General features: G+C 38.9%; 1 protein-coding gene, 1 long non-coding RNA gene and 1 other non-coding gene across 4 annotated transcripts; all 3 read right to left on the bottom strand.

Annotated features, from left to right (window-relative positions):
- Positions 1–14,012: 14,012 nt before the first annotated feature.
- LOC141624044 (small nucleolar RNA R71) lies at positions 14,013–14,119 on the bottom strand. The gene has a single exon (XR_012533855.1). It is a non-coding gene; the product is annotated as a small nucleolar RNA R71 (small nucleolar RNA).
- A 21,901-nt stretch (positions 14,120–36,020) lies between these two features.
- On the bottom strand, positions 36,021–40,085 carry LOC141623778 (F-box/FBD/LRR-repeat protein At1g13570-like). 2 transcript variants are annotated; one of them, XM_074439929.1, is made up of 4 exons: positions 40,000–40,085; positions 38,726–39,569; positions 38,396–38,644; positions 36,021–36,576 (listed from the first exon to the last, which is right to left on the bottom strand). In XM_074439929.1, the coding sequence occupies exons 2-4, from the start codon at positions 39,539–39,541 to the stop codon at positions 36,250–36,252; spliced, it is 1,392 nt and encodes a 463-aa protein (XP_074296030.1). In that variant the 5' UTR covers positions 39,542–39,569; positions 40,000–40,085; the 3' UTR covers positions 36,021–36,249. The 2 variants fall into 2 exon arrangements, with proteins under 2 accessions (XP_074296030.1, XP_074296031.1); XM_074439930.1 differs by having other exon boundaries at positions 38,486–38,644.
- A 24,072-nt stretch (positions 40,086–64,157) lies between these two features.
- LOC141621688 (uncharacterized) lies at positions 64,158–66,241 on the bottom strand. The gene is made up of 2 exons (XR_012532576.1): positions 65,863–66,241; positions 64,158–64,676 (listed from the first exon to the last, which is right to left on the bottom strand). It is a non-coding gene; the product is annotated as an uncharacterized LOC141621688 (long non-coding RNA).
- Positions 66,242–72,089: the final 5,848 nt, after the last annotated feature.

The raw sequence follows: 72,089 nt of genomic DNA, 5'->3' as shown, positions 1-72,089 counted from the left end.
AGAGGGAGAGAAGAAGGAAGAGATTAGGTTTAGGGTTTGAGAGAAAATTATGAGAAAAGAAGCTGGGGTTTAAGTTAGCTCTCATATATATAGAGGATATCATAGGTTTATATCAAGTCTGGTCCCAAAACCACCCATCCTTCACCAAACCACACAAGAAACCCAAGGAGGAGCGGGTCTTCATAGCAATTCGAGCCCAACTAGCTGAATAAGTAAAAGACGGATATTTTCCCGAAAATATAAAATATGAAAAGTGGGAAAATATAAAGAATAATTATATTACGGAAATTAGGGGTGTTACAATCCAACCCCCTAAAAAGAAGTTTCGTCCTCGAAACTGGATAGGGGAATTACCTCATTCAAAAAGGTATGGATTCTTCTCTCGCATAGACGCTTCGGTCTTCCATGTCTCCTACTCAAACCTCTGACTCTTCCACAGAACTCGAACCAAAGGCACAACCTTATTCCTTAACCTCTTCTCTTATCGTTCCAAAATACGAATAGGTTGTTCCTCATAAGTCAGGTTAGGCTCAACCTCAATCTCATCAGCCTGTAGAATATGAGAAGGATCAATGCGATAACGACGCAACTTCGACACATGGAAAACATCATGAACCTTTGACAAGTTCGGAGTTAAATCCAACCTATAGGCTACCTCGCCAACTCTCTCGAGCACCTCATAAGGTCCAATGTACTTAGGACTAAGCTTGCCCTTAATCCCAAATCTCTTAACACCTTTCATTGGCGAAACCTTAAGGAAAACCTTATCGTCAACCTCAAACTCAATCGGCCTACGCCGTAAGTGTGCATACGTCTTCTGTCGATTCTAGGCTGCCTTAAGCTTCTCTCGGATCAACGTCACTTGCTCAATCGATTCCTGAACCAACTTTGGACCAAGAACAACTGTCTCACTAGAGTCGTCCCAACACAAAGGACTACAACACTTCCTTCCATAAAGTGCCTCAAACGGAGCCATCTGTATACTAGCTTGGTAACTGTTATTGTAGGAGAACTCCACAAGCGGCAGACTCTTCTCCAAACTAACTTGGAACTCCAACACACAAGCTCGCAACATATCCTCAAGCGTCTGAATCGTGCGCTCAGTCTGACCATCAGTTGCAGCATGAAAAGCCGTACGCATCTTAACCTCACTACCTAAAGCCAACTGCAGCTTCTTCTAAAACTGAAAACAAAACCTCGGATCACGGTCGGAGATGATATCCTTAGGAACCCCATGAAGACGAATGATCTCTCGCTGATAAGCATTCGCTAGTTCCTCGAGACTCCAAGTCTCCTTCTTCGGGATGAAATTTGCTACCTTAGTCAAATGGTCATGACGAAAGGTTGCGAGCCTTTGGCGACCTTGGCAAACCCATGACGAAATCCATCGAAATCGAATCCAATTTCCATGTGGGAATCCCCAAAGGTTGCAGTAGACCACAAGGTCTTTGATGTTCGAACTTGACCTTCTGACAAACCATGCAACGTCTCACAAACTCGGCGATCTCTTTCTTCATACCTGGCCACCAAAACCGTAGCTTTAGATCCTTGTACATCTTATCACCATCAGGATGAACCGAATAGGGAGTACTATGAGCCTCCTTGAGTATCTTACATTTTAAGACCTCATAGCTAGGCACACACCAACGACCTTAAAATCGCAGACCATCATCAGGTCCAACGTTGAAGCCTTTGGCGCGACCTTCGCTTATAGCGACTCAAACTCCTTCTAAGAATTCATCCTCTCTTTGCTTAACTCGGATCTCATGAAGAATCTCGGGTTCAGTAACCATCGCACTCAAATCTAAAGTACCAGGAAGAACTACCTCAAGGCTCATCTTCTGGAACTCTCGACTCAAGTCATCAGGTAACACCAACACAGATCTCATAGCATGACACACCTTGCGTCTCAAAGCATCGGCAACTACGTTTGCGTTACCCTCATGATACTGCAGCTCAACCTTGTAATCGTTAAGAAGCTCCAACAAATGTCTCTATCTCATGTTAAGATCTCTCTGAGTGAAGATATACTTCAAGCTCTTATAATCCGTATAAATGTTGCAAGAGACTAACAAGTAGTGTCGCCAAAGCTTAAGTGCAAACACCACTGCTGTTAACTCAAGATCGTGAGTCGGATAGTTCATCTCGTGGACTTTCAACTGACGGGAAGCATAAGCCACCACCTTACCCTTCTACATCAAGACACAACTCAACCCAAACTTTGACGCATCGCAAAAGACATCGAACTCAACGCTCTCTTTCGGTAGAGTCAACACAGGAGCGGTAGTCAACCTCTTCTTCAACTCTTGGAAAACAGCTTCACAAACCTCAGTCCAAATGAACTTGGATTCCTTCTTCATTAACTGAGTCATCGGCCTCGCGATCTTAGAGAAATCATGCACAAAAGGACGATAGTACCCAGCTAGACCAAGGAAACTCCGAATCTCGTTCACATTCTTTGGACTCTTCCACTCGACCACAGCTCGAATCTTCGATAGATCAACCATAAATCCATCGCCGGATATCACATGACCTAAGAAGGTAACTTTCTTTAACCAAAACTCGCACTTTGAGAACTTAGCATACCACTTCTGCTTACGCAGAGTCCCCAAGATAACACGAAGATGACTCTCGTGTTCAGCCTCATCTCTCGAGTAAATTAGTATGTCGTCTATGAACACCACGACACACTTATCCAAATACTCGCTAAAAGTGCAGTTCATCTGATCCATAAAGACAGCAGGTGCATTCGTCAACCCAAACGGCATCACTACGAACTCATAGTGACCATACCTCGAAAGAAAGGCAGTTTTAGGAATATCCTCTTTCCTAACTGGAATCTGATGGTAACCTGACCTCAGATCGATCTTTAAGAACACACTTGCACCACTGAGCTGATCAAACAAATCCTCGATGCTCGGCAAAGAATACTTATTCTTGATAGTAACCTTGTTCAGCTCACGGTAGTCGATGCACAACGGCATACATCCTTCTTCTTGACGAACAAAACTGGAGCACTCCACGGCGAAGCACTCGGTCGGATAAAACCCTTATCGATCATCTCTTCAAGTTGCGTCTTAAGTTCCTATAACTCAGCTAGTGCCATACGATATGGAGCCTTCGAAATAGGACTAGTTCCAGGCAGCAACTCAATCGAGAACTCTGCATCTCGCTCAGGAGGAATACCAGGAAGATCCTCAGGAAAGACATCGGGAAACTCCTTAACCACTAGGATATCCTCTAACTTTAACTTTGGTGAAACATCTAGAAAACTGCACAGATAGATCTGATGACCCTGTCTACCCATGTTAACCATCTTCATAGCAGAAACCCACTTGACGGTAGGTGTGACTCTAACACCCTGATAAGAAACCCTCGAACCTGTAGGACTCTTGAGCACGATCTTCTAATCACCACACTGAAACCGAGCATCATAGCGAGATAACTAGTCCATGCCCAAAATCACATCAAACTCTCCTAGTTTGAATTGGACAAGGTTGGCAGGAAGGATCGCTCCCGCAATACTCGCAGGTACATACTTGAACAGAACGGAACAAGAAACAATCTCACCCGTAGGAAGGGATATAGAGGTATCAACGGATGATGAGGAAGCGAGCCCAGCACAGACGAAAAAGGATTCGGATAAGAAAGACATCGACGCACCTGTATAAAAAAGAACAAAAGCAGATAAAGAGTGAACGAGAAAGGTACCCATAACCACATCTGGACTAGCATCTGCCTCGGCATGACACATAATGAACACTCGACCAGTCTTCACATCTTCAACCTGAGGAGCATCAACCTTAGGCTTCTGGGACAACCACCAGCCTTGTGTCCCGGAGCTCTGCATGTGTAACATTTGATCGGAGTACCAGGAGCATAACTCGTACCCGTATGGTAAGGCTTCCTGCATTTGTAGCAAGTCATACCCTACTTTGCTTGACTCTGATCACGCTGTGTATACGGATGAACCTCATACTTCTGCTTCTTCTGGGGAGCACTAGGAGCAATATAAGGCCTCTTCACGAACTTACTCGTTGCACTCTCCTCAGCTTCAGTAGCAAGAACTGAATCATAAATGCTAAGAGCACGATCATAAGCCTGTTGAAAAGAAGTCGAAGGAATACCAGACATAACAGTCGGGACCTTGGGAGCCAGATTCTTCTCATAGCGAAGAGTCCTCGACACCTCTTCCATAGCCACAGAAGTAACGAATCGTGACAGCTTCACGAACTTATTAGTGTACTCATCAACGATCATGGAACCATGCTGCAAATGAAGGAACTCTTGCTCCTTCTGCCAATGCATCTCCTCAGGATAAAACCTTTTTTTCAGAGCCTCAAAGAAAACGGCCCAACCATATCCTGGCTGAACTTCCAGACCAGCTCTAGCAAGAGCCCACCAGTTGTCGGCCTCATCCTTCAGATAATTGGTGGCCATATCCACCTTCGAATCCTCAGGACATCCAGTAGCGAGGAACAACTTCTCCATCTCTCGAATCCAAGCCTCCAAAGCAGTAGGATCATTCGCACCATTATAAGTAGGAGGACGGTGACGAGCAAAGCGATCAAAAGTAGTCGGTTGCGGATGGTTGTTGTTGTTGTTGTTGTTGAGGTGATTAATGGAACCTTCGGCCATAGATGCCAAAGCGGCCCCAAGTCTCCTGATGCGATCAGCACCGGTCTCACCATTCGCGTTACACACCATCTACAATAACAAAATCTCGTTATAAGTGGTAGAACTTAAGTACCACTCCAAATAACTACTCATACACTCTACAAACATAAGAAAACTAACAAATCCTATTGGTTTCTACCCCATTTAATCTCACTCATTAACTAAGTCATTTATTTTAGACATCAACTAAGCGAGAGTTAGGAGCATGTTTGCTTTGATACCAACTGTAACAACCCGGATTATAAAACGAAGGAAAAACATATGATATAAAGATATTATAAGAGTATGTGATAACAAATAGGCCTAGGTGGCGGAGACACCTAACCAAATCAGGACCATTACTAAAACTGAAAACCAAACTAATACATTACTCAAAAGGTTGTCAAGCTGAACTAAAAACAAAATCCTAATTCATTATTAATCTCGCATCATTACAAAACCCGTCAAAACTTAACCCGTAAACTCACTTACTCGATCGAGTAGGGACTTACTCGATCGAGTGCCCCCTACTCGATCGAGTACCCAACTTACTCAATCGAGTACCCTACAGGCAGACTACTGTTTTGCGTTAAAAATTACTTACTCGACAGAGTAAGCCCCACTCGATAGAGTACCCATAAACTCATAAAACCGTAGTATTATAGTCTTCCCTCCTTAAAAAGAACTTCGTCCCTGAAGTTCAACACATAAACAAAAACAAAACATACTAACTCGATCAAGACATAACAACGCAAATAAGAACTCAAAACAAAACTCCAACCCATCTAAGATGGACTCCCAACACCAACTCCACCAACTATGTCTACCCCCCACAACATGACTCGCGATATCATATCCACCACATTATGGCCTCTCTCGGCACTAACTCCATACACTAGTAACTACCCTCCACAAACGCCGCTAGCTCCGTTTCACTAACATATTATCCAATAGAAAATCCAATATCAAGACACTCATAAACATCAAACGGAATGTTACATTCTACCACCCTTAAAAGGAACTTCGTCCTCGAAGTTTACTCACACTTATAAACATCATCATCCAACTGCCAAAACTATGGAACTCATAATCATCATCATCCAAATGTCAACACTATCGAAATATTCTCATACTCCTAAGCATAACACAACTACAAGCATGACCATAGCCCTTTTAACAATATCAACCACAATATATACAAGTTCATTCATTATGCTACATCAATACTCTACTTCCAATTGTACTACAACATGCACAACCAACAAACTCTCTTGTATCGCATCCTACTCCTCTTAAGATAAATGTTACGTCCTTGTTACTCACGATACTAAATCCTAGCTATATCTTCTCATTATCCTCATCACCACCGCATGTCAAAGATAACCGCCTATACTCTAAACACTGACCATTCCTATATCCAAGGCTCTCTTACTTAAACAATTCTCATACCTCAATTCACTCGGCACACCACCTAACCTATACCACAAAATCTTTAGCTTAACCAAAACGTCAACTGTTCCCTATTACCGCCAAAACGACATAGTCCTCTATACATGCATCTATCTCCATACTCATAACTCACGATCCACAATTATTACACATACTCACACTAGATCCTCAAGTTATTTTCTTTCACTACCGCAAAACTCACCCATAACTTACCATGATACTAATTTCCAACACTCTATACTCACTGTCCCAATCAGATCAGTACAACACATGTCCCACCATTCACTTGCCATTACTAAGTCTACCAACGCCTCCTCTGAAAGAACATCACAAGTATTCCAACAACCTCTCGCAACTGTGTCCCATCAACAAGATGTCACTATACCATGACAACAACGAAAACATGCACAACTCTTTTCCATATCATACTCTACCCTTACTCCCAAACTAAAACTAGTAAGAAACATCAATAAACAAAACAACCGTCTATATGTACAAGCCAAAACTCACAGAAAGCAACATCAAACAAAACAACAATCTATGTATGTCTTGTATGTACTTTCGAAACTCGAATCGTAATCATCCCGCCTACTCCACCGCCACCAACAGCCGCACCGCAGCGCAAAAATACCCGCATCACAACACGAAGTACCGTGCCTGGATCACCACCCGAGGCACAACAACCACGTCGATAGACATCATAACCACATACAATTCCCATAAACACTGACTCAGTATAACTTTCCGGACAAGAAACTGCTTTACTGGCTCATAACACAACATATTATACGGAATAAACAGACAAGAATCTCATGAATATCGTCCATACCTTTTTATGGAATAAACATATATCAGGAATACACATACAAGTATAACTAGCCATGCCAGATCACCCAAACTATCACTTTTGAACATCATACCATTAGTTTACCGTACCCAACATATATCACAAAACATTCATATAACAACTTTATAACTATCACACCATACCATCTCTCGTGAGGTCAGAACCTCACACAAACATTTATACACATCATAGATCCGTAATCACATCCAACTAGTCAATCCTGATCACGTAAGTCACCACCTGATAAAGGTTACCTCTCGCCCATAACACATTCCTCCATTCGCATAACCATCATCCCCTGCCAAATATAACCATACAGCTAATACTCAACCACTAGCAACCGCCTCCTAAGACCACATCTTATACTTCCCCACAAACGTACATATCAATCCGTCCTCTACCAAATCAACCTTTTTAGAATTGCTATCTTTCTAACTGACTATCACCCTTAACCACTAGTGACAACACCACAATACCCCCACTGCTCGTATAACAACCCTTTTACACTCATCTCTAAACATCACGGTTTCTTTCCTACCTTTGGTTAACATCCAAAATAACGAACATCAAATCCATCAACAAAATTACCTCAACACTATTCCCAATTCCATCCTTAATTGCATCGTCACCCAAATCACCACCAAGGTCTCATATCGTGTAAATTCTTTACCTGGCTTCTTACTTTCCTTAATTCCCCGAAACTCATGACTACTCATGTTGTCCTAAAACTCCTATATAAACCTTAACTAACATCCTCATGATAGTATCATAAATCTCGATGATTCCTTACTTCTATATCACATAACTCTGGTCAACATTTTTCTCAGCTTACTTTTATCCTTCTTTTCTCTTTACACTCAACAATACCAATTAATAGTTCAACTCCTTATTCCTTCTACCTAACTCTTTATTAAACCAGTTACCCTTTCGTTGCTCCAAAACTCAAATTCCATTATTTCATATTAGTACCATCTCAATCTTTCTTACCATCGATCTTTTCTTATCCTACTATTACTCACACTTAACATAAATCAGTCCAGACCATCTCTTGCTATTACTCACACTGATCTCCAATCTCTCCCCCTTTTTTTTTTAAATCCCAAAACTCATTTCATAACGTTACTTGCCTAAGGAAATCACACATTAGTTTCACCTCTTGATAATGCAAATTCCCAAACTCACTCATTATCTGCAAATCCACGTCGCGACATGTCTCCATTAGGTTCATTATATACCACCCTTCTCCATCCCTCTAAAACGGCCTTTCACTACATATATTCTTAACCCACACGATTCCTAACCATCTCCCTCCATAATTCTCTACACATCTCAAGTTGTCACTATCCACATTCTTCCTTTCAATCTTTTCATTCTAACGTTGCTTAGACTCACATCATCCGTTGCCCACATTCACTTACTTTTACATTACTCAACACACAATCATATCACTCATCTCATCTCACAAAACATGCTCCATGCCTTAATAAGCCTTACCAATCTTCCTTTTCTTTTCCACTACCTATCACAACCGCATATAACTCATGTCCTCCCCACTGAACTCATACTCACCACAGGTGCCACTCCTTACACCATAAGATTGGGTAACTTACGTATCAAGACCGGGACACACATGTAAAGCAATGGATAAGGAAGCAAAATAACACCTTTGAATTAAACATGATAGGCAACCAAGTCAAAAGATAAGCATATGACCCAAAATAGGGGTCACTAGATCGAGTACAGGTCACTCGATCGAGTGAGTGACTTACTCGATCGAGTAGGTGAAGGTCAGAAGCATGTAAAACAAATTACTAGGGCTACTCGATCGAGTAAGGGTTACTCGATCGAGTAACAAGAGGTGCACTCGATCGAGTGAGGGCCACTCGATCGAGTACCTTACACATTTCTCAGCAGTGTCCAATTTTCGTAAAACGATCATAACTCACTCGTTTCTTGGTCGTTTTGGGCGTGTGACCTATCGGTAGAATTGTAACAGAACAAGCTATCACCTCCAATTAGAATCACATTAAAATCATTTATGCATCTCAAGTTATAACAGTTTAAAGACAACTTCGCTGTAATCAGACGACATAACTATTCGATTTTCTCTTTCAAACAACTTAAACAACAACAAGGAGACAAAACAGCTCAATACTCGTAAGATCAGTATCCCTAACCACATGTTACTATTTTCAAAAGCCAAGGAACAAACAACCCAATGCACATATATCATTCAAATTACCCATCATATATTATCCGCATGTTTTTATTCTACAACTTTACGTAAACAAAATCACAAATACATGACATCAAATCCCCTTTTTACATGTTACTAGTATAGACACATTATAAATCATTCATCCTGCAACATCATCATTCATCACATATTATCATATATGAACTACTTCCTTTTTCCACCACATTATTCATCATTCTCACATATTTTTCCAACGACTCCAACCAACATTATAAACCAACTATCATTCAACATGCTTTCAACCAATAACATTCAAAATCACACCGATTCATGCCACACATCACTATATAGGTACACAATTCATAAAATAAACACATAGCGATCCTGACTCATAACCCATGGTGACCGGTTCAAAATTGTAGGGCGAGTTCGCGACTTAAGGACGTCTCCCAAGTCTTTGCATTAGCTCCTACCACTTCTACCCGGGTTCATTTTATTTTGACTCCTTATGTTAATTAGGTTCATTGGTTACAGGTTTCAAAATCGTCGCTCTAATACCACTTTGTGACACCCCCATACTCCAAGTGCCTTACCAGGACAACTAAAGGTATGAGAACGCCACCATCTCGGTTACCCGAGGCAATGATAATCAAATAGACAATAAGATGTATGCTTGTCGGTGTTGCCTTGTAGTTTTTACATTTCCGTTCATATGCTATAAAATGAGTATGCGTACAATATATAAGATGTAGTGCTCTGACTGCAAGAAGTTGTTAGGTCTATGGTAGTCGTGGTCACTTATATTTGTTGTATTCATTTTGGTCACAATATATTTCTCTCATTTTCATTCGACATTAATGTTCTTACTCTTGAAGTGGTACATGTTGGTACCCCGTTATCGTGATATAACTCATCTTAAAGGTGAACTTCGGGGACAAATTTCCTTTTAAGGGAGGAAGAGTAATGTCACACGTGAAAATGTTAAAAACGTCGTCTTTTAAGTAATTTATTTGTTGTTTAAGTGATTTAATCGTTTGTTGAGTAATTTAGTTGTTGCCTTGGTATGAAGATATGAATTATGTTGAGTAATTTAATTGCGTTGTACTTGTTTGGTATAGCGGGAGTCGTAGGTTGTATCTATGTATCTATTCGATTGTTAACACTTGGATGGTGACTCGTGATGGAGTTGTGTTTTGATAGTTATCTTCGCGAGAGGAGCGGATGATGATGATTAGTCGACATGGGAGGTTGGGTGGCATGTTAGGGGTGAAGTCTAGGGATATAGTTATTGTGGTTCTTGCCGGGTTGAGTTGTTAGTCACCTTGGCTTAGGGTATACTTTCGGGTTGTGGGAGGCGATGAGTTGAACTTCGAGGACGAAGTTCCTTTTAAGGGGGGAAGACTGTAATACTCGCCCTGTTAGGGATTCGTTGACTAACCTTAGACACATGTTTGACCTCTTGGAATCTTTACACTATCATCCTTGCGTCTTAGTAACATTGGGAAATTGGGAACTCGATCTAGCGTAGGCCACTCGATCGAGAAGTCTTGTGACTCGATCGAGTAGAGGCCACTCGATCAAGTAGATTCTATACTCTATCGAGTATGGCGGGTTCAGCGTTAAGATATAAATCGTGAAGTCGTAAACCCAAATTAATTTTTCATTTCATTTCTCCAAAAACCTAATCGACAACACTTCTTCTCCCACACCATCTTTCAACCTTTTGGGATCCCTAAAACTTGGAGACACCATGAGGACGGAGGCTCAAGTCAGGTCGCGGTCTTGTCACCGGAATGCCAGGCTTAGGTAAGTCGTCATCATCATCAGTAGTTTCGGTTATATGGTCATGGTTGTTAGTAATAGGGGTTTCCTACTAGTTGTGATAGGTGTTGGTGGATGTTGCCTTGCCTTCATATGGATGTATACGATGTTGGTTGCTGATTGCTAAAGGTCGGTTTTCCTAATCACTAATGTTGATTAGTAGTTATGTGTATTACGTGGTATTTCTGATTATGTAGTGGCATGATTGTGTATGTGAGGGGTGCGTCCCTGGCTAGTGGAGTCATTTTCGGGAATGGCTTCACGCCCTTGATTCGCCCCTTGTGGTTCCCGTCACATGGGGGATGTGCACATTAATGGTCATTGGGTTATTCGCTCTTTTGTTTTGAGCAGGGCTTAGGTGGTAAGGCTACGGTCCCCACTGGTGGTGTGGATTACTGGTTGCGACTGGTAATATGGCAGGACTATACCTTCGTGTTACTCAGGTGATTGGTGAATTACTGGAGTTGGAGGTTCATGCTTGTGTTGTACTATCTCTTGTTCGTTAGTCTTCAGTTACTGACCTTGTGTGGTTTTGTCTGTGTTTCCTTCTTGTTGTGTGTCTGCAGTGATCCATTATGGTAAGCAGATGAGGTGACCATAATTAGAGCATATTTAGTCCCCGAATTAGCCTTATTCCCATGCTTTTTAGTGCATATTTGGGTCATTTATTGTCTTTAGTTCTTTGTTTTGCATATTCTTTGAGGTTTTGTGTCCTTGGTAGGAAATGAGTGCAAACCTTGCATTTTCATGGCAAAACGAGACTAAATTGATTGAATTCAATGACCAAGCATCAAGGAGAGACAAGATTAGAAGGCCTTTGTACATACTATAGTAGATGGGCAATGATGAGAAAAGATCATTGCATCCCCGAGGAAATCCCCAAGGATTTTATAAAGAAAAGGGAAGAAAAGGAGAACAAAGCACGCTGCATGACAATCCGGGCGTCTCCACAAGAAGACGCCCGTCCACCAAACCACAATCCGTGCGTCTTCCTTACAAGACGCCTGGGCAGCAGCAACCAGAAGACGCCCGTCTTCTCCCAAAGACGCCCGGGCAGAGACACAGGAATCCGGCCGTCCCGAGCCTAAGACGCACGGATTCCAAGGAAGCACAACTTCGTTTTTCAAGCTTCAAAGAAAGATGCCCATCCTTCCAAAAATATCAGCGTTTCCCTAAGTAGGGACTTAATCGTCATTTAAGCCCTTAGTTAACCCTAATTCCTACACCTAATCCCCACTATAAATACCCCATTAGTCTAATTAGAAGAGCATGTTCTTCTTATCAATTCTTAGAGTAGTTAATATCAATCAAATCTCTCTTTAGTTTTGTAATCAACAATTAATCAAGTTTTAATACAAGTTTTATTTCCTTAATCTCTCTTCTGTTCATCCTTTATTTTGGGTAATTGAAGATTATTTGGGTTATTATTGGGAGATTGACAACCTCTCAATCAAGCATCAAGTACTTCTTTTATTCTTTGCTTTGTTATTGGAATCATTAGTAGGTATAATTCTCTTAATCCCTTTTTAATTATTGCTAATTACTTTCATTTGTTCATCATGTTTCACTTTGTTGGTATGATTAACAACCTTGCTAGCATGTTCAACATGATAATGAGTGAGTAGTCACCTAGCTAGGGTTAATGGGTAATTAGGGGAAACCAACATGGGGAATGATTCATGCTTAAATTAATATGCTTTCATGGTTTATTTGCTTGCTTGTTATGATCTCAACTCATGCACATGTTATGTTTGATGAAATGCGAGCCTATGAATCCTTGCATTTTTTACCCATCACCTATCTTTTCAATGAGACTTGTAAGACATAAACCAACTCGAGTCTCATTAGACCATGCATGTTGTTGAGTAGGAAAGACTAAGTCGACTTGTAGGTGTTGTACAATCTAATCGATTCGGCTCCGGGACCCAAACTTTCCTAGGATTGTAAGATATAACCCAACTCAATCCATCACAACAATAATTGCTTGCTTATAATTTGAGAACATGTTTGTATGATCAATTCCCATGAATCCCCTATGACCCCATGATACCCTAGTGCTTTTTATCAATTGTTTACAACCCTTTTCAATTCATCTTGCTTGTTTACTTTTATTGCTATTTAGTTTAGTGACCTTCTACATCAACCAAAATTGTGACACCCCTAAAACACCACTAGTTACAATAGAAATCTCATCTCAATTCCCGTCCCTTGGGATCCGTCCTTTACTTGCCTCTTTACTAATTGTAGAGTTGTTTGTGATGCAATAAATTGTGTTTTGGTCTAGGTGCTCCTAACGACAAGTTACCGAAAAGATATAGTCCGACCAAAAATGGCGCCGTTGTCGGGGACGGTGTTAACTTGATTTAGATTTTCTTATATTGTTATTAGTTGTGTCTTTCTTTGCCTTGGGGAAGTAAAACTCCTCAAGGTTTGTTCTAATTGTTTTCGAGTTGTTTGATATTTTGCATGTCTAGAAGGTCACAAGGTGACTTGTTACCTTTTGATCGTGAAATTGAAAGAACTTTGACAACCAATAGAAGACTTTCTAGGAGAAATTTGAGAGGTATTAGTGAGGTTGTAGATATTCAACCAACTATTGAGTTCATCAACCCTTTTGCAAGAGAAGGTGAGGAGAACCCAACACAAAATACAACACAAAATCAACCCACAATGCCTAAGTTTTCATCACATTCCGTACCCACCGAGGAGAACCTACCCAACGGTACTCCCACACCAGAACATCTAACCGGAAATTTCATTGGCAAATTCGCATTTATCCAATTAGTCGAAAGAAGCCAATTTGGGGGGATGCCTAGTGAAGACCCTCACTCTCATATGGAGGCTTTTTGTGACTATTGTGATGCGATTTCTCAAACCGGTGTAACTCAAGACCAAATTCGATGGGTCTTATTTCCTTTTTCTCTAATTGGCACCGTGAAACAATGGTTGAAGAGCCTTGATAAGCCCACTCTCGGAATTGATTCTTGGAAAAAGTTGGCTCTAGCTTTCTACAAAAAGTTCTACCCACCGGAAAAGACTAACATGCTAAGAGCTCAAATTACGGGTTTTAAACAAAGGGATGAAGAATCTTTGTATGAAGCTTGGGAGCGGTTCAAAGGAATTTGTCGCTCGTGTCCTCACCATGGACTTAGCGAGTGGTTCTTGGTACAACAATTTTGGAACGGTCTATATGAAGATTCAAGGAACATTCTCAACATGGGATCAAATGAAATGTTCACCGAAGTTGATGACAATCAAACTTGGAACAAAATTGAGGAAATGGCGGTCCATAACTCACAATATAGTAGACCTCGCAAGGCTACTAGAGGAGGAAAGCATGAAGTGGACTCCGTTACTCAATTGGGTGCTCAACTTAGTGCTCACATTGATACCATCAATTTGAAGTTTGAAAAGGCTATGGCTAGACTTGAAGAAGCCTCAAAATCACCAAAGCATCATGTTAATGCCATGACGGCATCTTCATCAATCCCAAGTGGGATATGTGAGAATTGTGGAACTTTGGGACATGACCCAAGTGAATTTAGGGGAACAAATGAACAAGTGAATGTTTTCCAAGCATACAAGAGTGGTACTCCTTATTCCAACAATTACAATGAAAACACCAAATTCCATCCAAATATCTCATACAAAAGCCAAAATGTTCAAAACCCTCAAACAACATACACCTCACCTCCCATGAGGAACCAAAATCAAAGACCCTTTTACAATCAAAACCAAGGTTACCAAAATCAATCTCCATACAATCAACAAAATGACTAAGGTTTTGATGTTCAAAAAGCGGTCCTTCAAATGCAAAAGAATCAACACGAATTTTTCACTCAAATGCAAAAGGAAAGTCAAGCAAAGGAAACCACCATCAACAACATCCTAGCTCACACCAAAATGTTGGTAACCCAATTGACTCAACTAGCATCCTCAAACTCACAAAGACAAAAGGGGCAATTACCACCTCAAAGTAATCCCCCAAGACATGAAACGGTTAGTGCCATTCACTTGAGAAGTGGTACAAGGTATGAAGCACCGAAGAAGCAACTTGAGGATAAAGTTGTGGAAGCTAGTGACAAGGAAGAAATTGTGCAAAACTCCAAGGATGGAGAACCATCAAAAGAAGAAATCTCAAAGAAAAATGAAGATAAGGTCAAGGAGAAGGAGCCCATTGTGATTAGACTTCCTTTTCCAAGTCGTCAAGCCAAGCCCAAATTTGATGACCAACTTGGAAAATTTATGGAAATTATGAAGAATTTGGAAGTCTCAATTACTTTCACGGAATTAATCAATCACGTGCCGGACTATGCGAAATACATGAAAGACATCCTCACAAAGAAGAAGTCGATCCGGAAGCTTGAGACTATCGCCTTCACTAAGGTGAGTAGTGCAATACTTCAAGGGAGTTCACCTCCAAAACTCAAGGATCCGGGAAGCTTCTCAATACCGTGTACCATTGGCGACACCACGATCAACAAAGCCTTATGTGATCTAGGGGCTAGTGTGAGTGTTATGCCGTACTCGGTGAGTAAAAGGTTGGGGATGGGAAAGCTTAAATGCACCAATATCACACTCCAAATGGCCGATAGATCGACGAAGACACCACTAGGGATATGGGAAGATGTTCCCGTACGAATTGGGAAATTTTTCATCCCGGTGGACTTTGTCATTGTTGATATGGAAGAAGATTCCAACATTCCAATCATTCTAGGAAGACCTTTCTTACACACCGCGGGTGCGGTGACTGATGTGAAACATGGAGAGCTTACTCTAGAAGTGGGAGATGAGAGTATAACTTTCAATCTTGACAAGACTATGAGAGCTCCCCGTTTGCATGAACCATGTTTTATGATTGATCATTATAGCCGGAAGGATGGTAGGAAGAAGTCGGAACTCCGATGGAAGAAGAGAATTGAAGATGCTCCATTCAAAGAGCAAGTGAATTATAACAAAGAGAGCTTGAAAAGCTCACCAAAGTCAAGCAATGAAGAAGATGGCTCCATTGGCCAAGACAAGATAATGGGAGAGTTGTCTCTATCAACTCAAGAGATATTTAGTGATCAAGTAGATGAATTTTGTGGTCTTTGGGACGATGAGTTTGAAGGGATTTTCAATCCCTACATTGGTAATGCTATCGATCAAGACCGACAACAAGGGCAAAGATCTATTGAAAATCTTTATCACGACAATGAACAAGCTTTTGATTACTTCTTCAAAGTGTTGAGCAACATCAACAACACCTTGGACATGCCCCCATAACATCTCACTAAGGATGAGAGTTTGGTGGAGTCCTCCCTAAACCACCATTTGTAAATATTTCTAACTCCCTAACTCGCATTTTAATTCTCATATTGCATTTTTTGTCATTTTTGGATTTTTATGCCTTGATCAAGATAATTATCATGTTTGAGAGAAGTGAGGGAGGGACTAATGATTCAATTGATGTGTAGTGCTTTAGCTTAGTGTGGGGATAGCAATTGCCTAGGCTATTCATGCCTTAGTAGTGCCCCCTCAATGAAGAACACGAGATTTTGAAGAATGAAAAAATGACCAGGGATATGCTAATACACGGATGGAACGGAATCCGGGTAAAAGGGGAAGAATCCGAGCGTTTTCAAGAGAACCCGCCCGTCTTCAGGCAACCCGGGCGTCTTGGTCAGAATCCGCCCGTCCTTCATGAGCTGATTTTTTGAAATTTTGGGACTGTTAGCAAATCCGGGCGTCCTGCAAAGAATCCGCCCGTCCTCAGAAAGACGCACGTCCTGCAAGAGAAGACGCCCGTCTTTTTGGCTGAGAAAAACAAGAAAAATCCCTGGAAAGGAATCCGCCCGTCTTCACTGAAAGACTCCCGTCTCGCAGTTACAAATCCGTGCGTCTTTGCTAGAATCCGCCAGTCTTTAGGCGAGAATTTCCCAACCCAGAACAGACAGAATCCGGGCGTCCCGAAGGAAATCCGCCCATCTTCCCCCTGCATTTCAAAATTTTCAGGTCTTTTATAAACCCCCTCCCACATTCATTTCTTCATTCCTTCATTCAAAACACTACCCATAAACCCCAATACTCAAAACCCTCATCCTCTCCATCACAAAAACAAGATTTCCTCAACCACATTCATCAAAATCAAATCAAAACATCCTTCTAACAAAAATTAATCACTCCTCTTTCAACAAAAATCAAACCAAGCACCAAAATCTTCAACCTTTGAGTCGATTTTTGAATTTATAAAGGTAAAGCCTTTCATCTTTAAATCGATTTGGGTACATTTGGAAATTGAATATTTTCACTCTTTTCTTGGTTCAAGCATCAATGGCAAGGACAAAAGGAGCAACAAAGGCACCAAATACAAAGGCACTCTCAACAAGATAAAAGAGTCTTCAAGCAAAGAAAGCCTCATTGGCTATGGTGGTAGCTAGCTCAAACTTGGAAGTACAACAAGAACAACCTCCCTTGGAAGCAACAACTTCAACTACTCCGGAAATTGCTCAACTTTCGAACTATCCGGAGGTAATTTTCATTTCCAAATCCCATAGGGACACTTTTGCCAAGTTTGCTAGAAAATCCTTTCTATCCACCAAGTTTATTTGTGAAGATGCCTTAGATAAATTGGGTGTCCTTGAGCAAACTAGAGCCTTCTTTAAAGCCATGGGGTTGGAAAAATTGTTTACAACAAAATAATTGACTTACCCCTCCCTTACCTTAGAATTCTTGAGTTCTTTGAAAGTTAATAAGGTAGAGACCATGGAAAACATCGAGTTCCACCTAGATAATGTTAGTAGGCGCATCTCCTTTGAGGAAATGGGTAAAGCATTGGGTCTTGATGATTCACATAGTTATTTCAAGAATGTTGGCAAGTATGACCCCGTTCCTCTTTGGGAGGCGATTTCCGGAAGGAAATTTGAGAACTATCATGCTAGTCGCGCTCTATTAGTCCACCATCCGGGCATTAGAGTGTGGCACAAGGTCATAGGAAACAACATCATTGCAAGAAAAGACACCAACCACTTTACCAAGCTCGATTTTGTTCTTCTTGAGTCGGCCTTGAACATTGGAAGGGAATTCACCAAGCCTTTCAACTCTCTAAGGCTTTTGGTGGATAGATGGCTAAATGTTGATTGTGGGAAGCAAGGCACTACCGTTATTGTGAATGGAGGTCTAGTCACTCTTTTGGCTAAATACTTTGATCCGAACTTCAACAAGGATAGTAAGTATGTGGCGAAAAGGGGTGTCATCTCATTGATATTGATACTATGATAAACAAATACAAGTGGGTCTCTCATAACCCTCTTGACACCAAGTATGGGTGGCTCACTAGTGAGGCTAGATCTTTTACTTTGCCTTCGAAGATTTGTCGTTTAAGTGTCCACCGGACCAACTATCTCCTTCCCCTTTCAAAAAAGGCCGAGTACATCATCAAACAACAAAAGGGCGAAATTGAAATGCCCTCCTCTTCCATTGTCACACCACCCTATCCTTTCGAGTACCAAGAGTTCAAACCGGAAGGTGTTGAAGCAAGCAAAGATTATATGACTCTTCTTATGCAAGAGATGCACAATCAAGCCTTCAAGGATCGGGAAGATGATTACTTAGCCCAATATCCACCCCTCCTTCATTTAGCTAGGCAAGGACTACTTGATCCTTCATGTCCTTTGCCTAGTTGGGCGGATAGGGAAGTCTTCTTTCTGAGTGCATCTAGGGATGAGAGTCCGGGTGACGATGAGGTTGTTGGTGATGCAGTTGATAAGGATGATGATGATGAAGAGGCTAGTGAAGAAGAAGAAGAGGATGATGAACAAAGTGAACAACAAAGTGAAGAAGGAAGTGGTGATGAGTCCACTTCTATTAAGGAAGATGATGATAGTGATGATATGATGGAGGATTAGCAAGCTTTGGAGGCTCCTACGCTCTTGAGGTTTGTCTATCTCTCTCTTTGTTTTATTTATTTAATCTTGATCATGATTGGAGTAGTCCTAGCAACATAGAGGACTAACACCTCGGCCCCATTGAGGTGTTCTTATTTCATTGTTCCCACTTTTGAAAATCCAAAATGACAAATTTAGTTTCATGCATTGCATTATGTGTGCATGAACTACACCCAACCTTAGGACATTAGAAATAATGTCTAACTCGGTTTGGGGAAGTACATACATACACAATGGGAGGTAATCTAAATTATCCTCTCCGTCATAAACAAAAACTCATGCATCATGTAGTGTAGATTAGTGTAGCTTGCATTTAGTGTAGAATTCATGCATCATGCTTGCATGATTTCCCATCATTTTGGCCATTGAGGACAATGCCCATATTAGTGTGGGGATGGTGAATTATAACTTAACTTCTATTCAAAAATCCCAAAAAAAAAAAAAAAAATTTGAAAATTTCTAAAAACCATAAAAATGTGAAAAATTGAAAAACCAAAAACAAGTTCATTTCCTTTGTAGTGTAGTCATGTATATATTGTTGTATATATTGTGTTTGTTTAACCCTTGTTCACATTGATCGATTACGCCACATCCGAGACATGAGGATATTGAAGACCGCATGGTATGATCTTTCCAATCTCCTTTTTCCTCTTTATGTTAATGACTATGTGGCTTTATTTTGATTGATGCGGCAAACAATGTGAACTTAGGACTTGTATTTAGTGTATATGTCATATTAGTTTGTAGAATCATTTGCATTAGGATGTTTATATGTTAGTTGCATCATGGCATGTAGTTTGCATGTTAGAAAAATTTTGCGAAACCGTCTACTTGGGAAGCTTGACAAGTGTATATAGGCCCTAGTAGATGCTTTTTCTTCTTAAGACTTTGCTTGTTAGAATACTTGTAAAACACCCTAGGATGTGTCATGCTAGTATCCTTTGACCCATGGTTTAAGGCCTAGTCAAGAGTACCTTGTGGTGTGATAACTCCTTGGCTACCGTTTATTCCAAGGTGACCCTTGAAACCATGCATCCATCCATCCATCATCCATGTTCTACCATATTTTTGTCATCAAAGGGAATGGGCACAAAAAGAAATCAATTTGAGTTCAATGAAATGAAAAGTGAAAGAAAGTTTGCAAAAAATGCATCAAATGAAAAGAGGAGCAAAAATAGAACTCCTAAGCTTCAAATATAAGCCACCCTCACTACATATGGGGTGACTTTGAAAATGTTCAAAAGAAATGCAAAGAAAGTTGTCAAGTGTTGAAATGCCAAAAATCAAAAGAAATGGCAAGAAAGTGTTCTCAAATGTTATATGCCACATGAAATTGGGGGGAAAAACAAAAGCAAAAGCAAACTCCCAAAGTGAAACTCAAATATCTATTGATCCCTTTATCCATCGTATCCATTTTTGTGCATGGTAGAGAGGGGACGACCCTTCTTCTTGTCTAGGCAAGAGGGGGAATTCCGACATCCTCCAGTATTTCTAACACCATAAGGGGTCTATTCTTGACAAAAGCATTTAACGATTGAGGACAAAGGTACCCTAGCTTGACACAATTTGGAGGTGATTTATTGGTATCCTTCTAGGCTTAGTAGTTTGAAGAAATTGCATCTATGAAGGAGTGTGTACCCTTGAATTGCTTCCCTTGTAGATAATTTCCGCCACTTAGATGAGGAAAGTGGCTATTCTTTTGTAGATGCATCCATTTTTTTATTTTGTGTGCTTAATGTTTGGATGTGTCGCCATTTTGGCAAGCCCCACCTTGCCTTGCAAGAAGGCATCCTACCTCATGGTTGTCTTGTTGTGAGTTGAAGGGGCGGAGTGAGACCCGCTAATTATCTCATATCGGCTATGTTATTAGGTTAGTTTAAATAATGGTCCTAGTCTTTGTCACCTCTTTACTCGGGACGAGCAAAGGTTCGGTTTGGGGATATTTGATGTGACCATAATTAGAGCATATTTAGTCCCCGAATTAGCCTTATTCCCATTCTTTTTAGTGCATATTTGGGTCATTTATCATCTTTAGTTCTTTGTTTTGCATATTCTTTGAGGTTTTGTGTCCTTGGTAGGAAAGGAGTGCAAACCTTGCATTTTCATGGCAAAACGAGACTAAATTGATTGAATTCAATGACCAAGCATCAAGGAGAGACAAGATTAGAAGGCCTTTGTACATACAATAGTAGATGGGCAATGATGAGAAAAGATCCTTGCATCCCCGAGGAAATCCAAATGATTTTATGAAGAAAAGGGAAGAAAAGGAGAAGAAAGCACGCTGCATGACAATCCGTGCGTCTCCTCAAGAAGACGCACGTCCACCAACCACAATCCGTGCGTCTTCCTTACAAGACGCCTGGGCAGCAGCAACCAGAAGACGCCCGTCTTCTCCCAAAGACGCCCGGGCAGAGACACAGGAATCCGGCCGTCCCGAGCCTAAGACGCACGGATTCCAAGGCAGCACAACTTCGTTTCTCAAGCTTCAAAGAAAGATGCCCATCCTTCCAAAAATACCGGCATTTCCCTAAGTAGGGACTTAATCGTCATTTAAGCCCTTATTTAACCCTAATTCCTACACCTAATCCCCACTATAAATACCCCATTAGTCTAATTAGAAGAGCATGTTCTTCTTATCAATTCTTAGAGTAGTTAATATCAATCAAATCTCTCTTTAGTTTTGTAATCAACAATTAATCAAGTTTTAATACAAGTTTTATTTCCTTAATCTCTCTTTTGTTCATCCTTTATTTTGGGTAATTGAAGATTATTTGGGTTATTATTGGGAGATTGACAACCTCTCAATCAAGCATCAAGTACTTCTTTTATTCTTTGCTTTGTTACTGGAATCATTAGTAGGTATAATTCTCTTAATCCCTTTTTAATTATTGCTAATTACTTTCATTTGTTCATTATGTTTCACTTTGTTGGTATGATTGACAACCTTGCTAGCATGTTCAACATGATAATGAGTGAGTAGTCACCTAGCTAGGGTTAATGGGTAATTAGGGGAAACCAACATGGGGAATGATTCATGCTTAAATTAATATGCTTTCATGGTTTATTTGCTTGCTTGTTATGATCTCAACTCATGCACATGTTATGTTTGATGAAATGCGAGCCTATGAATCCTTGCATTTTTTACCCATCACCTATCTTTTCAATGAGAATTGTAAGACATAAACCAACTCGAGTCTCATTAGACCATGCATGTTGTTGAGTAGGAAAGACTAAGTCGACTTGTAGGTGTTGTACAATCTAATCGATTCGGCTCCGGGACCCAAACTTTCCTAGGATTGTAAGATATAACCCAACTCAATCCATCACAACAATAATTGCTTGCTTATAATTTGAGAACATGTTTGTATGATCAATTCCCATGAATCCCCTATGACCCCATGATACCCTAGTACTTTTTATCAATTGTTTACAACCATTTTTAATTCATCTTGCTTGTTTACTTTTATTGCTATTTAGTTTAGTGACGTTCTACATCAACCCAAATTGTGACACCCCTAAGACACCACTAGTTGCAATAGAAATCTCTGTTGGAATATGTGTCCTCCGACAATAATGCGATCACAACTGTTGATCATGATGATCACATGTTTAAGTCTCATTTTAAAGAATACAATTGGGAAGTAATATTTTACTGTCAACTGGTCCACACATATCGGTAATGATTGGCTGACTAGAGTTTGACATTACTGTCGTGCGACGGTGGTGATCAGTTGATCCCCTAGGTCATACCTAAAGGATATTACTCTTAATTGATCATTTAATTGATCGTATAACGTTACGAGTTAATTAAATTACTTGAAAATTGACGGACGATTTTGGAAGTAAAATTTACGTATCTCATTATAATCTGATTAAATAAGATACGGTCTAAGTGATCGAATTGTTTTATTACTTGGATGAAATTATTGTTTAAGGAAACAATTGAAATTGAATGAATTATTATAAATACAAGATGTTGTGATTTATAATTGGTAAAATATTTTGGTACAAGTAATTATGAATTACTAAGTCAATTTTGTATATGACGTATTTTTATTAATACGTTGATTTTTAATATGTTAAAAATACATAACAATTTTATGTGACCTATGACATGTGAGAAATTGACAAATTGACAAAAATAAAATGGAATCCATTTTATCTATTTGGACCGAAATATTGGGTGTGATTAACAATATATATTATGTTAATTAAGTTAGTGGAAAACATGATTATTTTCTATAACTAGGCATGCAAACCTAGTGCCTCTTGTGAAGAGCACCAAGCTCATGCATTGGCCTTCTTCCCACCCTCCTACCCGGTTTCCCTTGTAAAGAGCCAAGGGTCTTTTGCTCAAAAAGATTATTATTCATTCATTCATCAACACAAAAAAAAAATTTAGAGAGATAAAAATATTTTCTTCCACCTTCTTCCTCCTCTTGACCGAAATTCAAGAGGACAAAATATTTTGGGTCATTTCATTTAAATTAATGTTATTCTAGTATTGATAATATTAATTTTATTAAGAGTATATCTTGGGTATTATTCCTTGGGAGGGATACTATACTTGTATCCTTTTGTTCATCCATTTAAGGAGAGCTCAAGAATAAGAGAGTAGGAGAACTCTCTTGTGCCCTTTAATCCGAAAATCACAATGTAAGATGATGATTTCTTCTTTAATTAATTATTGTTTGCATGCATAAGATCACCATTTAATTTTATGACTAAATTAACATAAAACATATATGAATATGTTGAGTATATAAATCTAGTTTTCCAACAAGTGGTATCAGTGCCTTGGTTGTTTGCATGCAAATCGGTTATAGTTTTTCCGAGTTATACGATTAACATATAAAACTTGTAAATTTGTGTTGTTATGAAATATCACGAAATAAATTTATGCATGTTAAGTTTCTGGTCCTAAAATGTTTTTAGGATATTTTGGTTATTTTATGGATTTTTATTGTTCATCTTATAATATAATGGCATTAAAAATGTGATTTTATGATTAAAATGTCATTTTCCGACTAAAATTAGCTAAACTTCGAATTTTCCAGTGATTTTTGTATATGTTATCACATGTATTATTTTTAGATGACCTGTAAATTTTCATAATTTTTGGAGTTGTTATGCTCGAAAAATGGATTTTTCATGTTTAAAATCGGATTTAGATGAAAAATAGGTTAATATGAGATAAATTTCGAATCTGGTCATAGAAATTTAGTATGTTGTCACATGTAATTTTACAAGATGTGTGTAAAATAATGGGCTATATTGAAGTCTTTATGCATGATTTATGGATTTTTGATGAAAAATAGCATAAATAGTGACTTAATTAGTAAATAATTGCTAAAACATACTCCATGACTAAGGAAAAACGTCACATGTTGCATTTTATTATCTTTTTCAGATCTAAAATTGAAAAGTTTATGAATATAATTTTTCTCATGTTTTTATGATTTTTATTGATAAATCCGATAAACCGCAACATAGTTTTTCCGATAATTTTACGAAATTTTAACCTAAGTTTTTTTTTTTTGAACATTATGAGTGTCGTGGTATTTTTTCAGAATGTTCATAAGTTTAAATTTCAAAATTTTAATTTATTTGGAATTTTTGTGATTTATTTGAAGTTTATAGCATATTATTATAATTTTAAGTCCATTAATGAACAATTTTAAGAAATATGAGTTAATTATAGTCAAGTAATTAGTGAAGACTAATTTTGAGTCCTAAGAGGTTAGGGTAATTAACTTGTGCATAAATATGAATTTATGTAATTTTTGTGATTATAAAACGTTGAATCACGCAAATCCGTAAAAACCGTAAAATATACGATATTGGCTCCTTAAAGGCGATTTAGCTTAAAATTGGGCATGTTCACACATATTATAATGCTGCATTTTATTTATGATTGTCATAATTTTATTTTATGTAATTTTTGAATTATGTAATTTTACTTAGTATGGCCTTAGTTTTTAATTGGTATTACCCGAAATGTATGGGAATATCGATTCGGTTGTAATTTATTGTGATCTCGTATCACCGTTTTGTAATTTAATAGATTTATTTTATTTTAATTACAAATGTATAATAGGAAATTATGTAATTTGTTATGTAATTTATTTATTCCGGAGTTCCTTGAAGACGGTGTCACAAAAGATGGCGATACATAAAGACGGTGTTACCTCGAGATGCGTGCCACAACCGAAGTTCAAGGGACCAATGGAGTTGGTTTCCGAATATGTAATAGTTAATTAGATTTTCTATTTTAGGAAGGCCATACTAGGATTTTTTTTTTATGCTTTGCATTTTATTTATATGTTGCATGCATCGCTAAATCGCCATAACTAAACATGCATTATTATTTAATCGAGTTTATCGACCGTGTCAATTAGAATTATCGTAGTTCACCGCTTTGGTTCACTTAAAACGTGATAGATAATAAATTGACATGACCTCTCGCTAAAACAATCAATTGAGACATAGCCTTACCAAATAGTAGAAACCATGAATACCTATTTCGCGAGGGAGTGCACTCGGCCCTACCGGGGTACAAAACTTGTTACGTAGGGGAAGTGGGTGATAAATGTCTATCCACCGAATTTATATTGATAAGGGATGAATCGGCCCTACCGTGCCCAAGTTGATGTGGATTTGGATCATGGACACATTTATTCGAAATTTGGATTGAGCTCAACGGAAGTATTCGTGACCGTAGTCGCATGTGTTCCGGGCTATAGATAAACATTAGAATAATTTTATCGACCAAGAGTTCTAAAAGTAGAATCGAGTAAGCGTTAATCCATCGAGTTATATTGATAAAGGATGAATCGGCCCTACCGTGCCTAAGCCGATATGAATTTGGATCTAGGAATCATTTATAATAATTGGGTAGAGGTCACTATATAAATGTTCATATCTTGTTAATTATTTACAAGTATGATATTAAAAGACAAATGTTAATATTTCCTTTTCCTCCATACTTGTAGTTCATTACAATGAATCCATCAAATCCTACCGCACCGATAACTATTGAGTCATACCACAATGTTTTTGACGACGTTTGCTCCAACAATGATTTCGACACTACTAGAGAACTTCATTTTGGGATAGGTTCGGGTGGAAACCTTAACTTCATCACTTCTACTAGACCACCTACTAGTACTAGATCTCGTGTGAGCCCGTCTCAGGAAGACAGCCTCATACAATCTATAGGATCTTTGTCTCTGGAAGATAAAGATGCCGAAACTAGTGGGAGCTCAAACAATCAAGTTCTTGCTATAAAGGGCAAAAAGTTCAAGAAGAAGGGAAAGAAAGTCAAAAACTTCAAGCAAGTTGATGATGAATGCCATTATTGCTATGACATGGGACATTGGCTTAGGAATTGTCCCGTATATTTGCGAAATATAAGGGAAGGAATCATCGTTCCAAAAGGTAAAATTCCTAAGGAAATTTATGTTATTGATATAAATTATACTTCCACTACGACATGGGTACTAGATACCGGTTGTGGTTCTCACCTTTGTAATCATTTACAGGGTTTAAGAGACGCGAAGAGGCTTAGCAAGGGAGATGTGGATCTACGCCTTGGAAATGGAGCTCGAGTAGCGGCCGAATCCAAAGGAACTTATGTTTTAGCTTTTCCTAATGGATTTGAGTTGTATTTACATAATTTTTTTTATGTGCCTACACTCTCTAAAAACATTATTTCAATCGCCATGCTAGACATGGACGGTTTTTGTTTTGTCATTAACAACAATCGTTGTACTATTTCAAGGAATGATTTGGTTATAGGCCAAGCTTCTTCCATCAATGGCATTTACATTTTAGAGACCTCAAATCCGACTAATGATATCTATAACATTCAATCAAAGAAACTCAAATCAAGTGACCCAAGTGAAGCGTTCATTTGGCATTGTCGATTAGGTCACATAAACGAGAATCGCATCAAAAGATTAATTTCAAGTAATGTGATTACACCATTTGATTATCAGTCATATGGAACATGCGAATATTGCCTACTTGGCAAAATGACTCGTAATCCATTTAGTGGTAAAGGGACACGAGCTAGTGAACTATTGGGACTCGTACACACCGATGTATGTGGACCAATGAGTATCACCGCTCGAGGAAATTATGACTATTTCATAACCTTCACCGATGACTTGAGTAGACATGGGCATGTCTATTTAATGAAATATAAGAGTGAAGCTTTTGAGAAATTCAAGGAATTTCAAAATGAAGTAGAGAACCAATTGAACAAAAGGATTAAGGCACTATGATCCGATCGTGGTGGAGAATATCTTAGTCTTCAATTCGATTCACACTTGAAAGGTTGTGGTATTATATCACAACTTTCTCCACCGGGAACGCCACAACTCAATGGTGTTTCCGAAAGGAGAAATCGAACCTTACTTGATATGGTTCGATCCATGATGAGTCAAACCGAGTTACCAAACTCATTTTGGGGATTTGCGATTCAAACCGCAATTAGATCTTTGAACAATAGTCCCACCAAGACCACCGAAAAGACTCCATGTGAGATGTGGACGGGAAGAGTTCCAAATATATCCTATATGAAGATTTGGGGATGTGATGCTTACGTCAAGGCTAAGACCGACAACAAGCTTGCCCCTAGATCTGAAAAATGCATCTTTGTAGGTTACCCCTCGACCTCTCGAGGATACTACTTCTACAAACCTCAAGATAACAAAGTGTTTGTGTCTTGCGAGGCTGTCTTCTTAGAAAGAGAATTTATTTCTAAGAGACAGAGTGGGAGAAATTTTGAACTTGATGAAGTTCAAGAGCCACAAACCGAGGTAGAGACGCAAGAAGATGTTCCTTCGTCGTCTAACACGGTTGTCTCTCCTCCACTTAGAAGAACGAGTCGTGTTATACGCCATCCTGATCGATATGTGGGACTTATCGAAAAAGATGGAACGCTCGATGTGTTGCTTTTAGAAAGTGACGAATCCGCTACCTACAAGGCCGCAATCTCTAGTCCAAATTCCTCCTTATGGCTTGAAGCCATGAAGTCCGAAATGGATTCTATGCATGAAAACCAAGTTTGGGACTTGGTAGATTTGCCTAAAGGGGCAAGACCTCTTCAATGCAAATGGATATTCAAAGTCAAAAATGGCATAGAAGGACATGATGATGTCTACAAAGCAAGGCTAGTGGCAAAAGGATTTACCCAAGTCCAAGGTCTCCATTATGATGAGACCTTCGCGCCCGTAGCCATGCTAAGATCCATACGGATTTTGTTAGCGATTGCCGCATTTCATGATTATGAAATATGGCAAATGGATGTCAAAACCGCTTTTCTAAATGGGCTTTTAGAAGAGGAGGTGTACATGATACAACCCGAAGGTTTTGTTGATTCTAAAAATCTTAACAAAGTGTGCAAGCTTAAGAGATCCATTTATGATCTTAAGCAAGCATCTAGAAGTTGGAATCATCGATTTAATCATGTGATAAAAGAGAATGGTTTCACTCGAAGTGTTGAGGAACCATGTTTATACATGAAATTTAGTGGGAGCAATGTTGTGTTCCTAATCTTGTATGTCGATGACATACTACTCATTGGAAATGATATTCCAATGTTGTCTTCTGTTAAGAAGTGGTTAGGTAACCACTTCCAAATGAAGGATTTAGGAGAGGCACAACGCATATTAGGTATCCGGATCCATAGAGATAGATCCAAGAGGATATTGGCACTAAGTCAAGAATCTTATGTTGATAAGATTCTTCGACGGTTCAGCATGGACAAATCCAAAAGGGGATTGGTACCTATGGTAACTGGGACGATATTGAGCAAGACTCAATCTCCCTCCGAACCCCATGATGTTGAACGCATGAAGACGATCCCTTATGCTTCCGCTGTTGGATCAATCATGTACGCCATGATATGCACACGCCCTGATGTCTCGTATGCCTTGAGCATGACGAGTAGATATCAAGGAAATTCAGGTGAGAGTCACTGGATTGCTGTCAAGAACATCCTTAAGTACTTGAGAAGGACTAAGGATTCTATCTTAGTGTTTGGAGGAGACACCGAACTCCGTGTTAATGGTTACACGGACTCAAGTTTTCAAACAGATAGAGATGACATGAAATCACAAGCTGGTTTCGTTTTTATGCTTAATGGTGGTGCCGTTAGCTGGAGAAGCTTCAAGGAAGCTGTGACCGCGGATTCAACAATGGAGGCTGAGTACATTGCAGCATCAGAAGCTGCCAAGGAAGCTGTGTGGATCAGGCAATTCACGGAAGTTCTAAGAGTAGTACCTACCGCCAATGATCCCATCACTCTCTATTGTGATAATAGTGGGACGATCTTCCAAGCTAAGGAGCCAAAGTCTAGTAAAAGATCTAGACATGTACTTAGAAAATATCATGTAATAAGAGATTTCATTGAAAGAAAGGAAATTGCGATTTGTAAGGTTGGGACGGAAGACAACATAGCCGATCCGCTTACCAAGCCTTTATCGCAGGCCAAGCATGATGGACATGTTGCGTCCATGGGACTTAAACGTGTACCAAGTTTATGTTAGATTTTGAAATGAAATAAAAGTGTTATTTTTATTCATGTTCATAATCGTATTTGTCTTTTATCTTTTCTTTATACATTGTTACATCCAAACAGGTTGTGGAGACAATTGAACCCCGTTAAAGTGAACACGGATTAACATTGTTTTCGCCCATAGTTACTTGTATGAGGTGAAGTCTCGAAGTGACTAGAGTGTGATGCGATTGATGGTAAGTTCAAGTGCCATAGAGTCATGTGAGATGACTAGTCGATCACATAGGCAGATTGTTAGGAACATTTTGTCGGGCCTTATGACCGCTTATAGAGTTCTGGCAAATTTATATAGCCTGGTCGTGGCGAGAGCTACTATAGTATTCGAATGAGTCGATTCTTTTGACTAAAGACTATTCGCCTAAGATGGCACAGTTTCAGATTAACTTTGATTTGTGTTACTACGACCTTCGTAAATGGGGTCAAATGGGCATATTTTGGGTTATGATGGCTGTGGCTAGTCGAAGGGAATGAGTGCAATAGGAATTTTCCATCCCTAGTCAGGGTTATAACAATATCTCAGGGCCACTCGAGGAGTAATGAACTGGAAATGCGTGGCCACGCTCGGAATGAATCCATGGTGGATAAATCCGGTCAATCAGTTGTTCTCCAGATCGAGAAAACCACTCTCGATATGATCACTTGCAAGTACGACCTGAAAGACACCTTGCATTGAGTGGGAGATAGTAATAGGACAAGAGCATTGGTGACGCACACTTGTCGAGGACAAGTGGGAGATTGTTGGAATATGTGTCCTCCGACAATAATGCGATCACAACTGTTGATCATGATGATCACATGTTTAAGTCTCATTTTAAAGAATACAATTAGGAAGTAATATTTTCTTCAACGGTCCACACATATCGGTAATGATTGGCTGACTAGAGTTTGACATTACTGTCGTGCGACGGTGGTGATCAGTTGATCCCCTAGGTCATACATAAAGGATATTACTCTTAATTGATCATTTAATTGATCGTATAACGTTACGAGTTAATTAAATTACTTGAAAATTGACGGACAATTTTGGAAGTAAAATTTACGTATCTCATTATAATCTGATTAAATAAGATACGGTCTAAGTGATCGAATTGTTTTATTACTTGGATGAAATTATTGTTTAAGGAAACAATTGAAATTGAATGAATTATTATAAATACAAGATGTTGTGATTTATAATTGGTAAAATATTTTGGTACAAGTAATTATGAATTACTAAGTCAATTTTGTATATGACGTATTTTTATTAATACGTTGATTTTTAATATGTTAAAAATACATAACAATTTTATGTGACATATGACATGTGACAAATTGACAAATTGACAAAAATAAAATGGAGTCCATTTTATCTATTTGGACCGAAATATTGGGTGTGATTAACAATATATATTATGTTAATTAAGTTAGTGGAAAACATGATTATTTTCTATAACTAGGCATGCAAACCTAGTGCCTCTTGTGAAGAGCACCAAGCTCATGCATTGGCCTTCTTCCCACCCTCCTACCCGGTTTCCCTTGTAAAGAGCCAAGGGTCTTTTGCTCAAAAAGATTATTATTCATTCATTCATCAACACAAAAAAAAATATTTTTAGAGAGATAAAAATATTTTCTTCCTCCTTCTTCCTCCTCTTGACCGAAATTCAAGAGGACAAAATATTTTGGGTCATTTCATTTAAATTAATTTTATTCTAGTATTGATAATATTAATTTTATTAAGAGTATATCTTGGGTATTATTCCTTGGGAGGGATACTATACTTGTATTCTTTTGTTCATTCATTTAAGGAGAGCTCAAGAAGAACTCTCTTGTGCCCTTTGATCCGAAAATCACAATGTAAGATGATGATTTCTTCTTTAATTAATTATTGTTTGCATGCATAAGATCACCATTTAATTTTATGACTAAATTAACATAAAACATATATGAATATGTTGAGTATATAGATTTAGTTTTCCAACAATCTCATCTCAATTCCCGTCCCTTGGGATCCGACCTTTACTTGCCTCTTTACTAATTGTAGAGTTGTTTGTGAAGTTATAAATTGTGTTTTGGTCTAGGTGCTCCTAACGACAAGTTACCGAAAAGATATAGTCCGACCAGCAGTCAGTCTTAGTAGGTGTTGATATATGGAGCTTAACTGCGTGCGTTGGAGGGACGTGTCTTTCACCGAGTCTTGGCATGGAGTAGTCTCACCGTAGTTGTTTTGTTTCATCAGTTGTATCTTTCCTTTTATTGAGTTAAAGCTTGTAATTAACTTTCATAGTTCTTTTATTGACGTTGTGATATACTATTCCTCCGGAAACCGAGATAGTAATGCTTGTATCTGCTGGAGAAGGTCTTGTTAAAGCTCCTTGGTAGATGGCGGTGTTACAGGACGCCCCTGAGGAAAGCTGTAGAGATTCGTATGTCTTCTAATAGGGTTTTATCCTTCAAAGTGAAATATGAGAGGTTACCAACTTTTTGTTATGGATGTGGTGTATTGGGACATGGAGAAAAAGATTGTGATGAGGGTCCTTACGAAGCGGAAGATTTGGTGTATGGTGATGATTTACGGGCTTCACCTAGAAAGGTGGTCAAGACAAAGGTCGAGGGGCCATCAAGTGCTTCCAGGAATCTGAGTGGTGTGATTGAGGAAGAGCAAAAAAGACTGGAAGAAAAGGACCTTGAGAAGATGGTGGAGAAGCTCCAAGTCTTCGCACTCTTATATAAGATGAAAGGACGTGGTACTTCTTTGTCATATAGAGACGGCAGTGGTGGGACTATGGTGGCTGAAGGAAACCTGAGAGAGGACGTGGAGGTTGGGGAAGTTGGTGGGGTTGGAAGAGGGCTGGTCAAGGAAAATGTAGGGGTATGCTTGAGTTCATCAATAGCAGCGGGTGGTGAGACAGGTGTAGGGACTGATACGGGTGTTGTAGGGAGGCGTATGGAGAATTCTGAGTTGAGGAGGAGGGAAAAAGGAAGCTTAATAACAGGCCAGGTAGAAAAGGAGGGACTACACTGGAAAAGGTTGGCTAGGGTAGCGGGTGTAGGGGTACCGTTTGAGAAACAAGTTCTCAATGACAACCAGAAGAGAGGTAAGAGAGATGACGAGGCAGAGGTGGAGACGTGTGAGAAGAATAAGAAGGCTAACTATCACAGGGATGTGCTTATATCTGAGGCGGAGGTTGAGCTTACTCAACCCCGCCGGGCCCAATGAGTATTTTGAGCCTTAACTACAGGGGGTTGGGCAACCCCGATGCAGTAGGCCATCTACGGAACCCTGTCCGATGGGAGGCCCCGACTATTATATTCTTATGTGAAACAAAATTAAATAATCGTAATATGAGGAAAGTTCGAAATCGGTTAGGGGGATATGATGGGTATGAGGTGGACAGTTTGGGGAGGTCTAGTGGGTTGGCAATGTTATGGCGAAGTGACGCTAGTTGTATATTTCGTTCAGCTACTGTTCATTATATCGAGGTGGATGTAGAGTACAATAGTCATAGATGGTGGCTTACTAGATTCTATGGGTGACCCGGTGTTCAGGATCGCCATTTGTCCTGGCAACAATTTCGGCTCCTTTCGAGGGAGTCGGAAGACACTTGGATTTGTATAGGTGATTATAATGAAATTCATTTCACTAATGAGATGTAGGGAGGACATCGACCACAGTGGCAGATGAAAAATTTTCGGGATGCGGTGGATGAGTGTGGCCTTAGAGATTTACCTATGGAGGGCTATGAATTCAGATATGATAACAGGTAGGTTGGGGAGGATAATAAGCATAGTAGGCTTGATCGTGCAATGATAACGAGTTCATGGTGGGGGGGGGGGGAGGGCCTATTTCCATATGCTAAACTGTTCCATCTTGTTAGAGAATGGTCTGATCATGCGCCTCTTAAGATGGTGTTGGAGAACCGTGAGAAACAGTGGCAGGAGAAGTTGCATCTCTTCCGCTTTGAACAAATTTAGGTAGGTGAGGATGGTTATGAAGAGGCTATTATACGAGCATGGAAGCAAGATGATGGCGACTTATTAGAGAATATTAATCTTTGTGCGGTTGAGCTCAAGAAGTGAAATGGGGTGAATATTGCTGAAATTCTGAGGGACCTCACAAAGAGGCAAAACCGTCTATTTCGGCTTAATGAGGGTGGGAGATCGTTGCAGCTGGTTAAGGAGAGGCAAAAATTTGTCAAAGAAATTGTGCATCTTCTTAGACAAGAGGAATTTTTTGGAGACAAAGATCTTGGGCGTTGTGGTTGCGAGATGGGGATTGTAATACTAAATTTCCATCGGAAAGCAGGGCAGCGAAAGACGAAGAACCGCATTGCTAAAATTATTGATGAGAATGGGTGAGTATTTGTTGAAAACCGTGATATTGCTACATTTGCGGTGTCCTATTTCTCTGAATTTTTCAGGAGTTCGAGACCCTCGGATTTTGGTGATGTTTTAGGCGGTGTTGAGGCTCGTGTAACGTAGGTGATGAATGCAGTCCTGCACAGCAGTTATAGCGAAGAGGAGGTGACATTTGTCTTAAATCATATGCATCCTCTTATGGCCCCAGGTATCGACAGTATGAACGGTCTTTTCTATCAAACTTATTGGCATATTGTTGGTCATTCTGTGGTTCGTATGGTGTTATAAGTGATTAATGGGGCCCTAATGCCAGAGGGTTTAAATAGGACCAATATTGTTTTCATCCCGAAGAAGAAGGCCCCGGATAAAATGACAGAATTTAGCCTATTAGCTTGTGTAATGTCGTGTATAATTTAATTTCCAAGGTGCTCGCTTATCGGCTTAAGGTCTTTTTTGGGAGATATTGTCTTAGAAAATCAAAGTGCATTTACCCCCGGGTAGGCTTATTATCGATTCAGTTAACTAATTAATCATTTTGTTTTTTTTTTTTTCATTAGCTAGCTTTAATTAATTATTTTTTCCAAATGATGATTCAGTTAACTAATTAATCATTTTGTTTTTTTCATTAGCTAGCTTTAATTAATTATTTTAGTTTCATTTTCTCTTTTTTTAAACTCTTGTTTCGCATTTGTAAATTTCAAAAGAACATTCATAAGAAGTATCCCCTAAAATATTTTTAAAGTGTAAGTGACTTGATAACTTTGTCACTTTAAAAAGACCATAGGTCCGTTGGTCTTGCTTAAGACCGTCTTAACTTTAAACCTCTAACACCTTTTTTTTTACTTCTATTTCAATCGGGTGTGCAAACCGTCTTATGCTAACACGGTTTTAAAGAAGAATGGTATTAAAAGAATAGTCTCATTTAACGGAAAATGGCTCATCTTCTAAAAAAAACTGTTACAAACATGTTATCGATGATGCATTTACCGTACTCAAATTGTAGCCTTATTTATCAAATTATTTTTCTCCTAAAAATAAAAGTGTAATAAATACACTAAGTGGAAGAAATAGAGAGAATATTTGTTTACAAGAAACAAAATAATATGATTAAAGTTTTTAATTAAAGTCAAAACATTGACGCGCTTAATTTATATTTATAGTCTTTGAAATTTTGAATATTACGTCTCCTCATATATTAAAGGTCTTATATTTTCTTATGACAATAAGAAATACTAGGCGATCATAAGGCCTCCACCTCATATTTGGAACAGGGCCTCCAAATTTAACGGGCCGCGCGGTATGATCGTTCTGATCTCTTTTCCCTTCCATTTCTTTTCATTTGTCATATGTGGAGGATGGGCTTATATGTCGAGGAGGAGATTGTGTATTTTGGAGATGGTTGCGGTTTTTGTGCCTATGTGTTGTGTTAAAGGCCTAGTTAAGTCGTTTCGCACACATAATTAAAGTCCTGGTACATAACCAAAAATTTCATAACATGAATTTAAACTAGACTCTATATTACATAGTCGCCTTCAGCTTGTTCATAGACTTTCCTATTACTATAGTTGAGCTCAACAATTTATTATTTGACCAAAAAAAATATTTGAGCTATCCCTCTAACGGAAAATTAGTAAATATCATACTCTGTGCCTAGTCCAGACCATATGTACAAAAAATAAATAACTTTTCTTCACACTCAAATCACATACAATCGACAATATTTTTCTTTGAACTACAAGTCGTAATATACTAAGGGCTTGCTTGTAATGAGAGTAAAATTATTAAGGGAGTAATGGAAGTTAAAATAAGAAGAAATAGGAGGAGATTGATGGTTAGTGGTGGTTGTGGACTTGTGGAGGATGGAAAGAGGAGGTGAGGGGGGAATTATTACCTCCATATGAGTGACTATTATACTATATTTCTCCATTTCTATCAATTTCTATCTCCAACCCCCATCTCTTCCCTCTATTTTTTGGTTCATTTTAGCTCTATTACTCCCTTAATAATAATTAATCCATTCCAAACAAGCCCTAAAAATGATGACAAAAATGTATTTATATGCAAAAGAGCTGAAAACAATTGGCAAAATCTTATTTTCAAAAGAAAAATATCCAATAAAACAATCCTTTCCCCTCCTCACTGTCGAGAAATTTAAGTGTCAACCTTATTCTCAAAGCAGAAAATTGGTCAATACAGTAGGAGTTCACATAAAGCGAAATTGTGTTCAGTTAGACTTCTATATATAAAAGCTATGATGTAACATACACAACTAGGAGTATTTAGTTTATTTTTAAAGCACAACAATGTGTTCTAAAAGTCCACAATTAACATTTTCAGTATTGAAAATTTGAGTACAACAATTTTGTTAATAAAAGGTTCATCTTCTCCTTTTGTAATGTCATCTTATCCCACTTCCGGATCAGATGAGCTCTAAAGTTCACTCTTGGCCAATAAAGACTGGAATGCCATCGTCTCCAGGTAGAAACTTGATAGTAGCTAGAGAAGAAGCCCTTCGAAAACTTACCAATTCTATCAGCATATCCAGTTTTACTTCAGTAATGTATATGCAGGGTGCTATAGTCATACTCCCCAGGACAGGTGAATTTTCCAGTAGAAATTTAATCAATCGCATCTCATGTGGCGCTCCACACAAATCTGTCATCCTAACTGTTTTCAGTTGTTTGAATTTACAATCTGAAGGGCATTCGGTCTCCCAAAAGTCCAAGTCAGGTGCTTCAAAAGCAACCATTGTATTGGATGATCCCTGAAGAGAAACAGAGACGATGAAAGTGTAAGCAAACTCAAATGATGAAAAAAAATACTCCCATCATCCCAATTATTATATTGCCCATAACTGCCTTTCATAGTTGCAAGTTACAGACTTTGACAAAAAAATTCACATTTCATACATTTATTATTATTAAACGAAAATACAAAAATGACATTTGCTAACCACCGAAGTCAATTTGGTACAATATAAATATAAATAGGATAATATTACCTGCAAAAAAATGACCCGACCTGAAAACCGAGCGAAACCCCTCCGAAAATAATTCTTTTTTTTTCAGCCCAAACCCAAAAATGACCCGACCCGAGCCAACAATAACTCGCCTATTCAGGGTCAAAACCCCTCTGATCGTGCAGAATTTTGAGATAAAATATGTCATACATTTATTTTAGGGTTATTTAATAAGAATACTCCAAACTATTGGCGTACTTCTCAAAATACTACAACCTATAATTTAACTACTAATATACCCAACTATTACACTTATCTCCTTCTAATAGAATAGGTTTTGTTAACCTGTAACAGCAGGTAAAAAAATGTGTGGGTCCCTCGTTTCTTAAGATCTTCATCTTCCTCCTCTCCCCCTTCAACATTAACCTGCAATTTTTTTTACAATTTATTTCCTCCTCTTTCATTAAAATGGTAATATCGGTTGCCTCCCTCTTCTTCCTTTCTATTTTGAAACTCACTCATCTCATACCATACAAGTGTCTCTCTTGCTGGAGTTCAAAGGTCATAAACTTGAACAAATAAAAGGGTTTTGTTTTGTAATTATGGCGATTCAATCTGACAAAATGCAATTACAAGTGCATTCTTAGAACCAACCTCAATATATGAAGCAGCTACCTTATAGTGTTTCTCATTAGTCAAGGCAATTAAAACCCATAGTGTATATCCTAGAAAACTGAGCACTATTGAAATAGAAATTCACCAGGAGCATGTACTCCGTAAATCAAAATTTGAAATTTTTTAAGGAAAAAAAGAAGTAAAATTATTAACCCATAGTATATCTGATTACCTAAACGCAATCTCAACCCCAACAGTAAAGAGTTGCAAATTATTAACAGTGGGGTGGAAAAACTTAAGAAACATGAAGGAAACAGATTAGGTAAACAAAGTTAATAGTGTACCCAAAAACATAAATCAGTAAGAATGGTCCAAAAACCCAATTAATAAAGGGAAAATGTGATTAAAAATGTAAAATGAAATATTTGTAAGAAAACTAACAATTTTATTAGTTTTTTGGTTGGTTTGAGGATAAGAGAAGAAAGAGAAGGGTAAAAAGAAAAAGAAACCTGTTCAACAGGTAACTTTTCCACCCGTTTCAATAAAAGAGAAGGGATATGATAGTTGGGTATATTGGTAGTTAAATTATACTTCAGAGTATTTTGAGAAGCACCCTAATAGTTTGGAGTATTATCATTAAATAACCCTTTATTTTAAAGCATACTTTACCACATGATTACTCAAATGATTACCATATAAATCTGGTAACTCGTTGTCATGTACATAGAACTGATCAATATTTCGTATACCGACACGCTATTGAATATATTAAATAAATAATGTGTATTTGTACTAATATCATGTATTAAAACTAAATAATTATGAAAATTAATAATAGTTACTGTATATATTTATGATAAAAAGAATAAAGAAAATAAACCTCCGTAAAAAGGCGTTAATTCAATCTAATTTGACTCTATCCCAACTCAAACCAGACCCACACAACCCATATTTTCCACGACCAAAATAAACATAGCCCATATTTTACACGAACCAGAGATGAGCTAACCAATAGTCCGTGCGCCCGACCAAGTTGACAGGCATAGATGTAAATGAAACTTGTACATTCAAATAGTGGCCATATGTCACCATGACTTACGGAGATCTGAAGGTCCTCCAAATTTGGAGAGTTTGTAATCAGGCGAAGCAAAACCAGTATCTCTTTCATGTCTTCAAAGCTTACTTGATATAGTTCAATGAACTTAAGATTGGTGTAAGGCAATGGCGGTTTCCAATGGTCAATGCCAATGCTCAGATACTGAGAAACATACAAGATAAAAATTGTAAGAATCAACAGCTAAAAGGTTCAGGGTAGATTTCAAACATATACTCAGATCACCTTTGTAAAGTAGACATGTCCAATAATTCTTTCAAGATTAGGCACACCACCGAGAAACTTGACAAAATTACAGCCAGAGCTTTGCTCAAAATGTTCCATGCCATCATCAATGTTCATATACAGTGTGATAGACACAACTTCTAACACTGGAGTATTTTCGAGGCATAGTTCTTTAAATTCACCTTCCAAACATAAGTACTTGAGATTAGGTGCATGGATGTTGAGGTCCAAACCATCATAGTACGACAATGTAAGCTTCTCAAGAACGGGACAGCTGGAAATCAAGCACTCAAAAGCTTCAGGTGTCACCAAAACTTGATTAAGATTCAAGGTCTTCAAGCACAAAAACCCTCCAAAGTCAGGTGGAGGATCCAATTCACATCGGCACAGCTCCAACACAGTCAACTTTCTGCAAGAAAATAAACAAGACGGCACTCTAAACCACTCACCTTCACCCAATTCAACAGTAAGCTCCCTAACATCGTTCCTTGAAAGAAAAAGCAACCACTGATCTATATCAGGGCAATTTTGTAGGAGTGGAGCACGTATCTCAAACTTATGGATTGGCCCTTTGTGGAGCAGAAGAGCGTGAGTAACAAACTTGATAAGCCTGTTCTCTACAACCACCTTGTCTGGCGAAAATTTGACACATTTGTCATCAAAAATAAGCTGTGGAAGGCTTGCCCAATGATACCTCCATTTTCTCGACAAGATGCTCGTGCTAACAGCGTCTCTAACAGGCAGCAGCCCTAAGATAATTTCGATTATACTCAAGGGCAAATCACTCAATAAATCCGGGGCCAAATCACCATCCATATACTATAAATATAATCAACAACACTACCTATAACAAATTGAGAAAAACCAATCAAAAACTCAAGGATAGAAACTTCATTCATGACCATAATCAAACAGCATTAAATACATTAAACAGAAAACCCTTTTATCGCAGGAAAAGAAAACGACACACATAAAGTTCAAAGAATCAAAATTCGATCTTTGCTTTAATCATTATTAAAACCAGAATCCAAAAACAATAGTTTGATCTTCGGAAACGCTAAGCTCAATGTCGGGCCTAAAATTTCAATACCCATTGGTTAATTAAGACTGTAATAAATCAAAATTAGCCAAATTAATCATGTAAAGAGGGGGCAAGAAGAAATGCTAATGCTGATCGGCAGCACATAGATTAAGGAATAGATAACAGAATTGAAAAAAAAGTATAGGGAAGATTGATAAATCAATAGAAAAAAAGGATACGAGTAAAAACATACCCGAAATTGGAAGAAAGATGGTAAATACTTGGGGGTTGGATTTGAGCAGTCGTGACTTCTGAGTTCTGACGTTGTGACAGTTTGACGAGTGCCTTGGCTGAAATATATTTTTAAAGTTTTTTTTTTTCAAAGAATGCCTTTAAAAAAAAAAAAAAAAAAATTAAAAACAATGTTGTCAAAAACAATCTTTAATACTTTCTCCTCTTCTAAATAACCTTCTTTCTTTCCTTTTTTTTTATCTATTCACAATACCTTCGCTCGTTCCTTATTTACTAAAATTTTATACTTATTTTAATTAACTCATCCCACAACAATATCCCACCTCACCCCAAAATAATACTTATTTTAATCATCTTACCCCACAACAATACTTATTTTAAAACTCTGCTAGTTACTTATTACTTAATCTTAATTTAAAAACTTGACTTTAGTTTTTTGAAAACATATCGACTTTTTATATATTTTTTTGGACTGAAAAATAATCCAAAATATTTGTGTACAACGGGTTAATAATTCCGAATTTCGAACTTAATTTAGAATAAACTAATTTTTTTGTATCATTAGAGCTTTGGTAACTAATTTTTATAGTCTATAGACGGATCAGAAATGCTTTGAATATAAAGGAAAGTATTTTTTCTTCTTTTTCCATTTTATATATTCAAATTTCACAATAATACTCCCACAATACCTTACTTCTCTCCAATTATCTCACCACACCACAATACTTTAACTTATTTAATTTGGGTTTCCTTAATTCTCTTGCACCCTTGAATAGGGAATGTTATCTAGGGTAGGAGGGAGTATAATTTTTTTGTCAAACACGACATTTTTGCTGGATTTCGTCAACTTAAAGTGTTTTCGGAGCACTTACAATGGGGTGATTTTCAGTCGATGTTTGAGATAGCAAACGAGATCGGGTTGAGGTGTTTTTATACTCGTTGGAAAGGTAGTAGTATAAGCTTTCCAGGGTTGTCAACATGGTGGTCGAAGATGGCCTTATGATCATGAATGAAGTAAACATGAATATTGCAGCGGAAAAATGCGAGAGTTTAAAAACTTTAATGATAAGAACCGCGGAGTTGCTATATAAACCAAAAGTTCAGTTTAATAAAACTTTTATACAAAATACAATTTAGCTAGATGTGCGGAATCTTAATCCCTAAATTGAACACAATTATAAAATTTAGTACAATTCTAAACTACAATGAAAAAGGCCATTCAATGTAAGTCCACACTCGCTAACTCACTCGTCCAAATACCTCATTTAGGCGCCAACCTACAACATGTTCATTCATTAAAATGAATGTCACATTCAATGGGAAATAACTCGGGTTCTCTCAGCCATACTATATGAAAACTGCAGCAGGAACTGAGTCAGGAGCCCCTACACCCAACCCAAGCCAGGACACCACACCTGCACCACCACCTAAATAGCCTGTCAAGAGGTTCACCAAGTTTAACTTTCAGCTGCCAATATGGCCAGGTGGGTGAGCCTAAACTAAGTCGAACAGGAGTCCAAAGCATACAAGCCTATCCAAGCAAATGCAATGTAAAATTCAGCACAGAAAACAAGCAAGAAGAGCCAGTCACATGTTGTTGAAAAGGGTGATAAAGCATTCTTTCCATTTCTGGTGAGGCAATTGTGAAGCTGTTGCAGAAGGACCACTGCACCTTTTCCCCCACAAAATCAGCTACAGAAAACTACAAGAAGCCTTGACTTTGGAAAGTACTCATCTAGCCAAAAAAGCAACAACAACCTGTGCACAATAGACAAATGATCAGATTGCATTCTTGCTTTAATTCAGTCTGTTTTTACCCCACTGCTTTTGTTTTTCACTTATATACTTCAATTTCCAGCTTGTAATATATTTTATGTTGTTTGTACTTATCCTAGAAGAGATATTGGCCCTTGGATGCTAGGTTATTCGAGATGTAATGCAAGACAAGGCTTATATAAGGACTTGTGTCTCAACTGTTTCCAGTAGAATACTTTTGAATGAAAATTAGCCTTTGAGACTTCTCTCAAAAACTTTCAAACTTGTGTTTAAACTGTAGTTTGAGTCCCTGGCCTGATAATTAGCCTGTGATCTCTGTGGCTAATTGATCAAAGTCAATTTGGCATAATTAGATTGAACCTGTGCTTGACCGTGGTTCATTTTAATTGTGTTGTGCAATATATGCCCTCAATCATGTGTCAACTGTGGATTTTGAGTTTAGATTTGCTTAAGTTAATCCCTTAAATTTCCTATGAGAACTCTGTGGGAATTTAGAGTCTTAACTATATCCTTAACTCAATCAAACAAGTTCATTCACTACTTTAAGTCCTTGTCTGCAATTTATCCTGAGCAGGCTGTTTCTGAGTAGTATTAAAAATACTTAAAACTTCAATATAAATCTTGAAATTTGGCACAGTTTTAGTTTACTATTTAACTTAATTGTCGCAAAAGTTCAGGATTTTTAAGGGTCATTTGATATTTTTAGTGCCTCCTGCAATATCCATAGCATTGTTGCAAATCCCTGGGTTTTACACTGCAATTTGGTACCAAGAGTCAGGTTATAACACAATTTCACCTTTGTGTTAGTCTTTGGTTGAGATAAGTGTGAGTTCATTATCCCTACCTACAACAAAAACACAAAAAAAAACAATCATGAGTAAAGAGAGACTTACTGGTATTGATGCAAGGATAGACACTCTAGCAGAAAATGTGGATACACTGCTCAATGTTGTGCACACAGTAATGGAGAGGTTTCCAAATCATGATCCAAGGAGACAACCACCTGCCAGAGGAAGAGGTAGAGGCAGAGGTTTCTTTGTGGGAGCAGGGAGAGGACAACCACTACATGAATATGAGTTAAAATCTGAAGAAAGCAACATGACTCAGGAGGAGGTTCCTAAGCACAGAGACAAGCATCTAAAGGTAGAGATTCCTGAATTTTCTAGTAGCCTAAATCCTGATGATTTATTAGAATGGATTAGGGATATTGAGAAAATCTTTGAGTATAAAGGATACACTAATGTTAAGGCCTTTAAAGTTGCTGTCTTGAAATTAAAGGGTTATGCTTCTCCATGGTTTGATAATTTGAAACACCAAAGACTTAGAGAAGGGAAAGAACAACTTAGGTCTTGGTCTCAGCTTAAGAAAAAGTTGCTGAGTAAATTTGTCACCAAAGATTATACTCAGGATCTCTTTATTAAACTGTCCAAACTTAGACAAGATGAGAGGCCCATTGAGACCTACTTGAGGGAATTTGAGCAGTTGACCTTGTAATATGAGATTAATGAAAAACCTGAGTAAAGGATTACTAGGTTTCTAGAGGGTCTTATGATGATGTAGTTAACCTAGCACTGAGAGTGGAAAAAATGGGAAAATCTAAGCCTGCTGCACCCAAACCAAAACCTGTTTATAAGCCCTACACTGGTGTTAATATCGTTGAGACACCGAAACCAGTGTCGCAAACAGGAGGAGACAAGGGGAAGGCACCCATTTTCCCTAAGTCTAACCCACCTTTGACCAAGAAGGAGATTAAGTGCTTCCAATGCCAAGGGTATGACCATTTTAGGAAGGACTATCCTTCCAAGAGATCATTGACAGAAATAGAAGTAGAGAAGTAGGAAAAAGAGGGTTCAGTTGAATATGAGCAAGAGGATCCTCTGATTGAGGAGACAACTTTGAGGAGGAACTCACCCAGGACATGGTCATGGCTCACCCTGATACAGGCTATAGTCTAGTTTTATGGAGGGTAATGCACTCTCAACAGGCACCTTTGGAGGAGGATCAGAGGTCCTTCATTTTCAGAAGCAGATGTACTATTCAGGGAAGGGTATGCAACCTAATCATTGATGGTGGAAGCTCCACCAATGTTGCATCTATCACAATGGTCACTAAGCTTAACCTCAGCACCTAGGAGCACCCCAATCCATACAAACTCAGATGGTTAAACACGGGAGTAGAGGTCAATGTTGATAAGCAATGTTTGGTTCCATTTTCAATTGGCAATGTTTATAAAGATGAGATCTTATGTGATGTAGTCCCCATGGATGCATGTCACCTGTTACTGGGGAGGCCATGAGAATTTAATAAGAATTCAGACCATCAAGAAAAGAGCAACACCTACTCCTTCAAGCAAGGCAGCAGGAAAATCACCTTGACTCCTTTACCACCTAATCAGAAGAACTATGGGAGTCCGAATGTGACTGATGGGCTTAATGGAGTTTTGTTCCTATCTGAAGCGGAAATGGTCAAGGAAATACAACAATAGCAGCCTGTTCTCATCTTGTTGTCCAAAGAAATTCATGAGGATGTGGAGCACCAACTACCAGCAGAGGTTAGACCATTGTTGGAGCAGTACCAGGATGTCTTTCCTACTGAGTTGCCTATTGGTCTGCCTTCACTAAGAGGAATTGAGCACCATATTGACCTTGTGCTAGGATCTGTACTCCCTAACAGGCCTGCATATAGATGTGATCCCGATGCTAAAAAAGAGTTACCGAAGCAAATTGATGAGTTGATGAACAAGGGATTTGTGAGAGAATCTTTAAGCCCTTGTGCTGTCCCAGCATTGTTGGTTCCTAAGAAAGATGGAACTTGGAGGATGTGTATTGATAGCAGGGCCATCAATAACATCACAGTCAAGTATAGGTTTCTCATTCCTAGACTGGATGATATGCTGGATGAGTTAAGTGGTACCAGGATCTTTTCTAAGATTGATCTCTTAGGCAACGCTATTACCAGGTAAGGATCAGGGAAGGTGATGAGTGGAAGACTGCTTTCAAAACAAAACAGGGACTCTATGAATGGCTGGTTATGCCATTTAGATTATCAAAGGCACCCAGCACTTTTATGAGGTTAATGACAGAAGTGTTGAGGCCTTGTTTGGGAAGGTTTGCTGTGGTATACTTTGATGAAATTTTGATCTACAACAAGACCACAGAAGAGCACCTAATTCACCTTGAGAAAGTGTTCCAAATTTGGAGAAACAACAAACTGTTTGGAAAACTAGAGAAGTGCACCTTCATGACATCTGAAGTCAAGTTCTTTGGTTACATTGTCTCTGGTAGAGGGATTTGTGTGGACCAAGACAAGGTTGAGGCTATCAAGTCTTGGTCAATTCCCAAGAATATCACTGAAGTGAGGGGTTTCCATGGCCTTGCTTCATTTTATAGAAGGTTTATCAAGAATTTCAGTGCTGTTGCTGCCCCTATCACAGAATGTATGAAGAAAGGAGAATACAGGTGGATTGAGAAGGCACAACAGACATTCAACCTAATCAAGAAATTGCTGTGTGAGGCACCTATTCTTAGGTTGCCTAATTTCAGTTGCTTGTTTGAAGTAGAGAATGATGCCAGTGGTGTTGGCATAGAAGCCGTGTTAATTCAAGAGAAGAAGCATGTGGCTTACTTCAGTGAGAAACTGAGTGGAGCCAAACTAAATTACTCCACCTATGATAAGGAATTCTATGCCATTATCAGAGTTCTTATGCATTGGGGTCATTACTCGAAACCAAAGCCTTTTGTGTTGCACTCAGACCATGAGGCTTTAAAATATATCAGTGGCCAACATAAATTGAACCATAGGCATTCTAAATGGGTTGAGTTTTTGCAATCCTTCACAATCCCTAACAAGTACAAAGAGGGGAAGCATAACATTATTGTTGATGCACTCTCCAGGAGATATTCATTACTATCAGTCATGGAGCAAAAAGTTCTTGGATTTGAGTTCATGAAAGAACTGTATAAAGATGATCCTGATTTCTATGAGGATTGGTTGGCTCAAACAGAAGGAATTAAGATTCAGGGAACCAAATTCTTGTTGCAAAAGGTGTTCCTGTTTCATGGAAACAAGATGTGTGTTCCCAGAGGCTCCTACAGGGATTTGTTGGTTAAAGAGGTTCACTCTAGTGGGTTAGGAGGTCATTTTGGGGTCCAGAAAACCCTGGACATTTTGTAGGATCAATTCTACTGGCCTAAAATGACGGGAGATGTCCAGATAGTGCTCAGGAGATGTTTCATCTGCCAGCAAGCCAAGAGTTCATTTCAAGCAGGCCTCTACACACCCCTGCCAGTGCCAAACAAACCTTGGGAAGATGTGAGCATGGATTTCATAGTGGCATTGCCATGAAATCAGAGAGTAAATGACTCAGTGATGGTTGTTGTTGAAAGGTTCAGCAAAATGGCTCACTTTATAGCATGTAAGAAAACTGAGGATGATGTGAGTGTTGCTGAACTTTATTTCAGTAATATTGTCAGGCTACATGGAGTCCCAAACACCATAGTATCAGACAGAGAGGTTAAATTCATGAGTTATTTCTAGAAGACATTATGGAAGCTTCTCAACATCAGATTACTGTTCAGCACATCCCACCATCCCCAAAAAGATGACCAAACTGAGGTCACCAACAAAACATTGAGGAGAATACTGAGGTACATTGTCAGTAAGTCACTAAATGACTGGGACTTGAAGCTGCCCCAAGCTGAATTTGCATTCAATAGAGCTCACTCATCTGCAACTGGTTACAGTCCATTTGAAGTGGTTTATTGGGTCAATCCTCTAATGCCCCTAGATCTTTAAAGTGTCCTAAGGGAGGAAGTAATCTATGATGCTAAGAAGAGAGTGGAATAGATGCTGAAGCTCCATGATGCTGTGAAAAGACAAATTGAAAAGGTCAATGACAGATACAATAAGCAGGCCAAGGCTCCTAAACAAAAGAAAGAATTCATGCCAGGTGATCTGGTATGGATCCATCTCAGGAAAGAAAGGTTCCCCGCCAAGAGAAAGGGTAAGTTAATCTCAAGAGCAGAGGGTCCTTTTAAGGTCATTGAGAAGGTTGGTCCAAATGCTTACAAGATTGACCTTCCTGGTGACTATGGGGTGCATGAGACATTCAACATAGGAGATCTGAGTCCTTATTATGGAGAGTCTAATGATGATGAGGGACCAGGCTTGAGGTCAAGCCTCTTTCAATATGGGGAGGCTGCAGCAGGAGCTGAGTCAAGGGCTCCCACACCCAACCCAAGCCAGGACACCACACCTACACCACCACAAGAACAGCCTGTCAAGAGGTTCACCAAGTCTAACTTTCAGCTGCCAATATGGCCAGTTGGGGTGAGCCTAAACTAAGTCCAGTAGGTGTCCCAAGCATCCAAGCCCAGCCAAGCAAATGCAATGTAAACTTCAGCACAAAAAACAAGCAAGAAGAGCTAGTCACATGTTGCTGAAAAGAGTGATAAAGCATAAAGTAATCTTTCCATTTCTGGTGAGGCAATTGTGAGGCTGTTGCAGAAGGACCACTGCACCTTTTCCCTACAAAATCAGCTATAGAAAACTACAAGAAGCCTTGACTTTGGAAAGTATTTAGCTAGCCAACAAAGCGACAACAACCTGTGCACAATAGACAAATGATCAGACTGCATTCTTGCTTTAATTCAGTCTGTTTTTACCCCATTGCTTTTGTTTTTCACTTATTTACTTCCATTTCCAGCTTGTAATATATTTAATGTTGTTTGTACTCATCCTAAAAGAGATCTTGGCCCTTGGATGCTAGGTTATTCGAGATGTAATGCAAGACAAGACCTATATAATAACCTGTGTCTCAACTGTTTCCAGCAGAATACTTTTGAATGAAAATTAGCATTTGAGACTTCTCTCAAAAACTTTCAAACTTGTGTTTAAACTGTAATTTGAGTCCCTGACCTGATAATAAGCTTGTGATCTCTGTGGCTAATTGATCAAAGTCAGTTTGGCATAATTAGATTGAACCTGTGCTTGACTGTGGTTCATTTTAATTGTGTTGTGCAATATAGGCTCTCAATCCTTTGTCAACTGTGGATTTTAAGTTTAGATTTGCTTAAGTTAATCCCTTAAATTTCCTGTGAGAACTTTGTGGGAATTTAGAGCCTTAAATATATCCTTAACTCAATCAAACAAGTCCATTCACTGCCTTAAGTCCTTGTCAGCAAGTTATCCTGAGCTGGCTGTTTCTGAGTAGCATTAAAAATACTTAAAATTTAGCATAAATCTTGAAATTTTGCACAGTTTTAGTGTACTATTTAAACTTAATTGTCACAAAAATTCAGAATTTTTAAGGGTCATTTGATATTTTTAGTGCCTCCTGCAATATACATAGCATTGTTGCAAAACCCTGGGTTTTACACTACAAAAACACTAATAAACAAGAGCAATATAAGCATAATCCAACACAAATAAGTCAATGTAGATATCGTAATAACAAGAACGAATAGTACACAATACCTCATGTGATCATAACCCATAACACAACTTTAATCTATAATCCTCATCATGTGACATAGATAACGATAAGCAATAACATACAAAATAAACCAACATTTATGAGACTTGAGAGTAAAAAGAGAAAGACGAGTACATTTATCACTTGCCGACCATATCGATACTAAGGCCCTGTTCTTTCTAGCTTATTTTCAGCTAACTTCAGTTCAGCTCAGCTTTATTCAGTTCAGCTCAGCTCAGCTCTATTCAGTTCAGCTCAGCTCTATTCAATTCAGTTCAACTCAGCTCTATTCAGTTCAGTTCAACTCAGTTCAGCTCACTAAATTCAGTCCATTTCAGTTTTGCACATCTTAAACTTAATAGTTTTTATTAATATTATTAATATTAATTATTATTATTACTATTACTATTATTACTATTATTACTATTATTATTACTAGTATTACTATTATTATTACTATTATTATTGCTATTATTACTATTATTATTACTATTATTACTAATATTGTTATTACTACTATTGTTGTTACTACTATTGTTACTATTATTATTACTATTATTACTACTACTACTACTACTACTACTACTACTACTACTACTACTACTACTACTACTACTACTACTACTACTACTACTACTACTACTATTACTACTACTCTTAGTATTATTATTATTTAAGTTCAATTCAGTTCCAATCAGCTTAGTTCAGTTCAGCGTTATTCAGTTTAGTTCTGTTCAGCTCCATTCAGTTCAATTAAGTTTTGTTTAGTTCAACTCTATTCAGTTCAGTTCAGCTTAGTTCAGTTCAGTTAAACTCAGTTCAGTTTAGCTTAACTTCATTCAGTTCAGTTCAGCTCTAAAAAGTCAGAAAGAACAGGGCCTAAGAGGCTTGAATCTCACCTATTAGTGCTCGTCAAGATATGAACTCGAAGGGAAGATTTAAAAGATAATATGGCCAGGCCATAAACAAGTAAATAGGTATTAGAGTTAAGGAGGTCTTCGAGATAAGAAGAGGATAAGCAAACTCATATGCAAAGTCATGGTTCAACAAAGCTAGCATGGGAGAAAAGATAATAGAAAGGATACAATGGAAGAGTTACGGCTTAACCCACACACTTCCAATGTTTAAGGCTCTCTTCAACAAGGTTACATTTCTAAGGTTCAAGAGATACCTTTATGATCGAACTAAGAAATCATGGAATAAGTTCCTCAAAATTCTCACAAGGTTCTCATTTTCAAATCAAGTAGTAACAAGCCAACCTAAATCTCTTAAGAAATATATCTTTCATGAAAGCCCACTCTAGCACAAACTCTATAGAGAAAGATGCACAATCACCCAAGTTTGACAAATCAATTAGATCTCGATCTCACCTACCCTTTCGCCTATTACGGATTCCCAAACACGAAACTACACTCAACCATAACATCATCCCATTATCTTAAGTGTTCAACACAATCTCAAAGTTTCTAAAGCCATAGTATTAACAAAGACTTCTCAATACTAAGTCTCTCTCAACTCAATTACTCTTAAGAGCCAACTAATATCAAATCACAACACCAATCCATTTATGGTCATCAACACCCCAAAATATTTCCTACAAATCTCACATCACTGGTCTTACTCTATATCTAATCCTAAAGTAACAATGTTAAAACTACCAAACTTTTAAATCCCAAATATGATTAACAAAGTCAACCACAGGTTCCACAACTTGATCTTCATATACAACCCAAACCTTACACAATCAATTCCATCTGTAATACTACGGATTTTCATAAGCTAAGTACTCGGCCGAGTAGAGCCTACTCGGCCGAGTAGTGCTAAATGTGTATTCTGTTTTGGTTCTGCCGAGGAATACTCGGCCGAGTATGATGAATACTCGACCGAGTAGAGGATACTCGACCGAGTATACTCCTTACTCGGCCGAGTATCCGGTCTGGCGAGTAATATTTCAGCAGTTTGATGTAGGAGTGTTTAGGGTTATTTAATATTAAGAATCAGTTTCTAAAGGTCATTTCAACCCTAATCATTTTACGATTACTCTAATCACTCCCTAATCATTCTCTAATCCTCTATTGTATGTGTGCAATCGTCGTAGTTCTTACATTCAATCCTTCATTCTACTGTTGGTAAGTCCTTGTTCTCCATATCATTTATGTTCTTTTAGGGTTTACTGTATATATATGAAATTGGGGAAAAAGGGGATTGTGCATTGTGTAATTGTGCTATATGGTTATTGTATAGGAGAAGACTTCGTAGAGGAGCCTTTCTGATTGTTCGGTTTCCGTATTACTCTTATTGCTAAGGTAGAGTTTCTCCTACTCAGTACTGTTAATTGATTGATATTGCATATGTTTTATAATTGTTGTTATCTGCTGATTATCGGAGGTTGGGTGTTGTGGTGACGGTGTTGGTGTGGTTGTGTTGTGACGGTTGTGGTGTTGTGACAACTGTGATGCTGTGTGTGTGATTGTGGTGAGTTCACTTGCGGGAGTGGCTTCACACCCTAGTTCGCCCTCCGTGGAACCCGTCACGGGAGAGGATGTGAACATTAAGGGACAGGGATTGTTAGTCGCTCGTTGATTAGCTGGACTAGGTGGGGATGGGCTGCGGTCACCCACTAGCGGCGAGGATTACCTGTTGCGATGGGTAATCTGGCAGGGCTACATACTTAGGTGTGTAGTCGGTTACTGTGTGAGATCGGGAGACCGGGGATGGAGGATGATCAGCTGGTTGTATTGTTTGTTGTCTTATATTGATTGAATAGTACTGACCCCGTTGTTATTTGTGGAATCTGCTGTGATCCATTCGGGATGGTGAGCAGGCTTGACAGGTATTGCTATTGGTGAGCTTGGGCAGGTCATGGGGGAGTTGTCATCACCAGTCGTAGCATCACAGTTTCGAGTCTTAGTTATGATTTTGTAGTTGTCAGACATTAGATTATTTTATTGAGCCAGTTTTTGATTTTGGTTTGATGTAAACCTTTATGCTTTAAGATACTTTAATAAATGTGCTCATTTCAGACATTTTTGATATATACTAACCTCGGGCAACCGAGATGGTAACACACCTTCATGGTAGGGTGGTCCTAGTAAGGCACCTTGGTATGAGGGGGTGTTACAAAGTTGTATCAGAGCCGAAGATTCCGGCACCTAAAACAAATGAACCTAAAGAACTTAGTGAGTCTAAATAAAATGAACACGGGGAGAGTTGTTTGGAGCTACCGCAAAGACTTGAGAGATGTCCCGGAGTCGCAATTTGGCCCTCACTAACTCGAGCCGGTCACATGGGGAAGTGTGTTGAGAGTTGTGTCGTATATGTGCATGTATGTTAAGGTTCATGGTTGGAACATGTGGTGATAAGGAATGTGTATATGGATTCGAAAGAGCATGTCGAGAATTGAAATGAAGTAGAAGGAATAATATGTGAAATTTAGTGAAACGGTTTTAGTATGTGAATGACAACATGGTTACATGTTTATTATGTGACAATTGAATTCCTGTTGATATATGTTTGTATGTTGGGGTAAAAAGCATGATAAGGGATACTGTGTATCGTTTGTAGCTCGTTTAGCATGACTCGAACGAGCAGGGCAGGTACTCGACCGAGTATGGGGTACTCGGCCGAGTAACCAGGCACTCGACCGAGTGTTGGTTGGCAGTAAGCAGCAGTTGCAACTGGATGTGTTTACTCGACCGAGTATGTAGGCATACTCGACCGAGTAGAGCATACTCGGCCGAGTATTGTTTATACTCGACCGAGTATGCGTTTTGTGAATTTGAGGTCGGCTACTGGAGTCGACTACTCGACCGAGTATCGGAGATACTCGACCGAGTAGTCTTTACTCGACCGAGTACTATCTGGTACTCGGCCGAGTGCTTGTTTGGTGGAGATCGTTACATTTTGAGTCATGGGCTTTTGTGCTTACGTTTCCTTGTTTCTTATCAGCTCAAAATGCCGCCCAAAAGAACTGCCGCATAAATTCAAGCTTCTGAGATGTCCCTTGAGGAGGTTGCTCGTATGATTGAGCAACAAGATGCTCTTCTTGAGGCTCTTAAGAATGTGGGAAAGGGGAATGAGAAGCCGGTGGATGCTACTCAGCTTAGCATCATCATCGCTCGCTTCAACCCTCCCACATATGAGGGGGTTGGGGAACCAAAGCTGCTCGAGAAATGGCACCGTGAGATGGAAAGTCTCATGGAAGTGGTTAAGTGTCCCGATGATATGATCGTTGAGCAGGTAGTGTACTACCTGAGAGGTGAAGCCGCCGTATGGTGGCAAAATGTCAAGGAAGATGCTAGAGCTTACTATCAGGCCGAGGGTCTGGGAGCTATCCTGTGGTCAGGGTTGAAGAGCGCTATGAGAGAGCAGTTTGTGCTGGAGCATATCCAACACAAGATGAGACCTGAGTTTGATTCCTTCACCATATCAGAGGAGATGACAATCACTGATTACTATCATCGGTTCCTAGAGCTATCTCGCTATGTTGAGGATATGCAGTTGGGACAAAGGGGTTTGGCTCTCCGTTTTGAGAGGGGTCTATCTGCCAAGATCTTGAGCCGTCTGCCAGTTGGGGTTGCCACTGACCTTAAGGAAGTGTACCTGAGAGAGGGACAAGCTGAGAGAATGGTAGATCTCTCAAGAGATATCAATGAGAGGACTGCTGCTGAAAAGAGGAAGGCTTACAATGGAAGCAACAGTCAGTCGGGCAACAAGAAGGGCAACTTCAACCATGCAAAAGCTTTTTTTGGTGGAGCTGGTTTCTCAGGGGGATCTCGTGGCTGGGGAAAGACTGCAGGTCGGAGTCTGAGTGACAGCTCCAACCTTACATGCTTCAACCGTGGTGGTGTAGGCCACAGAAGGCGGGAATGCATGAGTTACAGGCCCGACACTGGTTCAGGAGCTCATCAGGTGAATTTCTCTTAGGGGCCGACTCAGAGCTTTGCTAGCAATCGACCGGGGGGATCATGGGGTAACAGAGGTGGACAGAGCAACCAGGACAGCTATAACTGCAGTGGCGATGGATCATATCAGCGTCAGAACAACAGCACCACCCAGGATTCGGCAGCCAAGCTGAGCACCTCCAATGCTTTGGTTCAAGGAGGAGGACAGAAAAACAGTGGGAAGCTCTTCATGATGGACAAGCAGGAAGCGCAGAATGATGCACATGTAGTCACCGGTACCTTTATTGTTCATAATGTACCGTCTTTTGTTTTGTTTGATTCGGGGGCAACACATTCTTTTGTGTCTAGGAGTCATGCCTTGTCTATGGGTTTGGGGAAATTTGAGGTTGGAAAGGATAACGTGTTCATACCTTCTAGGGAGTCTGTGTCCTGTCTCAAGTTATATAAGGGAGTGTCCATGGTAGTTGGAGAGGTATATTTACCGGTAGACCTATTAGAGTTTCCTATGGATGGGTTTGAGGTGATTGTCGGGATGGATTGGCTGGGTAAGTATGATGCCAAGATAGATTGTCGACAAAAGAAAGTGTCTTTGAGGGGTCCAAAGGTTGTTAGGGTGTCTTATAGAGGGTTTGTGGTAAAACCTAAGTGTAAGTTCATAGTTGTGATGACTTTAAAGTCATATCTGAGGAAGAAGTGCCCTTTGATTCTTTGGCATGTGAGAGATCGCCGAGTAGAGCCGCAGACAGCTGCTGAGATAACTGTGGTGGGAGAGTTTGACGATGTCTTTCCTGAGGAGATACCGAGTTTGCCGTCAAAGAGGGATGTTGACTTCAGTGTGGAGCTTAAACCAGGAACAGGTCCGATATCCAAAGCACCTTACCGTATGGCACCTAAAGAGTTAGCTGAGTTGAAGAAACAGTTACATGAGTTGTTAGACAAGGGTTATATCAGGCCAAGTGTGTCACCGTGGGGATCCCCAGTTCTGTTTGTGAGAAGAAGATGGGAGCATGAGGCTATGCATCGATTATCGAGAGTTAAACCGTGTCACAGTGAAGAGCAAGTATCCTTTGCCTAGGATTGATGACTTGTTTGATCAGCTAAGTGGAGCGGGTGTGTTTTCCAAGATTGACCTGAGGTCAGGCTATCATCAACTGAGGATAGCAGATGGGGATATTCCAAAGACAGCGTTCCGATCTCAATATGGTCATTATGAGTATGTGGTGATGCCTTTTGGGTTGACCAATGCACCAACAGCTTTCATGGATTTGATGAACCAGATCTTTACACCGTTCTTGGACAGGTTCGTGGTTATTTTCATCGATGACATCTTAGTCTATTCCAAGACTAAGGAAGAACATGAGGAGCACTTGAGGATGGTTTTGCAGACTGTGAGAGAGAATCAACTCTATGCCAAGCTATCTAAGTGTGAGTTCTGGTTGGAGGAGGTGGCTCTTCTGGGTCATGTGATATCTAAGAAGGGGGTGTTTGTGGATCCTAGTAAGATTGAGGCCGTGACCAAGTGGGAATCACTGAAGAATGTTGCCGAGATCCGGAGTTTCTTAGGCCTTTCTGGCTATTACAGGAGATTTGTAAAAGATTTCTCTATCATAGCGTGGCCTATGACAGCCTTGATGAGGAAAGTGACCAGATTTGTTTGGGATGAGAGTTGTGAGACGGCGTTTCAGACCTTAAAGGAACGTTTGACCACAGCTCCTATTCTAGCTTTGCCAGAGGGATGTGAAAACTTTGAGGTATATACTGATGCTTCAAAGAATGGTCTTGGTTGTGTTTTGATGCAGGCAGGGAAGGTTATAGCTTATGCTTCGAGGCAGTTAAAGCAATATGAGGAGAATTACCCTACTCATGATCTGGAGCTGGGTGCAGTTGTTTTCGCTCTTAAGATTTGGAGGCACTACCTTTATGGAGCAACCTTTAAGGTGTTTTCTGATCATAAGAGCCTAAAGTATATCTACACTCAGAAGGAGCTGAACATGCGACAGATACGACGGATGGAGCTGATCGGAGATTATGATATGGAGATCATCTATCACGAGGGTAAGGCTAACGTTGTTGCTGATGCTTTGAGTAGGAAGAGCGTTCATTCGCTATGTACGGCCATGTCCTTGCTTAAACTGAGGGATGAGATGTCTAGGATGGGGATCTTTATGATGAGGAAGGGGGATACCATCGGGGATTTGACGATCGAGCCAGACTTATATGAGAACATCAAGAGTAAGCAAGAGCTTGATCCAAAGATTCAAGAATGGAAGTCAAGAGTGGAGAGTGGAACAGTTTCCAGGTTTTCTATCCATACAGATGGGAGTGTTCATTTTGATGGGAGATGGTGTGTCCCTGAGGATGCAGAGTTGAGGAGAGTGATCTTGTCGGAGGCTCTTTGCACTCCTTATTTGGTTCACCCGGGTGGTGACAAACTTTATAAAGATCTTAAGAAGAATTTCTTGTGGCCAAACATGAAGAGGGATGTAGCTAATTTCGTGGCTAGATGTTTGACCTGCCAGAGGGTCAAGGGTGAGCAAAGGAGACCACAGGGTAAGATTCAGTTTTTGGAGGTACCCGAGTGAAAGTGGGAGTCCATCTTTATGGACTTCATTGTGGGATTACCTAGGTCACAACAAGGTATTAACATGATCTGGGTGATTGTTGATCGGTTAACTAAGTCAACTCACTTTGTTCCTATAAAAGATACCTGGTCTAAGATGCAGCTGGCATTGGGTTACAGGAGACATGTGGTACGGTTACACGGTATACCCAAGGATATCGTTTCTGATCGTGATGCGAGGTTCATATCCAAGTTTTGGCAAGAGCTGCAAGAATTAATGGGTACCACCTTGAAGATGAGTACAGCCTTTCATCCAGTAACCGATGGTGAGACAGAGAGAACCATCAAGACCTTAGAGGACATATTGAGGGCATGTGTCATGGAGTTTGGGGGCAGCTGGGAGGACAGACTTGATTTGATTGAGTTTTCATACAACAACAGTTATCATACGAGTATCGGGATGGCACCTTTTGAGGCTTTGTATGGTCGGAAGTGCCGAAGTCCAGTTTGTTGGGATGATAGTTCTGAGGCTGTAGTTTTAGGACCACAGCTAGTACAGGATATGGTTGAGTAAGTCCAGATGATTCGGCAAAAGATGAGAGCAACTCAAGATCGTCAGAAGAGTTATGCCGATTTACACCGCAAGGACATAGAGTTCGCAGTAGGTGACAAGGTCCTTTTGAAAGTGTCACCTATGCGTGGGGTAATGCGGTTTGGGAAGAAAGGTAAGCTAAGTCAGAAGTTTATAGGTCCTTATGCGATTTTGGACCGTGTAGGTGAGGTAGCCTACAGATTAGCCTTGCCACCAGCTTTGGACAGAGTCCACAATGTTTTTCATGTTTCACAGCTTCGGAAGTATGTGAGTGACCCGTCACATATACTTGAGGTGGAGAATATCGAGCTTGATGAGTCCTTGTCCTACGGCGAGGTTCCTAAAGAGATTCTTGACCGCAAAGTTCGTAAGACAAGGAATGGTGAGACTGTCTTACTTAAGGTACTTTGGTCTAATCATAATGTGGAAGAGGCCACATGGGAACCCGGGGAAGCTATGCGAGAACATTTTCCTAGCCTTTTTGATCAGGTATGTTTGGTTACGGGGACGTAACCATTGTCTTTTTAGGGGGGTAGGAGATGGTCGCGTGTGTGTTTTGTCTTATTTTTGAGTCGGGATAGTGAGTCTTGTGGTGTCTTTGTGGTGTCTTGTGTGGTTCTTTGGTGTTGATAAATGTTTGTTTGGGAAGTCTGTTTGTGTTTTATGGTGTCTTGTTTAGGGTGGAGTATGAACTTCGGGACGAAGTTCTTGTTAAGGGGGGAAGACTGTAATACTACGGATTTTCATAAGCTAAGTACTCGACCGAGTAGAGCCTACTCGGCCGAGTAGTGCTAATTGTGTATTCTGTTTTGGTTCTGCCGAGGAATACTCGGCCGTGTATGATGAATACTCGACCGAGTAGAGGATACTCGGCCGAGTATGCTCCTTACACGACCGAGTATCCAGTCTGGCGAGTAATATTTCAGCGTTTTGATGCGGGAGTGTTTAGGGTTATTTAATATTAAGAATACGTTTCTAAACGTCATTTCAACCCTAATCATTTTACGATTACTCTAATCACTCTCTAATCACTCCCTAATCATTCCCTAATCCTCCATTGTGTGTGTGCAATCGTCGTAGTTCTTGCATTCAATCCTTCATTCTAATGTTGGTAAGTCCTTGTTCTCCATGTCATTTATGTTCTTTTAGGGTTTACTGTATATATATGTAATTGGGGAAAATGGGGATTGTGCATTGTGTAATTGTGCTATGTAGTTATTGTATAGGAGAAGACTTCGTAGAGGAGCCATTATGATTGCTCGGTTTCCGTATTGCTCTTATTGCTAAGGTAGGGTTTCTCCTACTCAGTACTGTTAATTGATTGAGATTGCATATGTTTTATAATTGTTGTTATCTGCTGATCATCGGAGGTTGGGTGTTGTGGTGACGGTGTTGGTGTGGTTGTGTTGTGACGGTTGTGGTGTTGTGACAGGTGTGATGCTGTGTGTGTAATTGTGGTGGAGTCACTTGCGGGAGTGGCTTCACACCCTAGTTCGCCCTCCGTGGAACCCGTCACGAGAGAGGATGTGCACATTAAGGGACAGGGATTGTTAGTCGCTCGTTGATTAGCTGGACTAGGTGGGGATGGGCTGCAGTCATCCACTGGCAGCGAGGATTACCTGTTGCGATGGATAATCTAGCAGGGCTACTCACTTCGGTGTGTAGTCGGTTACTGTGTAAGATCGGGATACTGAGGATGGAGGATGATCAGCTGGTTGTACTGTTTGTTGTCTTATATTGATTGAATAGTACTGACCCCGTTGTTGTTTGTGGAATCTGCTGTGATCCATTCAGGGATGGTGAGCAGGCTTGACAGGTATTGCTATTGGTGAGCTTGGGCAGGTCATGGGGGAGTTGTCATCACCAGTCGTAGCATCACAGTTTCGAGTCTTAGTTATGATTTTGTAGTTGTCAGACATTGGATTATTTTATTGAGCCAGTTTTAGATTTTGGTTTGATGTAAACCTTTATGCTTTAAGATACTTTAATAAATGTGCTCATTTCAGACGCTTTTGATATATACTAACCTCGGGCAACCGAGATGGTAACACACCTTCATGGTAGGGTGGTCCTGGTAAGGCACCTTGGTATGAGGGGGTTTTACACCATCAATCAATCACACCTACTTCATGGAAAGTAACTAAGCACTAGAATAACCAAGGCACGTCTCACTATACTTCTTAAGCCTTTCCAACAATACAATCACTCATAGCATGTATTAGGAGTCAAATCATGAACAATTCCCATAAAAGCCTAGCAATGTTATTATTCCATAAAAGGAAGGGAGAAACCTACAAGGTCTCATAAGAAGGAAAACAAGACATGGAGGATAAGTCGAGCAGGTAAAAGAGTAACTTCTAAGGAAATGAGAAGTTGAATGACAAAGAAGTATCATAAAAGAACAAGGCAAGGCAAGCTAAGAACGGAAGGTAAACATCGATAAAGAAGGAGCATCCTTTGGTTAGTTGAACAAACCTTCATTCCTTGGCAATAGAAACTTCTTCTAGGGCGTCACACGGTCAAGCGCGCGATTGTCGATCCTAGTACACATAAAGGCACTCATCGCAATTAGCAAACAAGTTAGAACATAACAAGAAGAAATCACAATAGAAACTACCACCTTAGGTCCTTACGTCTACCCATCTCTCATTCATTATTCAAGGTCAAGTTTATTTAGGGTTGGAGTACACGAATGTGCGTCAGGAGCGTTATATCTCGGATACCAACTGTGAACCCCTGCAGTTATACAACAAAATAAACAGGAATACTGTAGCGGAAAAATGGGGGGTTTTACAAACTTTAAAGATAAGAATCGCGGGAGTCACTATATAAACCAAAAGTTGAGTTTAATAAAGCTTTTATACAAAATACAACTTAGCTAGGTGTGCGGGACCTTAATCCCTAAATTGAACCAATTATAAAACTAAGTACAATTCTAAACTACAACGAAATAGGTCATTCATTGTAAGTACAACACTCTCTAGCTCACTCGTCCAAATACCCAATTTAGTCGCCAACCTGCAACCTGTTCATTCATTAAAATGAATGCCACAGTCAGTGGGGAGTAGCTCGGGATTCTCCCAGCCATATTACATGCATTCACACACAAACAAGAGCACTATAAGCATAATCTAACACAAGTAAGTTAATTTAGATATCGTAATAACAAGAACAAATAGTACACAAGACCTCATATGATCATAGCCCATAACATAACTTTAATCTATCATCCTCATCATGTGACATAGAGAACGATAAGTAATAACATACAAAATAAACCAACATTTATGAGACTTGAGAGTACAAAGAAAAAGAAGAGTACATTTATCACTTGTCGACCATATTGATAATAAGAAGCTTGCATCTCATCCTTTCATGCTCGGTATGATCAAGGATTCTTAAAAGAGAGACACATCATCAAAAAAATTCAAAATATAACTTTCACGGCAAATGGCATATACAAAGCATCAACTAACCAAGACTATACAACCCTAGACTCAATCGTCTCGGTAGGGCGACGATAATAATATGGTCCTAGTCTAAACCTTGATCAAGACTCTCGGGATCAAAATTTCCCGCTTCGAGATACGATAAACGTCTAGCTTCCAAGACTCGGTGCAACAGAACAGAAGAGGAGTACCCCGAATTCGGCAGAATGGCACGTAAGGAGCAGAAAGAGAATGAGTGTACCAAATTCGGCAGAAAGGCACGAGAATGGCGTAAACAAAATGCCAAGCTATCATGCTATGCACAATGACACTACTATACGTAAACAACCAAGAAACCGTACAAAAATATTATCCTCTCGGTAGGCCGACGATAATATCTGGTCCTAGTCTAAGGCCGATGCCTAATCCTCAAGATGAACATTTCTTGATACGACAATAATAATACAGTATCGGCCTAGATTTGGTACCAACCTCTCAAGATGAACATTTCCCGATTTGGCATGCGATAAAATTTTCATATCCAAGACTCGATGCAATATAACGGAAGCCTAGTACTCCGAATCAGCAGAACGTCCAACGGAAGGGGCGGATTAGTGAGTCACACATAGTAAGGTGAGATACAAAGACAAATGAGTACTATGGGTAGATGGTCACATAATTTAAAAATCAATTTCAAGAAGAAGGGAGAGCACACAAGAAGTTAGAGATTGACTCTATCAAAATATATACGATTCTAATAACCATTCATGGCACACATAAATCAAACATCCAAATTACGTCACTTATCATATGAATGAGACATAAAAAAGTTATTCTAATGATAAACAAGTGTTAATACATCATATGGAGCATTGGAACAAAGGTATGTAGGTATATCAACAAGGCAAGGCAAGGAAAGAAGTAACATACTAGCCAAACATGAATCCATTGGCTATTCGAGGCAAACATGACATATATGGGTGAAACATCCAAAAACCATCTTTAAACATGTGAATGAGACTTAGTTAAATAATTCTAATGTTAAACAAGTTCTAACACAACCCCCATAAGCCTTAGATCAAAGGTCAAGGTCAAAAACAACAAGGTAAGGCGAGAAAAGAGGGTATATAGGTCAACAACGGCATAGGTATGGCAAAGTCGTGCAGGCAACTCGTCATGCACAGTCAAAGTAGTGCGCCTTAAGGATCTCACAAACCAATTTGCACGGCCAAACTCGTCATGCTCAGTCGAATTTGTGCGGTCCATACCTGAGTGGAACCAACAAGGACGGTCAAACTAAACTCGTGCAGTTTGGGGACTACTTCAACCACGTTTCGTAGAATGGCCATATCTCACTCATTTCTTGGTCATTTTGGAGGCGTGACCTACCTTTAGAAACATATGAGGAGAAGCTAACTCCTCAACTTAGAATTACAACAATATCATGTCTATAACTCAATATACGAGCATTAAAGTTGACCCTTCATGTTTACAACTTACAAACTTGCTATTCCTTTCTCAATTTTATTCCAACTTTCATGTTACTTATTTAAACATGTTAGTACCTATTCTAATACCTCAAATGCAACATTTACATTCACAATAATGATTCATAAGACTCACCAATACATTTATCATGACCCAACATCGGTTGAATGCAAGAATCGACAACAACACAAAACCACAACTTTACCCAAAATCGCTTGAACTTCAAAGTTAGGCACAACATCATCGGACTACCATGAAACCTCATCAATAAGCATAAGACTAACTTATTTGAGACATATTGAACGTGAATGAAGTACAAACATAGTTAATTAATATCATTAATACACCTTATTTATATTTTCCACCAAAGACACACAAAATAACATAGTTTGATGTGAATACTTTGAAACATAACTCAAACTAACATGAACATGATTAATAACATCATATAGAATAAGAGAATCATAAATTAACATATGAAAGTGGATTCCCAATACAACATAGTCCTAAAGCCCACAATTTTACCCAATTTGATTATTAACATGCAAAGAATGTATCTTTTAGTCAAGAATCACCAAATCTAACTACCAATTAATACAAACACATGTAATATCGAGTAACCTATCAACATTACCTTAATTTACACTACTAAACCACTAAACATTCTTCAAAATGGTTGTAGTCCTTCTCCGGGTCTTCAAGGTCATCTCTAAAGCACAAATACATGATAAATATGTTAGAAGGTCTGACTTGAAAAAGATGGGATTTTGAGAAGTTGTAAAGGATGAGACTTTCTTACCTTGAAGGATGAAGCATGAGAAAAGATTATGTTTGCCACCAAAATGGATTGATTTGGTGGCACAATGAAGGAGATATATCAGTTTTAAGATTGTGAAACTTCAGTTTTAATGGAGGGTATTGGAGAGAGAAGGAAATCGTAATTTTTGTGGTGGAAGGGATGAAGTGAGTTATGAGAAAATGAGAATAAGACTTAGAACTATAGCCAACTTGACTTAGCTTAACCCATGACCCAATCGACTTGGTTTCCACTCAAATTTCGAGTAGAATCTGATTCTAAGCTCTATTTGTGCAATTTGGTAGAGGTTTTTACCCAAACACATTAAAAATGCGATTTTAATACAATAAGGTTAATATAATAATGAAATAAGACTTTCCACAGAGTTCCACTGGTGGGATGGGATAGAGTTACCTTGCCTAAGGACGAAGGAGGCCTAGGTATTAAAAAAGCAGATATGTGGAACACTGCCTCAGTAGGGAAGTTGGTGAATTGGCTCTATACCAAACCTGACAGGCTTTGGATAAAATGGGTTGCGAATGTGTATTTAAAAGGAGCAGACTGGCATGATTATATCCCTGGTAATGATTCTACTTAGACCTGGAAGAGCATTTGTAAGGTTAAGGAAAGGATTAAGAGTGGTTTTACTGACAATTATTCTTGGACTCCTTCTACCAAAGGATACTCTATTCGAAGTGGCTATGACTGGCTGATGGGTCAGCACCCCAAAACTGGCTGGTCTAATCTTGTGTGGAATAATTGGAATATACCTAAACACTCTTTTGTTTCTTGGATGATTATGCAAGATGGACTAAACATTAGAACCAAACTTCATGCTTTTGGTTTATGCCCTGATGATGCCTGCATTTTGTGTGGGGATCACCCTGAGACAATTGTACACCTCTTTTCAGAGTGCAAGTTCACCAGTAATGTGAAGGAAAGTATTGCAGAATGGATTGGTAAGCCATTTCATAGCCTTAGTGCATTACTATCTGTAAACAAGAACAGCTTGCAATGGAAGGCTCTTGCGTTTGTTCAATCTGCATTCTGGTATACTATCTGGTTTCAGAGAAACAATGCGAGACACCAGCTGTATGTAATGAGACCTGACATTATAGCCCATCAACTGAAGCAACTAATTCAAAGAAGAATTCATAGCAAAATGTGCAAAATAGATAGCAATGGTGCCATTGATTGGAAGGCAAGCATAAGATTTATGTGTTAGAATGCCTTAAGGGTGGTTCGAACCTAGTCCTTGTAATTATGGTTGATTATTTTTGATAATTTTAATATACTCACATTTCACCTAAAAAAAATAATGAAATAATAAATATAACTATTTAAATTAAGAAATTCTTAAATTAACTAGAATTAAGCTATCAAACAAACAATTTATAACCTTAACTTGACTCTTCTAACTTCTAAACAACATAATAGTAAAGTGGAAGTAAGGGTCGATCCCAAGAGAAAGAATTTAAGCTAAAGACTCGAATTTTAACTATTAGACAACCACTAATTAAAGCACTAATGATAATTAAGACTCAATAATTAAAACTAATCACAAACAATGATTATTAACAATGGTCAACATGTAAGAAACATAAAAGAAGAAACTTTGGTTTAGAAACATCATGAAGAATAATTGAAAGATGTAGCTTTGCTATTGTGACAATAACACAAACAATTTGGCTGCAAGAAAACAATATATGGAGAAGAGACTTGGTGTAACCTCTTCTTAGCAACCAACAATTGGTAATGTAGACTCTTTTTACTCTCCCTATATTACCAACATAATACCACCATAACAAGATAGTAACACACATAAATGAAACCATCCATATGCATCCATCAAATTAAACCAACAACTCAATACCATGAGAGGTGACTAAACATGAGCATGAAGATTTTTCACCAAGATACTTAGGCTAGGATCAATTCTCATAATATGAACTCATACAAAAAAGAAAAGATATAAACTTTTCTACTTATTATGTGAATCCTTTAACCAAATTCAACACACAACAAGTTTGCTTCAACAATCCTAGATAAATGAACCCATTTCTCTAGAATTTGCACTAATTAAGTAAACAAGATGCAAGAATGATCAAACCACACATTCATTCTCTTAACATATGAAAGATAAATACAAGGAAAGAGTAATTGATAACTTAGAAGAGATTAAAGAGTCTTACAATACCAAAGTTGGAGGCTTTGAAAGAAATTACACCAAGAAATAAGAACATAGCCAACCGTAGTCATCTTACAAACCAAGTTTTTGTGGAAAGATTACAATTAATATGGAAAGATTAGATTTTTATTACCACTAGATTAAGAGTAAAGCATGAGATGGACGAGTCTTTAAAAGTTTGAGGCTTATATAGTGCTGCACTTCTCCCTAAGTTAAACACGGAATTAGGCCTCCAATCAACACATACGACGGGATTTAGAAGACGTGGCACCTACATATACCGCAAGCTCCAGTGGCGGCCGCAGGCTCCGGTGGTGGCAGTAGCATGCGGTGGAGGTCTGATTGTGAGCTTTCATTTTTGCCTTCTTTTCTTATATCCTTCATAGTTTGCGGTTCTCCTAGGTCGTGGCTCACTTCTTATCTTGGCTTAGCTGGAGGGGCCATGGTTTGAACCGGCTTAGCTTGATTCCACCGCTATTAGGTACCATGAATCAACAACAAAAAGCATTAAGCCAACGAGTAAAACTATTAAGAAGCACACTCCATACTTAATTCGAAACTTGCTTTATTTTATCCTAAATTACTCCGCATGAGTACTTTATTTGATTAAGAACACCTAATTAACACAACATAAAATGGCACTATTACATACCCCCACACTTAGACTTTTGCTAGTCTCGAGCAAAACCCAAAACAAGTAATTTCACAAGCCTACCAAGGGTGTAGATGTATTTGATCACTCTCCCCTCACAACTCCATATTATGATTCCCTCATGAACATTCCACCAATTTGTAAAGAAAATCTAGACTCAAGGTCTGACACAAACTCTTCTCTCACTCACCCTCCTTATATCATCTCTCACACAAGACATGACAAACCTCCAACTCTGACTCATCATCCCAGAACCGCCCTCTATATGTCTCCAAGTAAGAGATGGCCACTCTCACCTTATCCCAAGGTGATAGCAAAGTGGCCTAGACCTTCTCCAATTCATCGCAACTTATCACTACTTATACCACCCCCTTATCACTACATCATTGTCAACATTGATACTTGGTTGGCCTAGCACCAAGAAAATCAACAACACTAGTAGCCCATATGAAAACCACCAATTTGAAACAAATTTTTGTGACATAAAAGAAATTAACTCCTAATATAACCTCCTTCCAAGATCCTCCGTATCGCTCCCTTCTTATCCCACCATCTTTTTGATCTTTTTCAATTTTTCAATTTTTCAATTTTTTTCTTTCTTTTTCTCTTTTTCGTTTTTTTTCATAAATCCCTCATTTTGCCTAAGGTGCCCTTTCGGGTTTTCACCTTAGCCTTTTCCTTTCCTCTCATGGTGGCTCACAACTCAATTCTTCATTTTGCCCGGAATGCCCTTTCGGGTTTTCATTCCATCCTCGGCCACCTTTCTCATTTTTGCCTAGGTGCCCACCCTTGTGGTTTTTCACCTAGCCGGGATTTTTATTTTTTCATTTCATTTTTTCATTTGTTTTTTTTTCAAATGCGTCAAAATTGTTAGTTATTTAGACCAAATTAATACTCATCTTATGATATTAAAATTAAAAATTAATTTAATGTGGTCTAAATCTACATGCATGCAAAAATAATGTATAAAAGATGGTATTAAACCATCTTAAGACAAAAGTTCCTTACATTTCTATAAGGAAAATATGGGCACCACAAAGGTCTCCTACCTTTGTAGTTCTTGAGCTAAAATGATAAGGATGATCCTCAACCTTTAGTACCCAAAGTTGAGTACCTCCTCTTGGTAGCACCCAAGACTTACCCCAAAATTACTAATTATATTAACTAGACATAACTAGTAACAACCCTTCTAATATGTGAGTATTGTTACTATAATAATACTTAGTGTATATTATGTTTATGTGAATTTTATTTGATGTGTTTTAATCAACCTTTGATCAAATTTAAGAAGAAAAGATAAGAAATAAAACTTGGTCTTTTTCTTCTTAAATGAACCGGCCAAGTGAGGAGTTTGGTGGATTTTTTTAAAAAAACAAAAACAACCATCAAAGATGTATATGGATGTGTGTATATATAGACAAATAAATGGATGATGTCATCATATTACATCACCTAAAGTTAGGAAAAGATTAGGCAAAGAACCCATGTGATATGTCACAAGAATTCGGTCCACATGCTAATAATTTGGGTCTTATTTTGACTTTCGACATTTGTCCCACAAATGCTTATAAGTCTTATATTTAATTATCTTACATAATTAAATATTAATTTAATTATTTAACAATTAAATAATACAAATTAGTGACTAGTGTACACTTATCTCTTAAGTAACATTTTACCATTTTATCAATATAAAATGTGTCTTATAAAACCCTCTTGTCTAGTTTTTACAACTCCTTGTAAACTTAATTAACTAATTACCTCTGACTCACAATATACACACATACCATAATAATTTAGTAAATAAAATATTGACTACTAAATTCCGAATAACATTTATTAATCAACTATCATGTAGTTGAAAAAAAATTCCTTGGCCCGAGTTCGTAACTCGTCATCAAATAATAAATTCACTTGACTAAATAAAAGTCAATTTTATATAAGGGACTAACTAAATTGTATCCCATACAAATAATTTGGTTTTCCATTGGGGCTCCATCCTATAGGTGTGACCTAAAGGGATCAGCTAATCACCGCCGTCACACGACAGTAATGTCAAACTCTAGTCGGCCAATCATTACCGATTAACGATGACCAGCTGACAAATAAATAAATAAATAAATAAATAAATAAATCCCTGATCTTCCTTTTACGAGATTTATTATATAAACGCACTCATTGTGGAGGACACTACTCCAACAATCTCCCACTTGTCTGACACAAGTGTGCGTTACCAATTCTCTTGTCCAATAATATCTCCCACTCAATGCAAGATTTTTTTCAGGTCGTTCTTGCACGTGATCAAATCATAAAGTGGTTTCCTCGATCAGGAGAATGACTGTCTGACCGGATAATCTACTATAGATCGCATCCGAGCGTGGCCACGCATTCACAGTCATCTCTCCTCGAGTGGCCTTGAGATAAAATATGACTTAAAAGGACAATCCCGTTGACCTATTTTCTTCATTCGATACAGATCACAATGACCCAGTAAATGCTCATCGGCCTCCTTTTACGGTGCGACCTAGAACAAAAACCAAAGCCACCGGAAAACCGTACCAACTCAGACAAATAGTCACCAGTCTAAAGAATTGACTCGAAGGAATAAATAGAAATCCTCGCCACGACCTAGCAACAAAAGGACTCTATAAACGGTCACTGTCCGACAAATTGTCTCACAATATGCCTATGTAATCGACCAGTCATCACTATGACCATATGACAGTCGAACCTGTCATCTATCGCCTTACAATCTAGTCACTCCGAGACGTCACCTCATTAAGTAACTAGGGACAAAATAAAATGTTAATCCAGTTCACTTTAATAGAGTTCGACATTGTCACTACAATCTATTTGGATAAAACAAAGTATATAAAATTCAGACATAAAACTGAATATGACGATAAATGCAACTTATCATATATGAAATAATAAATACAATATTTTGATTATTACATATCATATAATTTACAACAGTTCTGGTATTCGTCTCAATCCCATCGAAACTACAGGACTATCATGTTTAGCTTGAAACAATGGCTTGGTTAAAGGATCAGCGATGTTGTCAGCTGTCCCATCCTTACAAACTGTTATTTGTTTCCTTTCGATTAAATCTCTAATTACATGAAATTTCCTAAGTACATGCCTAGACTTGTTACTAGACTTGGGCTCTTTTGCTTGAAAAATAGCCCCACTGTTATCACAATACAAAGTGATTGGATACTCGGCGGTAGGAACTACCTTCAGTCCCTCTAAAAATTGCCTAATCCAAACAACTTCTTTTGCAGCTTCAGAGGCTGCAATGTACTCAGCTTCCGTTGTAGAATCAGCAGTCACAGACTCTTTGAAACTTCTCCAACAAACCGCCCCTCCGTTCAACAAAAAGACAAAACCAGCTTGGGATTTCAAATCATCCCTATCGATTTGGAAACTGGCATCCGTATAACCTCTTATACGTAATTCAGATTCTCCTCCAAACACTAAGAATGAATCTTTAGTCCTTCTCAAGTACTTCAGAATATTCTTGACGGCTATCCAGTGACTCTCACCTGGAGTTTTCTGAAAACGACTCGTCATACTCAAAGCATACGAGACGTCAGGACGAGAACACATCATAGCATACATGATCGATCCAACAGCGGAAGCATAGGGAATCGATTTCATGCGTTCAATATCCTTAGGCTCAGTAGGACACTGTGACTTACTCAAAGTGATCCCACTGCCCATAGGTAGAAAACCTCTCTTGGAGTTTTTCATAAAGATAGTTCTAAGAGGATATTAGCGTTGAATGAATATTCTTATGTTAATAAGAATCTTGACAAGTTCAAAAGTATTGAACATGTAGAAATTGAATCCACATGCTTCCGCTGCGGGATTAATTCATTACGCTAAGATGTATCACCATTCTTAAATTTCGTATACTTGGAGTATGACGAAAAGTTACAAATCGAATCTTTGATAGAAGTCTCTATATAGCGACATAGTTCATTAGTTAGTACTCAGGAAGTACTAAAGATATGAAGCTAAGCATTTAGAATTGAGATGGATTTATGTGCAAGGAGTTACACAAAAACCATGTTCTAAACACATAAGGATGCTTAGAGAACCATATTGGCTGTATTATTTAAGGAGGATATCTTCTAGAAATATCCTAGGCAGTTGAACAATAAGATACACACAACAGAAATTGAGTACACTTGCAATAATGACATATTCAAGAAGGAAGGGATGATATTAGGATTCGGTTTTATGAATTGGAGGAATTATGGTAGTTCGTTCCAATAACCGAAAGTCCTATCCCTACACACTATGAGGACAGTGGGAGTTATTCAAAGGCAAGAAAGCCTATGTGTAGATTGGATCTAGACACGTACTCAAAGAAGTTCTTGTAATACAAGATTATTCACAAGAATGGGAAACAATATATAGTAAGGTTAGGAAAAGTGCAAAGTATTGCTAAAACTTGCTAACCAAGGCTTTTTCATAGGCTAAGCATGATAAGTCATGCCATTTCAATTGAGTTGAGATGTATAGTTATATACAATATTATGTATGGATTATAGATTATGTAGTAATTGATATGGTATCAATTTTACATATGAGATAATGCATTCATCGTTTGAGTTTTATTAAAAACTCTTTTATTACTTTGTTATATCCAAATAGGTTGTTAGGACAACGTTGAACCCTATTAAAGTGAACTGGATTAAGATAGTATTGGTCCCTAGTTGCTTGTATGAGGTGACATCTCGATGTGGCTAGAGTGTAATGCGATTGATTGCAAGTTCAAGTGCCACAGAGTCATAAGAGATGACTAGTCGATCACATAGGCGGACTGTATGGGACACTCTGTCGGGCAATGACCGCTTTTAAGCCTGGTCGTGGCGAGAGCTACTATAGTATTTTTTTAAGTCGCTTCTTTGACTAGAGACTATTCGCCCATGGTAGCACAGTTTATGAGTGACTTTGATTTATGCTCTACGATTTTCATAACTGAGGTCAAATAGGCATCTTTTGTGTCATGATGAGCTGTGGCTATTCAAAGGGAATAGTGCGATAAGAATTGTCCACCCCCTTGTCAGGGTTATCTAAAATCTCAGGGCCACTCGAGGAGTAGTGAACTGGAAATGCGTGGCCATGCTCGGAAGGTATCTACGGTAGATAATTCTGGTCAAATAGTTACTCTCCAGATCGAGGAAACCACTCAAGATATGATCAAATATAAGTACGACCTGCAAGACATCTTGCATTGAGTGGGAGATGATGTAATAGGACAAGAGAATTGGTGACGCACACTTGTCTCGGACAAGTGGGAGATTATTTGTAATACCCCGTATTTTATATAATATAATAAATTAAACGGATATTATTATATATTAATTGTTATACATTTTATATTACAAATTATGTCGGGATAATAGTTGAGTCGATAATTATATTAAACTATCGTAAGTAATTAAGACGGGTTTATAAGGAATTCGAAAGGTGAGCTAAACAATTAAACATCGACCCATTTGAGCTGGCCCAATACACGTCCATCCCAATTAACCCTAACCCTAATTAAACCTAAACCTAATACACTCTAATCTCCCTCAACCCGCCTCCCTCAGCCGCGTCCCTTTTCTTCAGCCCAAACTTCAAATCTCACGCCTAGAGAGAGAGAGAGAGAGGTCGTGGGTGTTGATGACGCAGCAGGGAAGAGCTAGGGGTGTTGGTCGACGTTCATAGGCGGCCATGGTGGTTGTTGTGGTGGCGGTAAAGGTACGAGTTCAGCTCCCTCCTCTGTTTTCGCTTTTAATGTCGGGTTTTTGAGTGAGGTTTCATGTCTTATATAGGTGAGGCTAATGGTTGTTGGCAGGGTATTGGTAATGGGTGGTAAGGGACGAGTGTTTTGGTGGTGGTTAGGGTGGTTTTGGGTGGTAATGGTGGCTGTGAAAGGCGGCAGCGATAGGGGTGGTCAAAACGGGTTTGTGTATGGGTTCAGACGGGTTTTTGGATGGGTAGGTTTTGGGTGGCACCACCGTGGACTAAGGGGAGGTCGAAACGGTGGTGCTGTGGTGTCTGGGTGCGTGGGTTTGTGGCGAGTCGAATGGTGGTTGTTTGGCAGGGGGTAGTTGTGGGTTGCGGTGGTGGTCAGGAGAGAAATGGAGGTGTTTGGTGAGGCTCGGTGTTGAACCAGGTCAGTTGACGGCCGTGGTTCACCTCGCCGGCGGCAGTCGACCTAGTGGGGCTGGGTTGTTGGTGGCTGGGTTGAAGTGGGGACCACGGCTGGTGGTTGTCGGGGTGGTTCAGGCGGCGGTTTAAGGGTGTGGGCGAGAGTGAAGTATGGGTAGTGTGAGGACGGGTTGTGTTTGTTTTTGGAAACGGATTTTCATAGTTTAATTAATATAATTCGTTAATTGATCGTATACTTAATTAATTAATTTAATTCCCGAGTCTTCTAAATAAATTATTCAATTTAATTCCCGAGTTATTTAATATAATTAGAGACGGGTTTTGAGTCGGGATTGTTTGAGTTGTTCTATGTTGGATGCGGGTTTTCTTAAATCGTATAATTCGTTTAAATTATCGTGTTGATTTAAGTTCCGAGTTGATTAAAATAAAATAATAATTAATTAACTAGAAACGGGATTTTTGAGACGGGTTTGTTAAAATGAAAAGGCTACTATATCGGGAAAGTTTCCATTCTAAGAAATTCTACTTTAGTAACCTTCTATTTTGAGGAGTTGAGTCAAATACTAATCGGGTTATTTTAACTATCAGTTAGGCATAAGTTTGGTGTCGGGATTATATTTCGAGAAAGCTTCTATTTTGGGAGATTGCTATATTTAGTAGTTAGTAATTATAAATATTATAATTGTTTTAGGTGACGGATTCGTGAAGGATCGATAATCAGATTCGTTGCTTTATTTCTGGACTGCTTAACTGCTTAATTGGATTTGCTGGCACTTTGAGGTAGGGAAATACACTTGCCCTATTATCGTTATTGATCGAATTGTGTTGACTTGTTTCATGGTGGTTGAATTACGTTACCATTTATATTCGGGAAGGTGATTGATTGATTTGATCGTATTGAGTATGATATCACAACATCGGGTAACTGGCATGACTTTATGATTTATCAGTTCAGTGATTTATATACATATTGCATTGCATTAATTACTGTTGAGCATTTCATATGCATTGGAGTTGGAGGATGATGTGGTGGTGACGATGTTGAGATACGATGTGATGTT

This window comes from Silene latifolia, chromosome X (assembly GCF_048544455.1).
Source record: "Silene latifolia isolate original U9 population chromosome X, ASM4854445v1, whole genome shotgun sequence".
In the NCBI taxonomy this organism is placed as follows: Eukaryota; Viridiplantae; Streptophyta; class Magnoliopsida; order Caryophyllales; family Caryophyllaceae; genus Silene; species Silene latifolia.
The sequence above is the reverse complement of the archived record's forward strand: the minus strand, read 5'-3'. Positions and strand labels throughout refer to the sequence as shown.

Excerpts from the sequence above, each read along its gene's own strand:
- LOC141623778 (XM_074439929.1), bottom strand. The coding sequence starts at position 39,541 with ATGGATGGTGATTTGGCCCCGGATTTATTGAGTGATTTGCCCTTGAGT. Across the intron at positions 38,645-38,725 it reads GACATGTCTACTTTACAAAG|TATCTGAGCATTGGCATTGA; the intron begins GTGATCTGAGTA and ends TATGTTTCTCAG. Across the intron at positions 36,577-38,395 it reads GTCGGGCGCACGGACTATTG|GGATCATCCAATACAATGGT; the intron begins GTTAGCTCATCT and ends GTTTCTCTTCAG.